Raw genomic sequence first — 61,658 nt, forward strand, 5'->3', positions numbered from 1 at the left:
AAAAAAGAATTATACACGTTCCCCATCTCCTTATTCCCCTATGAAAAAGGGTATATCAACATCCATACCCCATTGGGTGTTGGGGGACAATCACTCTGTGATTTCTCCCCTTCCCCCCGCCAGGCACATTAATAAAACTTGTATGCCTTTTCTCCTATTAATCCATCTTTTATCAGTTGATTTTCAGTGTATTTTTTTAGCACTTTTTAGCAGGATCCAAAAGCTGTTCTGCTATCCTGCAAGCCACAGTCAAGGGACCCAGGACCTGAGCAGCTGTATGTCCCATTGTATCCAAGATGTTAAAATCATGATGTCACAACATTTAGACATGGTTAACCAAATGTATGCCTCTCCTGATACACAGCTAACTGCTATGGACTAATGCAGGCCTCCTTGTTAAAACAGACCCCCTGTTACTCAAATTTGACCAATCTTGGAAGCTTGGATGTGCACCGACTTGACAACCGCTCTTTGTGGGACATGACACTCTAGACACAAGTGTTTTTCTAGCTCTAAGGGAAACAGATAACTAGTCTATGGCCAACCAGCCAACCAGCTATGCTGCCTCGGATCTTGATCAAAAGAGGGAAATGTGAAAAGTGGTGTAACTTTGGTTCAGAGCTCTAAAATGGAGTTGCGAAGCCATTCTAAGAAGGACTGCCTGCACAACCTGCAACTTGCAAAACACAAAAACGAAAAATATGAACTTGCCTTGAAGCTTTGAACTGGGCCAAAACTGCAGTAACCACTACATCCTGGAAAACTGAATTCCACCAGTGCTACAACTCCTGAACAGCGGCAACCAATCAGCTATGAATTCGTGTACTAAGCCAGCCACCTCCACCAATGACAATTCTTTCAAAACAACTTGTTTATTAACCCTCTGCTTTCTTTTAAAAACCTCTACTTCTCTCCTTCTTTTCAGAACCCCATTTGGCTTCTAGGTGAATCTGTGTCTCCCAAATTGTAATTTCTTTCTTTTTTTTTTTTTGAGACGGAGTCTCGCTCTGTCGCCCAGGCTGGAGTGCAGTGGTGTGATCTCGGCTCACTGCGAGCTCCACCTCCTGGGTTCATGCCATTCTCCTGCCTCAACCTCCTGAGTAGTTGGGACTACAGGCGCCCGCCACCAGGCCTGGCTAATTTTTTGTATTTTTAGTAGAGACGGGGTTTCACCGTGTTAGCCCGGATGGTCTCGATCTCCTGACCTCGTGATCCGCCCGCCTCGGCCTCCCAAAGTGCTAGGATTACAGGCGTGAGCCACTGCGCCTGGCCCCAAATTTTAATTTCTAAGACCCCAATACAAATGTCTTGTTGGCTGGATGTGGTAGCTTGTGCCTATAATCCCAGCACTTTCAGAGGCCAAGGCAGGTAGATCACTTGACCCCAAGCTGGCCAACATGGCAAGACCCTGTCTCTTTTTTTTTTTTTTTTTTTTTAAATACCTTGTCTTACTGCTTTGCAGTGTGGTCTTTCACCTCTTCTTTTTTTTTTTTTTTTTTTTTTTTTTGAGACGGAGTCTTGCTTTGTCACCAAGCTGGAGTACCGTGGCACGATCTTGGCTCACTACAACCTCCATCTCCCGGGTTCAAGCAATTCTCCTACCTCAGCCTCCTGAGTAGCTGGGATTACAGGTATGCGCACCACACCTGGCTAATTTTTGTATTTTTAGTGGAGACAGGGTTTCACCACGTTGGCCAGGATGGTCTCTATCTCTTGACCTTGTGATCCGCCTGCCTCGGCCTCCCAAAGTGCTGGGATGACAGGTGTGAGCCACCACACCTGGCCCTTTCACCTCTTCTTGGTTGACATAAGCAATCAGTTCTACAGCAGATACCAGATGGGTATACTCCAGTTCTATTCCAACACTAACTACCTGGAGATATCATCAGGCCCCATAGGTTAAGGGCTCAGTCCCACAAAACTGCCACCCACTTCTGAGGCCAGTTGCCAGCCCCAGGTTGTTTCACCTGTACTTCTGACTAACCAGCTATAAATTGCATTTCCCACAACCCTCTCTTCATGTTCAATGAATTTGCTAGAGCAGCTCACAGAACTCAGGAAAACACATAGTCTGACTTCATAAAGGGATGTTACAAAGGATTCAGATGAAAAGATGCGTAGGGCAAGGCTTGCGGGAAGGGACATGGAGTTTCCGTGCATGCTCTCTTTGAGTGTGCCTCCCTCCAGGAAACTCCATGCGTTCAGCTATCTGGAAGCTCTCCAAACCCAGTTCTTTTGGGATTTTATGGAGGCTTCATTACCTAGGAATGATGGATCAGCTTAAGCTTCAGCCCCTGTCTCCTCCCCAAAGGATGAGGGGGAGGGCTGAAAGTCTCAAGCCTCTAATCCTACCTTGGTCTTCCCAGTGACCAGTCCCATCCTAAAGCTACCTAGGGACTGCAAGTCATCAGTCAACTAATTAGCATAAAAAAGACACTTATCAGTTTGCTGATTCCAAGGATTTTAGGAGTTGCATGCCAGGACAAAGACTAAATATATACTTCACGTTATCACAGTTATCTTGCAAGGCAAAGACACTTGGTAGTTGGAGAAATTATCCTGGATTATTTGAATGGGCCCAATGTCATCACAAGGGGCCTCAAGAAGAGTCAGAGGGATCACTACTGAAGAAATCAGAGTGACGTGATGTGACGAAGACTCAACTCACCATTACTGATTCTGGAGATGGAGGAAGGGGCCATAAGCCAAGGAATATAGGCAAGCTCTAGAAGCTGGGAAAGGCAAGTGAACAGATTCTCCCCTGGAGCCTCCAAAAGAAATACAGCCCTGTTGACACCTAGATCTTAGCCCAGCGGACTCATTTCTTCTGACCTCCAGAGCTGGAAGATAATAAATTTGTGTTAAGGCAGTAAGTTTATGGTAATTTGTTAATAGCAAGAGAAAACGAATATAGCTGCTAGTATGTAAAAGCTGGAAGTTTTCACATAAAACTCTAGCCATGCCAAAGATGAGTAGCAGCTGCCCCCTTTTAATAAAGGATGTGTTTCCAATTTCACTGCAGTCCTCACCCCTCCCTTTTGTCTACCCCAGCCTCCTATGTCCATTTACATGACCTACCCAGTCTAAGTATTTAAGTTTCGGAATCATATACTGAACTACAGTGCCTCCCAAACAGTAATCCTAATTTCAGCAGCTAAAATAGAGGCAAGCAAATCCAGCCTTCCTAAAATGATTAACCCTATCAATTATAACAATACTTTCATCTGTACAGTGTGGTCTAGGTCAAGTTACTTAATTTATATAAGCCTAAATGTCATTCTCTGCACACGGTGGGGCAAGTTACAGTACATACCCGCTACAGTCGTTTTGAAGACAAAATGAGACACACCATGAGAAGTGTATCCACCAGACCTCCCTGGTACCCGGTAAGGCCTAGGTAACAACGGCGGAAATTACTGTACTTCTGCCTCACCCGCCACTAGACATTTGGGTTGTTTCCAATCTTTGGGAAGTAAACGCATTGCTCAACGTATTGATTTTTCTTTTATCTGACTACTGCCTGAAGTCACGTTCCTAGGAAGAATGGCTCGATTAGAGGGGCGGGGCAATACCTTTTACCTGCTGGCAGATGAAATTTCGCCCCCTGGCGGCCTCACCTAAAGTCCTCTCCATCCAAGGCGCGCCCTCCGCAGCCGGCAGGGAGCGCCGCGGCCTCCTGGGCCCGCCGGATGCTAATGAGCCTGGCGGCTCCGCCCTCTGCCGGAAGTGGCTGCGGCGGGGGCGGGGCCTGCGAGCTGGGCCCCGCGGCCGTGCGGGAACCATGGCGGCCTCGGAGGCGGCGGCGGCGGGGTCAGCGGCTCTAGCGGTGGGTGCCCGGGCCGTCCCGGTGGCCACGAGAGAAGCCGCCGCCGCCGCCTCGGGCCCGTGGGTGCCCCCGGGACCCCGACTGAGGGGCAGCCGGCCGCGGCCCGCGGGGGCGACGCAGCAGCCCGCGGCCCCCGCGCCGCCGGCTGGGGAGCTGATCCAGCCGTCGGTGAGTGAGCTGTCCCGGGCCGTGCGGACCAACATCCTGTGCACCGTGCGCGGCTGCGGCAAGATCCTGCCCAACAGCCCCGCGCTCAACATGCACCTGGTCAAGAGCCACCGCCTGCAGGTGAGCCCGACGCGGCCGGCGGCCCGGGCGGCTGGGCCTGGCTCCAACAAAGCGCCCGGCGCCGGCGCGCGAACCCGGCCTCGGTGGGACGAGCGCCCTGCGCGCCGCCGCTGCCCTGCCGGCCTTTGCCCGCCCCGGCCGGAGGCGGCTTCCGAACCCTCGCGACGGGCCCCGCAGGTGCGGCCTCTGGCGGGGAGTAGGAGCCGGGAGCCCCGGGTCTGCCACACGCGCCGGTTCCCTGGTTCCCTGGCCCCGAGTGTTGTGCCGGGCGCCGGCCCAGGCATTTTACACGTTTTTGCCCGTGACTTCTCACGGCAGTTTGGCGACGGACGCATCGTCTCCATTATATTAATGAGAAACAGATTATGCAACAACCTAGGTGATGCGGGGCTTTAAACCGGGGCCTCTGGTTCTGAAGCCCTGTGCTTGCCACCACACCCACAATTCCGCTCTTAGGTCCTGCCCAGTGGACTGTGTGCCAAAATAACTAGAAGACAGGGTTTTAAATGTTCTCACCACCAAGAGACAATACGTTTGAGGTCAAGGACACGTTAAATACTCTGACTTGATCACTGTGCAATGTATATGTGCATCCATGCTGCACACTGCACCCCATCAGTAGGAAGAATTACTGTGTGTCGAATAAGAATAAAAAAGTTTTAAAGGGGCGGTAGGTTTGCCTCTAAACACCATCAGTCAGTTTCACGGTGTTGGTAAGATCAGCTCAGGATTGAGACCTAAGGGAAATTGCCCCAGTGGTTCTTCTTTAAGAGGGGGACACAGTAAATACACCATGACAATAGTCTGAACAACCTTCCATGTTATGCAAAACGGGGCAGTCATTTTCAATCCTGGGACACATCTGTGACAAGCTTATTAAAAATCCAGATGTCCAACCCCACCCCAGACCTATTAAGTCATAATATCTCAGTCATTACAATGGCAAGTTTCCTTCCACCACTCTAGGCCAGCAATGACATAATTCAAAAGCGCAAGTCATTGAAAGCAGTTCTGCGAATATGTAGCTTTTGAAGATCTGGAGTAAATTTAGAGTACCCAGAGTATTGCATGTTCTGTCTGCCCATAGTCAGGTTTCTGATATCAAAGAATTTCACAGCAGAAAACTCTGAGGTTGTAGTCTCTAGTAGGACAGATGTGTCACCAGTGAAGGGTGATCTGCTCTTACCAGCATCTAAACTGAGGTACAACAGCGTTCTCAAATGAAGATCAGGGAGCCAGTCAGGAAATGTATTTGAGGTATGCTGAGGAAGACCCTGCAGGTAGGGCTGAATTGTTAGACTGAAAAGCTCTAGGTTTCTTTCAGCACACAAGTGTAACTCTGGGAATGGCTTTCAACCTATTGTTTTGTTTTCATACTAAATTGTAACTAAATCCTTTTTTTCCCTATTGTTTTTGTGGTTTTTTGTTTGTTTTTGAGACAGAGTCTCACTCCATCACCCAGGCTGGAGTGCAGTGGCCCCATCTCAGCTCACTGTAACCTCCACCTCCCGGGTACAAGCAATTCTCCTGCCTCGGCCTCCCTAGTAGCTGGGATTACAGGCACCTGCCACCACACCCTAATTTTGTTTTGTATTTTTAGTAGAGACAGGTTTCACCACGATAGCCAGCCTGGTATCGAACTCCTGACCCTCAGGTGATCCACCCACTTCGGCCTCTCAAAGTGCTGGGATTCCAGGTGTGAGCCACCGTGCCCAACCTAAATCCTTTATTTAATCATAACTTAGAATGAACTATTTCTTAATAGTTTCTGTTGTTCCTTTCTGTGGACTTGCTGTTAGGAGCTCTAGCTGTTTAAAAACCCTGGTAAACATCTGTTGAACATAAAGATGCCATTTACTTTTCAGGATTGGTTAGTATACCGTAGGTTTGTTTCTAATTATGTTGGGTTTTTTGTTTTGTTTTGTTTGAGACAGTCTCACTCTGTCGCCCAGGCTGGAGTGCAGTGGCGCGATCTTGGATCACTGCAACCTCCGTCTCCCAGGTTCAAGCGAGGCTCCTGCCTCAGCCTGCCTAGTAGCTGAGATTACAGGTGCATACCATGACGCCCAGCTAATTTTTGTATTTTCAGTAGAGATGGGGTTTCACCATGTTGGCCAGGCTGGTCTTGAACTCCTGACCGCAAATGATCCACCCACGTCAGCCTCCCAAAGGGCTGGGATTACAGGTGTGAGCCACTGCGCCCAGCCAGGGAAAACTTTTTTTTTAGCAGGAATTATACCTCACCAGATCCATCACTTTTTTTCTTGACAAACAGACTGACTTTCCTGTCTTGTCCTGGCTTTCTAACCACAGTGCCCAGTGGCCCCTGAGCAGCTGCTGTCTTGGTGCCTTCCTTTAATGAAGGTGGGCTGTGTGACACAATAGCCATCTATGTGATGGTGCCAGTATGGTGATCCGTACCCTCAGTCTGGTTACTACATAGAAGGCTCTTGCGGGGCTTGCTCTGTTACCCAGGTTGCTGTCAGACTCTTGAGCTCAAGTGATCCTCCTGCTTTAGCCTCCCCAATAGCTGAGACTATAGGCTCTGCCACCATACCCTGCCTCAAACATTGTTCTTTTTCTTTTGTTTGAGATAGTCTCACTCTGTCACCCAGACTGGAGTGCAGTGGCATGATCTTGGCTCACTGCAACTTCTGCCTCTCGGGTTCAAGCAATTCTCTTGCCTCAGCCTCCTGAGTAGTTGGGACTGCAGGCATGCTCCACCACGCCCGACTAATTTTTGTTTTATTAGTAGAGACAGGGTTTCGCCATGTTGCTCAGGCTGGTCTTGAACTTCTGACCTCAAGTGACCCGCCTGCTTCAGCCTTCCAAAGTACTGGGATTACAGGAGTGAGCCGCTGCGCCAGGCCTCAAACATTATTGTTGATACCTGTTTTCAAAGTACTGGAAGGAGGGAGAGGTAAGGACAAGGAACCGGGAGGAAGGCTGGCTGGGAAGCTATCTTAGGTTTTAAGAGCTGTGTTGACCAAAGACTCCACCTACATTCTGCCCTAAGTATCTCATTGGCAGATTTTCTTATAGGCAGTGGAAATTTTCGGTCTTGGTTACAGCTGCTTGCATAATTTCTTTCATTGTTTATATATTTTCTAGATTATATTTTCTTCCTCTCCCCACTAGTTGCTGTATGGTTCTTATTTTATTCTAATCTTTCTTCCCAAAACACCCCACCCGCAACCCAATCTTCCCTTCTTAACATAAATGATGAGCAATCCCTTCAGAACGAGGATGGGTGAGAATGAGGAATTGGACTGCAAGCTGTAGAGTATGTGCTGCCTTCTGGTTTGATGTGGATGCCTAAGGTATATGGCCATATTCCAGGTCTGTAAGGAAATCCAGAAATCTAGCCCAGCCTTGTGTACGGTGGGATTCATGGAGAAATGAAAGCCCTGAGGATTCAGGGCCAGGAAGAATAGAAGTAAATGCACATTTTTTTATTGCTAGAGATTCTTTTGTTCGTTGTGTATGAAAGCAGTGGAGGGGACAGGCAGGCACTTAACCTCTTATCAAGCAACATTTATATTTGTAAAACATGGCTTAGAGGATTTTGTGTTATTTTTAGTCCAGAGGTTTGCTTTTAATGATTTGCCAGAAATTTTTTAAGGAAAGGAAAGGTTCCAAGTTGCTCTATAGACTATATTGTGCAAAGATTTCTAATTTTAAATTTAGAATAAGATGACAAAGCAAACCGTTTCCTTCTTGGATGCTTTCTCGGAAGGCAGTCAGGTGGTACTAGAGTAGCTAGAAAGACAGTTTTTCCTAGTTTTTGCTATAGTTCTTACAATCCTTTCTTTTCACCCTCTACTCTTCAACTGTGTGTTCCTTTTCCTGTTGTGTATTTTCTTTCTGTCTTGTTACTGGATTGTTTCCCGTCATAGGTTCTTTATTCAGTTATGTGCACAAAAGATACAGTACAAAAAGTCTAGTGCATTTTAGTCTTGAAAGTATATAGAACTTCAGAATAAAAATACCACTTTCTCACTGAACTTCCATTTTATCGTGCCATTGCCATTTCTCATCTCAGCCATCCTACCCTTGAGCTTATTCTCTGAGGACAGAAATGGGAAGAAGGCCCCAAAAGCAGCGGGTGGGGGTGGGAGGAGGCTGCTGTGCTGGCGAGTGGTGGGGTGTTGGCTCTCGGAAAGCAGGGGCATGGACAGTGTCAGCTTGTTGCCATGACAGTGAGGTTATTAACATCCACTTTGACTATCTTTAGTGGTCTCTTCCCCAGGCATGATAGTTTTGGCTTAGATGGCCACCTGAAGAGATTCAGTATAATGCTACCAGTTTTTATTGAACATTTATTCTGCTCAAAACATTCCCAAAGGCAACAGAAGATACACATAAATCCCTGCCCATGAAAAGGTGTGGGGCATTAGAACGCATTCTCTTAGGTGTCATGAAGTAATGAGAGAAGACAAAGTAGTTTGAAGCTATGGAGTAAGGGACTTCGAGTATCCCAGGCTCAAGAAGTTGGAACTTGAACAGTACGGGGGTGCTGCTGAAAACGTTTGAGGGAGGTAATGGCATGATCGAAGCTATACTTGAGAAAGGTGAATCTGATAAAGTATGAGTGAAAAAGAGGCTGAAGGTCTAGTAATTAGATTAAGAGGCTAATGACGGCCGGGCGCGGTGGCTCAAGCCTGTAATCCCAGCACTTTGGGAGGCCGAGACGGGCGGATCACGAGGTCAGGAGATCGAGACCATCCTGGCTAACACGGTGAAACCCCGTCTCTACTAAAAATACAAAAACTAGCCGGGCGAGGTGGCGGCGCCTGTAGTCCCAGCTACTTGGGAGGCTGAGGCAGGGGAATGGCGTAAACCCGGGAGGTGGAGCTTGCAGTGAGCTGAGATCCGGCCACTGCACTCCAGTCCGGGCGACAAAGCGAGACTCCGCCTCAAAAAAAAAAAAAAAGAGGCTAATGACAAAATCCACATAAATAGGAGGACTTGAACAAAGGAGCACTGAGAAAGAAGAGGACAGGAGCTAGTAAAAGGCATTCAACGATGAGAGCACACACTACGGGGGAGCATGAGGGAGGTTGGAAGGGATAATGAAAGGATTACCGAGCATCACTGACAGTGTCTTCAAAATGAGCAGGAATCTTGTAGTGATCCTAATCCGTGGTTTTATGGAGCATTTCACAGCCTAGGAACATACGAGGGGGACATCTCCCTGGAATATAAATTGACTAAGAGGAGTTCAATTACGGTCAAATGAATGCAGGATTTTAGAGTCTTGCTTAGTATTCTCACCACATTTCATTTAATCTACTCATAGTCTTTTTCTCTTACCGCTAACACTAGATGGAAAAACTATAAGTTAATTAAAAGTATTTCACAAAATGTGCTCGTTTTCAGTCATTCTGTTTCCACTCCAGCCTGTTGTGTTGGTTTTTTGAAATAATTATTTAAAGTAATTTTCGTTTTGCAGGATGGCATAGTCAATCCAACAATAAGAAAAGATTTGAAAACTGTACCGAAATTCTACTGTTGTCCAATCGAAGGCTGCCCCAGAGGCCCTGACAGACCATTTTCTCAGTTTTCTCTCGTAAAACAGGTACTATATACTTCTCTGAGGATGAGATACAGAGGCTATAAAGCTATTGTGATTCTGATTACTTAGCAGACATAACTACAGAATCGAGTAGACAGCTGCTTGTGAGAGGAGATGCCTGCATGTCTCCCAGTTGGTATAAACCTGAGTATGCTGTCACACAAGTGGAAGGAAAAGCGGCTTGGTCTGGAGGGAATATGTCTAGAAGTGAGTTAGAGAGAGTAAACCAGTTCAGCAAAGAATGAGAACAAGTTTGCCCACAGATTTCCTCTGTGAGTCTGCATACCTCCGAGGGCCGAGAGCAAAGGCACAAAGGAACTGTTCTTCCCAGGGGAATAAGAACCTGCAGAATCCAGGAAAAGAATAGTTTTGGAAGCCGCAGTCTTAAGAGGAGGGAGGGCCCCAGTGACTGGGACAAGAGGTGATTCAGAACTGGAAGAGATTGGCATCTGAAATGTTCCCCCGAGGGTCTGCTGGTGGTGTCTGAGAAGAGCATTGGAAAGACATTTTTTTCCCCGCCCACAGCACTTACAGATCAGAGTGTAAATGCTGGGGACCATAGTTGTTTCCAGAACAATCCCCTCACTTTTCACAAAGCCAAGCAACAGGAAGAGGCATATATATAATTTTAACTGCAATGTGCCTGCTTTTACATTCTTTTGACTTGGACTGCTGTATTTTATATGTTATTTATATTAACAGTGTAAAATCATTATTAATTTGGGTGGATGAGGGTTTCTGAAATGTTTTGACCAGTTGCTGTTTTTCATCTGAATCCCTTCTGTGTTCTTCCTAGCACTTTATGAAAATACATGCTGAGAAGAAGCACAAATGTAGTAAGTGCAGCAATTCATATGGTACAGAATGGGACCTGAAAAGACACACAGAGGACTGTGGCAAGACCTTTCGGTGCACATGCGGCTGCCCCTACGCCAGTAGAACGGCATTGCAGTCTCACATCTACCGAACGGGCCACGAGATCCCTGCAGAACACAGGTGAAGGGAAAGAAATGATGGCACAAAAGTTAGTAGCTACGCGAAGCATTTCAGATGAAACATCCTGGAGAGCCAGTGGTGTGGGAAGAAAAAAGGCTTAGAAAATGTGTGACGTCGAAGAAGGAAGCTTTTGAAAATGGAAGCAGGTCTTGCAAATGACCCATGTCTGGGCCTGAAATCTTGACTCAGTTTTTTCCCCTGTTTTTTCTGCTAACCCTCTTTGAGAGTCCGTTGTTACTTCCATTTGAAAATCTCAGCTTCTAGAATTTTCTATGAGAGGGAACCAAACTGCCAACGAATAAATTTTATCATGAAACTACTTCATTTAAAGGTCAATTTTCATTTAGTGTGATAGCTTCCTGCCTTAGAAATGATAAAACTTGCATTATGTAAGTCTTTTAGCTTCTTTTGGCTTAAAGATCTGAGTTGTGTTCTAGTACTTAGATCTTAACAAAAAAAAAAGAAAGGTATGCTCCCTCCTTTTCTGTTTGCATGTTTCTGAAAGTTCACCTGCCATAATAGGACCAACTCCCAGAGTTGCGAAAGAAGGGATTTATCTTGTCTGGGTTGAATATGACCTCTGCTATAGAGGGAGGAAATGACATTTGTCAGTGAGGATAGAGTGTCATGGTCAAAGAAAGTTGTATTTTAAGGTTTTGTTTTTGCTCTGTCATTGTTTTCAGGGACCCACCTAGTAAGAAAAGGAAAATGGAAAACTGTGTGCAAAACCAGAAGTTATCCAACAAGACCATTGAATCATTGAACAACCAACCAATCCCTAGACCAGACACTCAAGAACTAGAAGCTTCAGAAATAAAACTAGAACCATCTTTTGAAGACTCTTGTGGCTCTAACACTGACAAGCAGACTCTTACAACACCACCGAGATATCCTCAGAAGTTGCTTTTACCAAAGCCCAAAGTGGCTTTGGTTAAACTACCCGTGATGCAGTTTTCTCTCATGCCTGTCTTTGTGCCTACAGCCGACTCCTCAGCCCAGCCTGTGGTGTTAGGTGTTGATCAGGGCTCTGCCACAGGAGCTGTGCACTTACTACCCTTGTCAGTAGGAACCCTGATCCTTGGCCTAGATTCAGAGGCTTGCTCTCTTAAGGAGAGCCTACCTCTTTTCAAAATTGCTAATCCTGTTGCTGTTGAGCCAATAAGTACTGGTGTTCAAGTGAACTTGGGTAAAAGTCCATCTAATCCTTTACAAGAACTGGGGAACACATGTCAAAAGAACAGCATTTCTTCAATCAACGTGCAGACAGATCTGTCTTATGCCTCACAAAACTTTATACCTTCTGCACAGTGGGCCACCACTGATTCCTCTGTGTCATCTTGTTCTCAAACTGATTTGTCATTTGATTCTCAAGTGTCTCTTCCCATTAGTGTTCACACTCAGACATTTTTGCCCAGCTCTAAGGTAACTTCATCTATAGCTGCTCAGACTGATGCATTTATGGACACCTGTTTCCAGTCAGGTGGGGTCTCCAGAGAAACTCAAACCAGTGGGATACAAAGTCCAACAGATGACCATGTACAGATGGACCAAGCTGGAATGTGCGGAGACATTTTTGAGAGTGTTCATTCGTCATATAATGTTGCTACGGGTAACATTATAAGTAACAATTTAGTAGCAGAGACAGTAACTCATAGTTTGTTACCTCAGAATGAGCCTAAGACTTTAAATCAAGATATTGAGAAATCTGCACCAATTATAAACTTCAGTGCACAGAATAGTATGCTTCCTTCACAGAACATGACAGATAATCAGACCCAAACCATGGATTTATTAAGTGATTTGGAAAACATCTTGTCAAGTAATCTACCTGCTCAGACATTGGATCATCGTAGTCTTTTGTCTGACACAAATCCTGGACCTGACACCCAGCTCCCATCTGGCCCAGCCCAGAACCCTGGAATCGATTTTGATATTGAAGAGTTCTTTTCAGCCTCAAATATCCAGACTCAAACTGAAGAGAGTGAACTTAGCACCATGAACACCGAGCCAGTTTTGGAGTCACTGGACATAGAGACTCAAACGGACTTCTTACTCACAGATACCTCTGCTCAGTCCTACGGGTGTAGGGGAAATTCTAACTTCTTAGGCCTTGAGATGTTTGACACACAGACACAGACAGACTTAAACTTTTTCTTAGACAGTAGCCCTCATCTGCCTCTAGGAAGTATTCTGAAACACTCCAGCTTTTCCATGAGTACTGATTCATCTGACACAGAGACCCAAACTGAAGGAATCTCTACTGCTAAAAATATACCTGCTCTAGAAAGCAAAGTTCAGTTGAATAGTACAGAAACACAGACCATGAGTTCTGGGTTTGAAACCCTGGGGAGCTTGTTCTTCACCAGCAACGAAACTCAAACAGCAATGGACGATTTTCTTCTGGCTGATCTGGCCTGGAACACGATGGAGTCTCAGTTCAGCTCTGTAGAAACCCAGACTTCTGCGGAACCACACACAGTCTCCAACTTCTAAAACTAACAGTGGAGTCCGTGTGTGAGACAGCATCTACCATTTCCTCTGCATTAAAACTATGGACTGGGGACAACAGTATTAATTCGATTGAATGTAGTTGATGATGCAGTTGCTTAGCTTCTTTGCGATTCTTTGCCTTTTGAACTTGTAAACAGAAATTTGTGTATAAATGTGAGTGTATTATAAAGTTTGAGACGTTGATCTAAATTGTTTTTGTGTTGCCTACATTTGCCTTTTCACAGCTAGTCTATCCATGTTAAAAAAAATGTATTTCATACCTTTAAAACCTATAGCCATTTAGCTGAAGCCCAGCTTACCAGGTTCAAGGGTACAAACTTCTCAAATCTTCAAAACATTTTAGTCAAAGTGCAATATACTTAAATTGCACCTAAAATATCTTTGGCAGTGCTTGTTAGAAATTCCTGATTCCTGTTACTAATCGCTAAAGAAACGGGATGCTGCCACCGTAGGATTTAAGCAGTGGTGCTTCCGTACTCTTAGACTTCTGCTGCCTGCACCTTTGTCAGCTGTGACGCCTCTTTTCTGATTTAAAGACACCAAGGAAAACTACAACTCTCTTTAGCTTTGAAGCAGTTTTCATGTAATCAGTGCCACCTCTTCCCTACATGAACTATTGATAACCGCATACAAGTGTATAGCACTTTACACACAAGAGGTTTATTGATGTAAAATTTTCAGCTAGGGAAACAGCAGCAGACCAGGCATGGTGGCTTACCCCTGTAATCCCAGCACTTTGGGAGGCCAAAGCAGAAGGATCACTTGAGCCCAGGCGTTCACCATCAGCTTGGGCAACATAGGGAGACCGTGTCTCTGGCAATTTTTTTTTTTTTTTTAATTCGCCAGGCATAGTGGCATGCGCCTGTGATCCCAGCTACTTGGGAGGCTGAGGTGAGAGGATCACTTGAGGAGGCTGGGGCTGCCATGAGCCATGATCATGGCACTGTACTCCAACCTGGGTAACAGGGCAAGACTCTCTCAAAATTTAACAAACAAAACCCAGCAGCAAGCACCTAGTGTAGTGTTCCTGCTAAATAAGGGTAGGTTATCCAAACCATGGGAACAGGGAGTTAGGGAAACATGCCTATGACCTCATCTTGGTGTGTGCCCTGTGAAGATCCTTTCTGCTCTCCACAGTAGGCCAGAGCTGGGGGCTTTGGAGCTGTTTCCCAAAGTGCACCCACAGACTGGATCTGAGTTTTGTCACTCAAAAGCAAGAAGAAAAGTGGGAAAGGGGCATCCCCCATTAGGTTTCAATGCTTTGCACTTCTGCTAAGCTTGATAGGGCAGCAGTGCAATCTACAATTATTTTAAAGTGAATTTCCTTCCATCCACCATTCTTTATCTTTTCCTTGAATAAGAAAAGATATCTAGCAAGGATATTACTTGTGCCTTGAGGCTAGCAGTTATAGGATAGATTCATCTAAAATACAGTATTCTGCATTTTTTTAAGAGAATAATACCAAACAGTCTTCAAAGAAAACAAAGAAGGTGAAGACCTGTTGCTTCAATAATCAAGAACGCTTCCTGTGTTTTGAGGTGGGAGCATGATCAAGTATACTTTGGGGATTTTCTGTATTTAGGAGATCTTGGATTCTTAATTGTTGGCCAAGTTCCAGTCAAGTAGGAATCAGTGCAGCCTGTAAGTTCGCCACATACACACACACACACACACACACACACACACACACAAATGCTCCTTTCTGTGGCATATGCTTGTGTTACTGAAAGCTAACTCCTCAAAACCTAGTAAGGGGACAAATGATTCATTAAAGTAAATTGATGGTTTTGCTACTAATTCCTATCCCATACATTTGATACAAAAGAAGTGTTGTAATGGATAAATAACATACCTTGGGCAGATGAACTCAACCTAGTAGGTGAGATTTTGCTTTGGTCACAGTTGCCTCTGAGTGTGGGTTTCAAAACAAAAAGCCTTAACTTAGAATTTCATTATGTTTTAGAATCATCACTGCCTTAATATTCAAGCTTCTATTTAAGTCCTCCTAATAAAGGAGAAATGCATGTTTATGGCTTTTTTGTAAATATAAATGGAGTGATCTATGGCTTAAAAAATTTTTTGTTTCTGTGACAATGTTTGTAAATCTAGCCAATAGAGTTATTTACAGAAAAAATTGAGCATGTAATAATACAAGAACTGTTTCCCCTCAAAACCTGAACCTGAATTATTTGTAAAAACTGAAATGTAGTGATTAAAGAGAAGCCAGAATTGTACCTTTTTTGTGAATTCTTGAACCTACTCATAATATGACTAATTTTATTGCCTTAAGTTTTCACACTCATTGTCTTCTGGAAGCCATATGATAAAATGATTTTATTTCATCATACCCACTTATTTTCATTATTGCTTTTCTTTTCATGAAAATATGCTAACAATTTTCCTAGAAAAGACACTCCAGGTAATACGAGCCGGACGGCTGACTATAGGTCCCTAATGCTTGTTGCATCCACAGAAAAGGACCAAAAGAATGAATAAAATACATTTTGACTACAATATCTAAAAGAAAATGAGGCCTGGCATGATGACTCACGCCTGTAATCCCAGCACTTTAGGAGGCTGAGGTGGATGGATCACCTGAGAACAGGAGTTCGAGACCGGCCTGGCCAACATGGTGAAACCCCATCTCTACTAAAAATACAATAATTAGCCAGGCGTGGTGGTGTGCGCCTGTAATCCCAGCTACTCAGGAGGCTGAGGGAGGAGAATCACTTGAACTTGGGAGGCAGAGGTTGCAGTGAGCCAAGACTGCACCACTGTACTCCATCCTGGGTGTCAGAGTGAGACTCTGTCTCAAAAAAAAAAAAAATGCTGGAGTAGGCCAGGCATGGTGGCTCACGCCAGTAATCCCAACACTTTGGGAGGCTGAGGTGGGCCGATCACGAGGTCAGGAGATCGAGACCATCCTGGCTAACACAGTGAAACCCTGTCTCTACTAAAAATTAAAAAAAATTAGCCAGGTGTGGTGGCGGGCCCCTGTAGTCCCAGCTACTCAGGAGGCTGAGGCAGGAGAATGACGTGAACCTGGGAGGTGGAGCTTGCAGTGAGCCGAGATCATGCCACTGGACTCCAGTCTGGGCAACAGAGCGAGACTCCATCAAAAAAAAGGAAAAGAAAATGCTGGAGTATGTCAGGGGAGTGGTGGAGAACCTGTGGCACACAGAGACTCAGGATGGCCACAGAGAGAAGGAAGTGAAACATCCCGCTCTGCCACCCCATCTCCCCCGTCAGGATCAGCTCAGAACCAAGATGGATTTCTGTCTGGGGAAAAAAAAGGCAGAAGGTCGCCAACAGGTCCCGTGACCACCACAGACACCTGTAGTCTTTTCTGCTGGGGAATCCTGCAGTTCTCTCAGGCCCTGAGCCCAGTTTAGAAAGCTGCCTCAAATTTACATGGCTGTGTTACTGCAGAGAAGAAGCCCACATTGTGACCCAAGCTGCTACAGCATAGCATCATTTTCAAACTGGACCCACTGCTCTAGGGGACAGTAACCACTGCATCCCTCCATCCCTGAGGCTCTGCTGTCCCTGTATCATCTCACACACAGTAGTGCAGCATCCCCCAGCTGAGATACCACAGCTCCCTACTCCTTGGGAACAAGCTGCCCAAGAGGTGCTCCATCTTACCCATCCTAGAGGCAGCACAGTCCTGAACTCAACTACTCAGAACCTAGGCCTAGCAGAACAGCCATGACCCTAGCACCCAAGCCCATGCAGTGCCCTGCCTCCAAAGGAATAGGAAGTCTTGCTCAGCGGGGAAGCCAGGCTCAAGCCAGTGGACCAGCCCAGCAGCCCTCAGCATGCAAAAAGCCTGATACTCCATCCACAAAGGAGCCACACTCAACCCGGTATGCCAGCCACACAGTCTCCTGCAGCCTAGGCCATTGAGGCACTTGCAGGCATTGCCGACATTGATTACAGCTGAAGAACCTGCATGAAGACCACACTAGTACTGTACCTATGCAGAACCAAAGCCAATGTGCCTTACTCAACTGAAACTTAGGCCCCATCTGCACGTTAAAGCCTTTCCCTATGAAAGCCACTCTATAGAACTGGAAAAGGCAGCTGATCCATCAGCTGCAAAGGAATCAACATAGGAACACAAGAAGCATGAAAAAGCAAACAAATATGACACCAACAAAGAAACACAATAATTCTCCAATAACTAACCCCAAAGTTAGAGAGAAATGTATGAATTTCTTGAAAAGGAATTCAAAATAATGATCTTGAGGAAGCTCAGCAAGACATAAGAGAATACAGATAAGCAAAATAATTCTTGATCTGAGTGAGAAATTCAAGAGAGATAGATATATTTTAAAAAGAACTAAACAGAAATCTTTGAAGAATTTAATGAATGAAATAAAAAATACAATTGAGAGCTTCAAGAGCAGCCTAGATCAAGCAGAAAAAAAAAGGAATTTCTTTCTTTCTTCTTTTTTTTTTTTTTTTTTCTTCTTTTTTTTGAGATGGAGTCTCCCTCTGTCACTGAGGCTGCAGTGCAGTGGTGCCATCTCGGTGCACTGCAACTTCCACCTTCTGGGTTCAAGTGGTTCTCATGCCTCAGCCTCCTTAATATCTTGGATTACAGGTGTTTACCACCACACCTGGATAACTTTTGTATTTTTAGTAGAGAGGAGGTTTCATCATGTTGGCTAGTCTGGTCCTGAACTCCTGACCTCTGGTGATCTGCCTGCCTCAGCCTCCCAAAGTGCTGGGATTACAGGTGTGAGCCACCGCACCCAGTCAAAAAATAAAAAGAATTTGTTAACTTGAAGACAGCACTTTTGAAATAATGCATTCAAAGGAAATAGAGAATGAAAAAGAGTGAAGAAAGTTGACAGGACTTATGGGGACATCACTAACAGATACTCACACTATGAGATTTTCAGAGGGAGATAGAGAAAGGCACAGAAAGCTTATTTAATGAAATAATAGCTGAAAACTTCCCAAGTCCTGGAAGAGATATATGGACATCCAGATCCATGGCACTCAAACAATCCCAAATAGATTCAACCCAAAGAAGTCCTCTCAGAGGCACATTGTAATCAAACTGTAAAAATTCAAAGACACAGAGTTTTAAAAGCAGTAAGAGAAAAGCATCAAATCATATATAAGGGAATCTCCATTATACTATCAGCAGATTTCTCAGCAGAAACCTTGAAGCCCAGGAAAGAGTGGGATGATACAGTCAATGTTCTGAAAGAAAAAAAAAAAAAACTGCCACCCAAGAATGCTATACCCTGTCATTTAGACATGAAAATGAAATAAAGTATATTTCAGACATGCAAAAGCTGAAGGAATTCATCACCACTAGACTGGCCTTACAAGAAATGGTATGGAAGTACTTCAACCAAAAGCAAAAGGATGGTAATTACTTTCAGCATTTTGTGTGTCATAAGAAAACATATGACAGTATAAAAACTCACTGGTAGAGGTAAATTCATAATCAAATTCAGAATACATCATTACTCTAATGGTGGCATATGTCTTTCAGATCTCTAGTATGAATAACTACAGCTATAATACACTGTTAAGGAAAACACAATATAAAAAGATGTAAATTAAGACAAAATTTTAAATTGTGGAGGAAGGGCAAAAATATTTTGTCCGAGACGGGTGGATCACGAGGTCAGGAGATCAAGACCATCCTGGCTAACACGGTGAAACCCCGTCTCTACTCAAAAATACAAAAAAAAACTAGCCGGGCGAGGTGGCGGGCGCCTGTAGTCCCAGCTACTCGGGAGGCTGAGGCAGGAGAATGGCGTAAACCCGGGAGGCGGAGCTTGCAGTGAGCTGAGATCCGGCCACTGCACTCCAGGCTGGGTGACAGAGCGAGACTCCGTCTCAAAAAAAAAAAAAAAAAAAAATTTTTTTGTGTGAGTATCTGTACAGGACCAAAGTTGTTAATCAGCTTTAAAATGTCTATTATATGTATAAGATTTTTCATGTGAGTACCTTAGTAACCACAGAAACAAAAATTACCTCAAATACACAAATGAGAAAGGAATCAAAGTTTAGCACTGCAGAAAACCACCAAAACAACAAAAGAGGAAGAAAAGAACAAAGGATATATAAATCAGAAAATAATTTTTAAAATAGCAGGAGTAAGTCTTTGCCTATCAATAATAACCTTGGGCTAGGTGTGGTGGCTCATACCTGTAATCCCAGCACTTTGGGAGGCCAAGGGGGCATGGATCACAAGGTCAAGAGATCGAGACCATCCTGGCCAACATGGTGAAACCCCGTCTCTACTAAAAATACAAAAATTAGCTGGGCGTGGTGGCACATGCCTGTAATCCCAGCTACTCAGGAGGCTGAGGCAGGAGACTCGCTAGAGCCCGGGAGGTGGAGGTTGCAGTGAGCTGGGATTGCGCCACTGCACTCCAGCCTGGCAACAGAGCGAGACTCTTTCTCTAATAATAATAATAATAATAATAACCTTGAATGTAAATAGATTAAATTCTCCAGTTAAAGATACAGAGTGGCTGAATGGATTTAGAAAATAAAACCTGCAACACCATCCAACTACATGGTGCCTGCAAGAAACTCACTTAACATGCAAGGTCACACAAAAACTAATGTGGAGGGAGGGAAAAAGTTATCCCATGCAAATGGAAACCAAAGGAGAACACAAGGAGTTATACTTAGATATATTATTTTGACTTAAAGTCAAAACTGCAAAAAGAAAGTCATTATATAACAATTAATATAACAATTTTAAATATATATGCAACCAACACCAGAACACCCAAATATATAAAGCAAATATTATTAGATCTATAGGGAGAAACAGACTGCCATACAACAATAATAGGGGATTTCAGCATCCACTTGTGGCAATGGACCAATCATCCAGAAAATCAACAACATTAAACTGCAAAATAGACCAAATGGACCTAACAGACATTGACAGACTATTCCTCCAAAACACAGCAGAATACACATTTTTCCTCAATAACACATGAAACACGCTCCCAATCAGGCTAAAGGCTTGCTATTGTTCCCACGTAGCTAAGTGCCCAGGTTCATCCTAATCGAGCTGAACACTAGTCACTGGGTTCCACGGTTCTCTTCCGTGACCCACGGCTTCTACTAGAGCTATAACACTCACCGCATGGCCCAAGGTTCCATTCCTTGGAATCCATGAGGCGGAGAACCCCAGGTCAGAGAACTGGAGGTTTGCCACCATCTTGGAAATGGCCCGCCACCATTTTGGAAGCCTCCGGCCACCATCTTGGGAGCTCTGGAATCAAGGACCCGCACTATAACAATATCACTCGGGGGGGTTTAGGGAGGCAGCCTTTGAAGTACTATGCGGTTTTATTTTCCTTGTCTCTCACAATATATCCATGTGTGTTGTCCTCTGAAGCGTGTTTAAGTGGCATTAATTAGATTCGACAACTAGGAGGGGCAACATATATGCCTTCATACTCTCAACTTCTAAATGGCTCTGATTTGTTAAATGACATGAATTTTATGTACGTACGTATGTATGCATGCATGTATGTATTTATTTTTGAGATGGAGTCTTGCTCTCTTGCCCGGGCTGGAGTACAGTGGCACAATCTCAGCTCACTGCAACCTCCACCTCCTGGGTTCAAGCAATTCTCCTGCCTCAGCCTCCCGAGTAGCTGGGACTACAGGCATGTGCCACTACGCCCAGCTAATTTTCTGTATTTTTAGTAGAGACAGGGTTTTACCATGTTGGCCAGGCTGGTCTTGAACTCCTGGCCTCAGGTGATCCACCCACATCGGCCTCCCAAAGTGCTGGGATTACAGGTGTGAGCCACCACGCCTAGCCATGAATTTTAATCTAGTTTCTTCAGCAAAGTGTTAGCCAGTAAAATGTTCTTAAGGCCAAGAAGATAACTACATTGTTTTCAATGTTTAAATCCAAAGGATTCTCTCAGTTGTTGGAACGGTATTTATTAGTAGATACACTGATATTTTAGTTTACATATTCAGAGAGGCAGGCTAAAAAAACAAACAGAGATGGCACTCAGGTTGTCAGTGTTCTTGACGTTTACAGGGGCACTGCGTTTAAAAATCAGCTTGCTTGCAAGGAGCAAGGCCCAAACTATGCGAATAAGTAAAAGCTGCACTGTCTATGTCATACTTGAGCTGGAACACTAACAATATTCAGTTTCTTCAACAAACTCCAGAAAAAAATCTAAATGTTTTATTGCCTTCCTAATAAATAACAAAAACTAATGAATATTAGTAAGATAATTTTATTTATTGCTTTACTAATAAATGACAAAATAAAAACTGTGTTCCAACTCCACACATTCCAAAATAGTGAAGTTTGACCTATGAGAGACCATAGCCATGGCCCCTCCCCTAGCTTTTGGTACTTTACTTGGAAGCAAGTTACTATTACAGAACATTAGGCTGCAAAAAAGAAACCACAAAAAATTTAAACAAGTGATACTCTTTTAGCATCAGCGAAATAGTCCAATATATCTGAAAATGAAAAAAAAATTTTGTTTTGAAATTATCTCCACGGTGACTTTGTTATTCTCAAAAGTACATATATTATATTACCTCTGCATATAACCTTTTTTTGAGGGGCGGGCTGGGGAGACCTAACAGAGCGAGCTGATGACTATGGCAGGTTTAAATAAGACCTTGCTCCAAGCTTGGCGTCTTCTTACTTCTTCTGCTTGCAGCGTTTGACTCTTTTGCTTTCTGGTGATCCACCGCTTTTCCATGTCGTGGGTGAAACATTTGCTTTTATGATTACATCTCAACCATGTTGCTGCTTAGGCCTGAATGCGAAACTGACCCCTCTCCTACTTTGTCTTCTTTTTCCTGTGCTGTAACGAGAAATTTAGTGACTTCAGAAAATGTAGAGCCCATGCTGCAATAAAAATGTGGCAGAAGTCAATGAATCTGAATTATGACAAAACAATAATGAACCAGTAAGACTCCCCTCAATAACTTTTTCCTTGGTAGATGAAACTAGTCTCTAAAAACCAACAAGCAAACAAAAAAAAAATTAAAAAAAATAAAAAACTTTTTCTTTTTAAAAAGTGAGCCCACCAAAATTAAGATTTTAATTTTGGGAAGTCATCACTTCGGCAAACTATGCTTTAGGAATTTTTTACTCTATATTGTCTTATTTCAACTCATGGAAATTTTAGTTTTGTTATATTTTAGAGTCAATACTATTAAAGAACTGCAAGCTGGTATCAATTTTTTTGCACCTTCTTTTTTGGTAACATGAGATATATATATATCTATATACATGTTGGCCAGGCTGGACTCGAACTCCTGACCTCAAGCAATCCACCCACCTTTGGCATCCCAAAGTGCTGGGATTACAGGTGTGAGCCACTGCACCTGGCCACATGTGATATATTTTATTTTTTTATTTTTTGAGACAGAGTCTCGCTCTGCCGCCCAGGCTGAAGTACAGTGGCATGATCTCGGCTCACAGCAAATTCCACCTCCTGGGTTCAAGCCATTCTTATGCCTCAGCCACCCGAGTAGCTGGGATTACAGGTACGCACCACCACGCCCAGCTAATTTTTCTATTTTTAGTACAGACGGGGTTTTGCCATGTTGGCCAGGCTGGTCTTGAACTCCTGACCTCAAGTGATCCACCCGCCTTGGGCTCCCAATGTGTTGGGATTACAGGCATGAGCCACTGCGCCCGGCCAATGCCATTTATTTTTAAAGAAACTCACAGCCAAGATGTAGTATATTTTAAAAGCATTTAAATCACTATTCTGTTACAAGATATGTGCTTAACTAGTAAGAACTCTTCAGAGTTAAAGTTCTCTAACTACCAAAATACCAAGTATTTCTCAGACATCCTACTTTCCTGAAATTTAGGGCAGTCAGTCACGAGGATTTTGTTGAACAGCCAAAGAAATTAAAATAGAGTCATGAACAGTAGTAAGGCCAGTGGTATTTATCCCAAATTCAATATCGGGTTTCTTTTTACCTTCAGAGGACATGCAGATTGGAACAAATGAAATCACTAACAGTTCTTTCACGTTTAGAGGTTTAGTGATCATGGTTATTCTCGGGCAGATACAAAGGAAAAAAAAAATAGAGGCTTAGTGAATCGTCAGAAACCTTGTGTGGTGCTGAAAATAAGAAACTATATTATGTTTTCAAGCTAGCTCTCCTCAAGTTTTAGTAAGTGGTGAAACTGGTTGGGCATGGGGGCTCATGCCTGTCATCCCAGCACTTTGGGAGGCCAAGGCAGGTGGATCACTTGAGTCCAGGAGTTTGAGAGCAACCTGGACAATGTGGCAAAACCCGTCTCTTCAAAAAAAAATTAGCTGGGCCTGGTGGTGTGTGCCTGTAGTCCCAGCTAAGGAGGCTATGGGAGGAGGATTGCTTGGATTGCTTGAACCCTGGAGGATAAGGCTGCAGTGAGCTGTGATGGTGCCACTGCACTCCAGCCTAGGTAACAGAGTGAGACGCTGTCTCATAAAATAAGTACAGAAACTGTTTCTTTTTTTTTTTTCTTTTTTTTTTTATTGTTTTGAGACGGACTCTTGCTCTGTCGCCCAAGCTGGAGTACAGTGTTGGGATCTCAGCTCACTGCAACCTCTGCCTCCCAGGGTTCAAGCAACTTTCCTGCCTCATCCCCACAAGTAGCTGGGATTACAGGCATGTGCCACCACGCCTGGCTAATTTTTGTATTTTTAGTAGAGACAGGGTTTTGCCATGTTGGCCAGGCTGGTCTTGAACTCCTGACCTCAAGTGATCCACCCACCTCAGCCTCCCAAAGTGCTGGGACTATAGGCATGAGCCATCATGCCCGGCCAACTGTTTCATTTTAAAAGAAACACAGGAGAGGAAGATTTGTAGTTTAAGCTAAACAAGAGAGAAAAGCCACTCTGATATATACATATGAAGCACAGATTGCCAATGCTTGCTAAGTTGTATCCCACATAGTATTGCTGCCTCTTCATATTTACACCCGTTCAGCCCAAGCAGTGAGTGTGGAAAAGTGAATTGTTAAACACTAGAGAACTCTGAATATTGGCATTAAATGTAAATACATTAATTTAACATCTTCGACTTATCTTGAAAACCTTGCCAAACCAATAATGCACTTTCTCCTGAAGACAGGAAAAGAGAACGCCCACAACTCTTCCTGTCACTCAGGGTCCTGGCTGAATGGACCCTCCTGTTACTCTGACTCTTCTCAGAGAAAAGCAGACTTGGCAGGGTGCGGTGGCTCACACCTGTAATCCAAGCACCTTGGGAGGCCGAGGCGGGTGGATCGCTAAAGGTCAGGATGGTTCAAGACCAGCCTAGCCAACCTGGTGAAACCCCGTCTCTACTAAAAATACAAAAATTAGCTGGGCATGGTGGTGGGCACCTGTAATGCCAGCTACTCAGGAGGCTGAGGCAGGAGAATCACTTGATATCACTTGAACCCGGGAAGGGGAGGTTGCAGTGAGTTGAGATCACGCCACAGCACTCCAGCCTGGGTGACAGAGGGAGACTCTGTCTCAAAAAAAAAAAAAGAAAGAAAGAAAAAAAAGCAGACTTATGGTTGCTTCTTAGCTTCTTTCTAGAAGGGACCTAGGCATGTGCCACCAGGAGACCCTAGAGGACCAGCACAAAATGGAAAGCACATGTGCCTTCTGGGATGCGGCAAGCTGGGCATTCTCCCAGCTCCCTTCACACTTGTACCAAGGCACCTGCTTGATCTGTAAGTAAAGCTGTCAGAGAAGCTGCAGCAAAGGCGGTGGGCTCCAGATTCCTAATTCCCTAAAGCAGTGGTTCTCAGCTAGGGTATTTTGCCCTGAAGGGGCATGTGGGAAAGTCTGGACACGTTTTTGGTGGTTGTGACTGGGGGTGGTATTGGCATCTAATATGTCAAGGCCAGGGATGCCGCTATACATCCCACAGTGCACATACAGGCCCCACCACAATGATTCAGCCCCAAATAGGGCCAAGGTTGAAAAGCCCTGTCCTAAAGATAGGCCAGGTGATGGGGTGGCTTTCAGCATTGCTGTAAATACAGCACGCACCTGGGCCATTCAGTCCTCCCATTCAATCCTCTCAGAAGTTATGTATGTTGTTTAGAATGTATTGGGGCTGGGCGAGGTGGCTCACTCTTGTAATCCCAGCACTTTGGGAGGCCAAGGTGGGTGGATCATTTGAGGTCAGGAGTTCGAGACCAGCCTGGCCTACATGGTGAAACCCTGTCTCTACTAAAAATATGAAAATTAGCCGGGCGTGGTGGTGCACGCCTGTAATCCCAGCTACTTGGGAGGCTGAGGCAGGAGAATTGCTTGAACCTGGGAGGCAGAGGTTGCAGTGAGTTGAGATCGTGCCAGCCTGGGCCACAGAGCAAGACCCTGTCTCAAACAAACAAACAAACAAAAAAAGTATGTGTTGGTAGAGAAGGTAAGTCCCCATAGTCTCAGGTTAAAAAAAAACTAAAATTTCTTTAGGGTTTTTACTATCATCATCTTTTGAAATGTATAAACTGAAATTCATTTAGTTTTTTTTTTTTAAATTTTCACATTAGGAAATCCAGGATCCAGAGCAAGACTGATCAAAACCTAAAACAGAAACAACTGTTCACCATGTTGAGTCTCTATAATAACAATGTTTGCAGGCAAGTGAAATGCATTAAAATGACAGAACTATTAAAAATCTCAGACATTACTCCCTCATTTTATAGGCAAAGGCAGAAATGCTCAGTGGCAAAGTTGGGGTATTAAAAAATATACATCCTAATGGTTCTCAGCTCCTAGGAAGAAGGAAGATGGTTCTCATGTTTACTTATTGCAGTGAATACTGGATTGATCCTGAGACTGTGTCCAAGAAAATATACAGATGCTTTTTGATCTAGGAGATTGAACTTGAAAAGTTTTTTCCCGGAACACCTCGTATGCACAAATTTAGTACAAGAGTCAAGCCTTAATCTGCAGAGTGATGGTGTTTAGACTGGTACAGTGGAAATACAGGCAAAACCGGATGAGGAAAAAGGCAAGGGAATTAAGATGGACTGGACCCAAACAAGAAGCACCTTAGTTGACAAGTTGCAAAGGTAAGTTCTGAGAACCCATTCAAGAGTAAAGACCCATCATCAAATATCCAAATGCCAGCTAGCAGGCCAAAGGACTTCCATACAATTTTGAATAGTCAGTCATTCATTAGAGGGAAATTATCTAGCTTGTTATATTTGATCCGCTCAGTACATACAGGAAAAACACAGATCTCTGTTGGAGTTCAACATACATTACTTGGTCATCTTCACCACATCCTGTGTCTGAAAATTGTTCCCATCTTACAGGAAAAAATGACATTCTTGAGCCCTCCTTCCTGCAAATATCACACGATATTTACCACCCAGGACTTCAAACGTCCCCAACCTGTGAAATATAGTTTGAGCCTTCAGAAACCCAGGCTACAAACCTTAATGCTGTCCTGAACAAAAGCAACCCTCTGTTGAACAATTTCTCCTTGGGTTAGAGGAGGAAAATGATCCCTGATCCCCATGCATATATGCAGGATTAAAAGAGAATGTCTGGGAAGAGGCCTTGGATTCTTATTTTATTTATTTCTTTCTTTTAGACAGAGTCTTGTTCTGTTGCCCAGGCTGGAGTGCAATGGCATAATTTCAGCTCACTGCAACCTCCGGAAACCTGGTCTCTACTAATAATACAAAAATGAGCTGGGTGTGGTGGTGGGCACCTGCAATACCAGCTACTTGGGAGGCTGGGGCATGAGAATCACTTGAACCCAGGAGGCAGAGGTAACAGTGAGCCAAGATCATGCCACCGCATTACAGCCTGGGTGACAGAGCGAGACTCTGTCTCAAAAAAATGAAGCAAACAAACAAACAAAAAACCCCTAGGCAAACAGACAAGACATTACAAAGACCACTATGGAAGCAGATATTTACAAATACAGTCATATATTCCGTCTACTCCATCGTTTAGGAGACAGGAAACCAGAGCTCAAGTCCAACCTACCTTAAGCAAATTCAAACTATGTCATTACAAAGCAGCTTAATGATTACTCATATCACAGAACAGTTCATCAGGACATGTTGTCTACATAGCAACATCAGTTGGCATTTAAAATATAACTCATTTACAAATGTCATTTAATTTAGATACAACTGTGGGAATATGAGTTGGGGTAAAATGAGGGTAAAGGAAGGACAGAGGGAGAAAGTAACAGCCCCTTTCCAAAAGTGTCTGGGGTTGAGGGTTTCCAAATGCAAAGGCCAGAGGACGCATCTGAGGTAATAATCACAGTGATCTTTTTATTTTTTTCCCAAAAAGTAATTTTTTTTTTTTTTCTGAGACGGAGTCTCCCTCTGTCACCCAGGCTGGAGTGTAGTGGTACGATTTCGGCTCACTGCAAGCTCCACCTCCCGGGTTCACACCATTCTCCTGCCTCAGCCTCGCGAGTAAGTGGGACTACAGGCACCAGCCACCACGCCCGGCTAATTTTTTGTATTTTTAGTAGAGACGGGGTTTCACCATGTTAGCCAGGATGGTCTCCATCTCCTGACCTCGTGGATCCGCCCACCTCGGCCTCCCAAAGGGCTGGGATTATAGGCATGAGCCACCCCGCCCGGCCCCAAAAAGTAATTATTCTTAACCTGCTTCCCAGGCTGGATTTTGTAGCACTGTGGCTAAAACTTCCAGACACAGAGATTAATATGAGGGTGCAATCTGAGGATATAGCAACCTAAACATGCAGGAGACGACAGACAGCGTATATGCATGGAAACAATCTGAGGGAGTGGCACCCTGGACACACAGGGTCTCTGATGCCTTGCACGTCCTGGACACAAGCTGGAGTTTCCTTTTCCTTTTTTGGAGGCGGAGTTTCGCTCTTATTGCCCATGGAGTACAATGGCACAATCTCGGCTCACTGCAAACCTCTGCCTCCCGGGTTCAAGCGATTCTCCTGCTTCAGCCTCCTGAGTAGCTGGGATTACAGGCATGCGCCACCACGCCCGGCTAATTTTGTATTATTTTAGTAGAGACGGGGTTTCTTCACGTTGGTCAACTGGTCTCGAACTCCCAACCTCAGGTGATCCACCCGCCTTGGCCTCCCAAAGCGCTGGGATTACAGGTGTGAGCCACCGCACCCGGCCTGGAGTTTTCTATTAAAGCAATTCTTTAGATCTTTGTTGCAAGAGCAAATGAGGCAGCAGATAGATACCTGCTTCGTTCAAAAGATCAGGAGGCAATTTGGTCTAAACCAGTCCAGTATACTTAGTTTGAGGCATGGGGGTGGGGCAGAAAGGGCACCTGCCAGACGGCTCTGGGCTGGCCTGGGGCCAGCATGGAGGGAAGGAGGCCCTTTGGATTCCCCACCTTCTGCGTGGCTTCTGCTGGGTGTGGACTTGAGGCAGGCAGAGGCCAGGGCTGGCATGACCAATTGGCATTTTGTGAATGGCTAAGTAGCAGAAGCAGGTAACACGTGAATATGGTGTTTTAGAGAATAAATCCCAACCCATTCACAGAGGTTCAGTTTTCTTCGGTTGTACTACAAAAAAAAAGGAGGAAAAGAAGAGGAAAACCGGTTTGACAGAGAGGAGAGAAAGAAGGAGTCGGGGTGGGTGAGAAATGAGAGAGAAGAAAGAGAAAGGATGGCTGCATCTCAAGCAGTGCTTATTCCCAGGGGTTCTCCCATGACCACTCAGAGGATCCTGTGGGTAGAGACCGGAATGACAACTCTGCTCACTGTGAGGGACGGCAAGAGAGGTCTTGGGAACACTTTGGTCTCCAGAATCTGGGGCCTGTTTTCCTGCTTGGCCTTTTGGGTGATCACAGGAGGTCTTGGATCCTTGGCTTGGAATTTGGATTTGTAGTTCTGCACTCCCTGTTTCTGCAGAAGCTGCAAGGCAGCAAGATAGCGAACGTTACTGGAGTCTGAAGGGCACGCCAGGTTTTTCTCAGACAGGAGGGACCAATGCAGGCAGCACTGCTCCGGATCGGCCAGCAGGGATGTCCGGGCCGCTGGGGAAGGGGAGGATGGCGTGTCGTTGACCACAGTGTGTTTGGCCAGCTCACTGGGTCTCTTTTCACCTTTCCCATGTGCTGTTTTCAAGCCATATGCACAAGCCAGACACCCATCCTTTTCCACACTCAGCACCTTCTCTTCTGACTGCAAGAAAGAGTTCTTACTCTTCTTACCCAGAACATCCAAGGCATTTGAAAGCGAAGCCTTCAGGGGTGGCAGAACTAGGAGGGCCCTGGAAGTCAGGGGGCCTGGGATGGACAGCCCTCTGTGGACCCCTCCACTGGGGTTCCGAAGGGCCTTGCCCCTACTAGTGTCCGGGATGGCCCAGTCTTCGGTGCACCAAATAAACTCCTTGATTTGCAGACTTTTTTTCTCTGTTCGAAAGTAGGTGGGAAAGCAGATGTTGCTAATCGCCCTGGAAGCAGTGCTGGGGCCCTGGGGGGCTGCCTGAGTCTGGGAGGGGCTGCTCTGATCCTTCTCTGGGCCCCCCTCCGTAGGAGGCTTGGCCTCAAGGCTCCTGTGGGACAGGTTAACACACACCAAGCAGTCGCTGCAGGCACCTTCCCCTACCCTTGCCTTTTTTGGTAACTTCCTCGGCCAGATGCAGGCAGCTGGAGAAATCCTTCCCCACCCTTGGACCTGCAAATAAAGCAGCATGTTACTCCTCCAGCCGAGGGGCCCAAACTGTCCTTGCTCCAATTTTGGCCACATTCCCATTTTGGCAGTCTTATGTGAAACAATATTCTTATTTATTTTTTTACTACCCCTTCCCCCACCGATAATTTTCTTAAAATTCATTCACTTAAAAAAAAATTCTTCGAAGTTTCAAAGCATGAAAAAAAGTAGAAAAATATCTACTTTCACCCCTAAAAGTAATAACAGTATTTGTAACAGGATTTGTTAATCCTAAATACTAGCAATGGCATTTGTTAATCCTAAAACACTAAGCGATAGTATTTGTCAATGGCCACTTTGAGGTGCTGACTATATTTCTTTTCAAATGCACATTTAAATTCGAAGCTATTAAAATAAAACGAAAACCGTTCATACTTGGCCCACCAACAAGGATTTCGAGCACCGCCAGTCTCTGCTTCCCATACCTGGGGAACACTGTTGCTTGGATAGGCTGGAGGGAGACCCAGGAGCAGAGGCAAGTCCTGGAACGCAGAGGAGCCCTGCATACCCAGGGACACCTACTCCCCATCCACACCCAGAGTCCTCTGGCCGATCTTGCCACAGAGATCACGGTGAAAATAGGGTTGCCAGATAAAAACACAGTATCACATTTTGGACATACTTATACTGAAAAATGAGGTGTTATCTAGTAATCCTACGTGTAATCACTGGATTAGACCAAGTTTTCTTATAGTTTTATGCCCTTTTTTTTTTTTTAGTTTCCTTATAGTTTTAAACATACGATTCTATTATTGATTCTAAGAATTGTTTAAGAGTGAGCCTGCAGACCAGGTGCAGTGGCTCAGGCCTATAATCCCTGCACTTTAGGAGGCTCAGGTGGGCAGATCACCTAAGGTCAAGAGTTCAACACTAGCCTGGCCGATATGGTGAAATTCCATCTCTACTAAAAATACAAAAATTAGCTGGGCATGGTGGGCACCTAAAATCCCAGCTACTCAGGGGGCTGAAGCAGGAGAATCACTTGAACTCAGGAGGTGGAGCTTGCAGTGAGCCAAGATCGCGCCACTGCACTCTAGCCTGAAACTCCATCTCATCGGGGGGAAAAAAAAGCCTGCAGAGTTCTGAGTAGAACCATTAGGATAGAAGTCTCAGTTCTCTCAGGAGTTCAGCGTAGCCGTTAAGAAGCTCAGGGTTCTAGAGTCCAGAAGAACTAGATTCAAGCCCTGCCTTGGCCACTTACTGGCTGGGTGATCTCGAGCATGTTACTTTGTCTTCCAGGTGACTCAGTATACTTATCCACAAAGCGAGGCTGGGAATAATACTTGCCTCATATGGCTATTGAGAGGTTAGATGAATTAATGTATCCAAAGCACTTAGTACTGTCCTGTCCACATACTAAGTGGTCATAAATACACACAGTAGGTGCTGCTATTATCATCAGTAATATTTTACCTCGATTCCAGGGTTTCTACATGTCATTGATTCCACATTTTTTGGTAATATTAACCGTTTTTGGAAAAAAGAGGCTTGCATCAAAACACTGATGTGCAAGAGATAGAAAAGCTGTGACTCAGATACTCACTGCCTCTTCCCATCCCGTTCCAATAATAAACTCTTCGGCTTTTTCATCTTGTTCAAGCGTAATGTCACTGATATCGAGAAGACAATAAACATGATTCTTTTCACTTCTTCCATCTGGACAAGTACAGGTTGGTTCTGTTTCTTCTGTGCCTTGAATTTCATTATTTTCACCATTTTCTAAGTCAGTCTCATTTTTCTGACAGAGATCCATCACTGCGATGGTTGCTTAAGGTTTTTAACATCTTCTTGCTGTTTGAAAACATGAATGGAACTTCATTTTTAATATTAATTTTTTTTAAAAAAGCAATTCAATACTCAGGTGAAATATCTTCAAGACACATTCAGGAATATGGCCAGCCGTGGTGGCTCACGCCTGTAATTCCAGGAATTACTTTGGGAGGCCAAGGCAGGCAGATCACTTGAGGTCAGGAGTTTGTGACCAGTCTGGCCAACATGGTGAAACCCCATCTCTACTAAAACTATGGTGGGCGCCTGTAATCCCAGCTACTAGGGAGGCTGAGGCAGGAGAATCACTTGAATCCAGGAGGCAGAGGTTGCAGCGAGCTGAGATCGGGCCACCGCACTCCAGCCTGGGTTAGAGAGTGAGATTCCGTTAAAAAAAAGAAAAGGAAGGAAGGAAGGGAAGAAAGAAAGAAGGAAGGTAGGTTCAGGAAGAGACTGAGAACAAATATTACAAAACCATCCACTGCCAACCACTGGCACTATGAAAGATAAGGCAGCCAGGAGCAATGGCTCACACTTGTATTCTCAGCACTTTGGAAGGCTGAGGCTGGTGGATTACCTGAGGTCAGGAGTTCGAGGACAGCCTGGCCAACATGGCGAAACCCCATCCCTACTAAAAATACAAAATTAGCTGGGTGTGGTGGTGCGAACCTGTAATCCCAGCTACTCAGGGGGCTGAGGCAGGAGAATCACTTGAATCTGGGAGGCACAGGTTGCAGTGAGCAGAGATCGCGCTATTGCACTCCAGCCTGGGCAACAGAGCAAGACTCTTGTCTCAAAAAAAAAAAAAAAAAAAAAAGAAGCAGCAGCAGCTATGAAGAGACATAGGGAGAAGATGGCCTTCTATAAGCCAAAGACAGCAGCCTGGAACAGAGCCTCCTCTCACAGCCCTCAGAAGGAACAAACCCTGCCAACACTTTGATTTTGGACTTTGAGAATCCATACCAATGAGGTAATACATTTCTGTTGCTTAAGCCACTCAGTCTGTAGTACATTGTCATGATGCCCCTAGCAAAGTAAAATAGTAGGTGATGGTGATAATGATGGTGATAACCCTATCTACCATTAATGGATGTTTTTCTGGAAAATGCACTTGGCATTTAGAATCTAGACAAAGGGTCTGCAAAGTTGTAAACCTGATCAGAGTCAAAGAGCTGAACAATTCCAGGCCTATTTACTGGCTGTGTCTCTGGAGCAATGACTTACTTTTCTGGGTCTGTTTGCTCATCTATAAAAAGGGCAAAAGTGGCTGCATGCAGTGGCTCATGCCTGTAATCCCAGCACTTTGGGAGGCCGAGCTGGGTGGATCATTTGAGGTTAGGTGTTTGAGACCAGCCTGACCAACATGGTGAAACCCTGTCTCTACTAAAAATACAAAAAAGTTAGCCAGGTGTGGTGGTGCACACCTGTAGCCCCAGCTACTCAGGAGGCTGCGGCAGGAGAAATGCTTGAACTTGGGAAGCAGAGGTTGCAGTGAGCCGAGATTGTGCCACTGCACTCCAGCCTGGGTGACAAAGTAAGAATCCACCTCAAAAAAAAAAAAAAGTGCAAAAGCATAATACCTTCCTACAGATAGGGGCTCCTCCTGTGGACCCCACAGGCTGCAGAAATTAACTGGAATACGTGAGCAGTGACCACCAACGCTCTGTGAGTGCTGAGAAGCAACCAGTGTCTTCTCAAGAAGTTCCTTGCTTGTGCTGAGAGTGAAGCCACAGGGGACACCCACTCCTTGCTTTCTCTCAGCCAAACATGACCCATGCCAGAAAACTAGTTTTTTTCATTTTCTGTTTAGGAAGAGATCAGTACGTCTTATAACAAATCTGTTTAATTACCATTTTGACTTTTTCACATAGGCTTACAGTAGTTTTTTTGGTTTTTTGTTTTGTTTTGTTTTTTTTCTTTGAGACAGAGTCTCACTCTGTTTCCCATGCTGGAGTGCAGTGGTGCGATTTTAGCTCACTGACAAAATGTACGGGAGTAAATTTTGTACAATTTTAGGTTGGAAGTTGTACCTCCGCCTCTCAGGTTCAAGCAATTCTCCTGCCTCAGCCTCCCGACTAGCTGGAATTACAGGTGTGAGTCACCGTGCCTGGCCAACACTACATTTTTATAAGCACTTTACTTATGTAATGATGGTTCATAAGGAACTATATTGATTCCTTGTGACTCAAAGCTAAGAATCATCCCTGAGTCAATTAACACAGTATTATTAGTCAAAAGGTCAGATTACTGCATACCAGATCACCAGATGCACCTTCAGAACCCTGGTGTGCTTCAGGCAGAATCAAGACGCTCCGCTACTAAAAGAGAATGTTGGTGGTCTTTTCCTAATTAAAAAGAAATTCAGTTAGTGGATAGAAAAGTTGTATTTTAAGTTTCCCTTCTCGAAACATACTACCAAGTTGTTGTTTGTCTCCCTCCGGTTGCCCAGGCTGGAGTGCAGTGGTGTGATCTCAACTCACTGCAACCTCCGCCTCCCGGGTTCAAGCAATTCTCCTGCCTCAATCTCCCAGGTAGCTAAGACTACAGGCGCCTGCCATCATGCCTGGCTAATTTTTTTGTAACTGTCAAGTTTTATTACCCATTCTTGTCTTCCAGCTCATGTTAGCAGATGACACACAGAAATGTACAACAATCAATAGAAGATCAAAGAAAAGACTGGATGTGTGATTCCTTGCAATTTGTATGCAGTTTTACTTTTATGTTGGAATGCAGACATCTATATTCATATAATATTTTCTGGTAGTAAAATTATGCCTGACTTACAGATTTGACGTAAATCAAGAGCTCATGCCGTCCCACTTCTTGGCTTTCACTGAACTTTACAACCTGATTCAGTTTGAGAATCACCAGGATAAAGCATACATCAAAGTCCATACTAACATTTTCCACCACATCAAGAAAACACAAAGATCACAATGAACACGTTGCCATGGAGACACATTTGCTGATACAACTCTAAAATTGGATTTAGAGTGCAAAGCAGGAAAGCTCAGAGATGTAGGCCAGAAGGTATTAAACTCTGTTACACAAGCTATTAAAGTGATTAGAACCAACATGTACAAAAGAAATAGTTGACTCAAATCCAAGCCCCCGAAGTGCATGTTTGGATAAACAAGAATAAACTCAAAGAAAAATTGATGAAAGAACTTAAGATATTTGGAAATGAAATAAATGAGAGCCTAAAAAATATAGCCTATGGAAATTTACCATAATCCAGAAAATATCTTTTCTAGTAGCATTTAAAGACAGACACTAAAAGGAAACTGTAAAGTAGTTTATTTTCTTTTACCAATAATATGATTTGCTTCAAAATAATGTGAGGTTGAGGTTGGGGAGGGAATAATGAAACCAAAGTGCCCTTAAGTTCTGTTTGTTGTAGATGGGTATGAGGACATGGAGATTAATCCACTATTATATTTGCATGTAAGCATGAAATTTCCCATAATAAAACTTTCAAAGCCATGATGTTATCGGAGAGCTTCAAGAAATGAAATGTGGAATAATGATAGAAGCCAGGGTACAATGAATTTTGACCTTAAGCAAACTGAAGTAAATGTGGTTTTTTGTTTGTTTGTTTTGTTTTGTTTTGTTTTGAGACACTTGCTCTGTCGCCCAGGTTGAAGTGCACTGGTGCAATCTCAGATTACTGCAACCTCCGCCTCCTGGGTTCAAGCGATTCTCCTGTCTCAGCCTCCCGAGTAGCTGGGATTACAGGCATGTGTCACCATGCAAGGCTAATTACTGTATTTTTAGTAGAAACGGAGTTTCACCATGTTGGCCAGGCTGGTCTTGAACTCCTGACCTCAGGTGATCCACCCACCTCAGCATCCCAAAGAAATAAATGTATCAATGAACAGATAACATGGTTTGTGTAATTTTAAGCTGGAGTAAAGACCTTGAACAAGGACTTATTGAAAAAAAAAAAACAGATGTACAAAAAAGATATACCATCAGATAATAGGATTTATAAAGGTGATTCAGAGGAACTCCAGAAATATTTGTCCAATTATTCTTAAGTCACAGTACACAAGGCCTTCTCACTGAATCTATTGAATGGCCAGAGGAACAGGTGTAAATGCAGAAAAGAATAGACATTACTATTTGGATCTGTGACACCATGTTGAGATCATGTAATTTGTTAATGAACTGAGAAGTACACAGACTATCAAATGCTCCTTTGTTATACATCTGGCAAAGTTAATGTAGCTTTAACACCCTAACCAATCTATAATTCAGAGTACTTACTCCTGAAATGAACAAAGACAACCATTAAGCTACCACAGTCAACAGTAGAGGCATACCAGTTGAATACAGCAAAAGGACATGTTTTCTGTCGTGTGTTGTATAAAAGTTAAAGTTGGAAAAGACAGGGAGAAATCAATGTAAACTGACAACAATGAACATATCTTCTATTTACAAATAAGTAACACTGCCCAAAGAAAAACCTGTATGGAAAGAGACCACCCGACCAAGAACATAAAGAAATTTCCAAAGGCCTGGTAGCTGAAAAGAAGTGAAGGGATAGCAGAAGAAATGACCATGCCATATAGTACAGAAAGGGCCTTTGTATTTCTTTATATATATTTTTTTGAGATGGGGTCTCACTATATTGACCAGGCTGGTCTCAAACTCCTGGCCTCAAGCGATCCTCTCATTTTGGCTTCCCAAAGTGCTGGGATTACAGGTGTGAGCCTAGCCTTTCTTTGCTTATATATATATATATATACACACACACACATATACACACACACACATATATATATACTTTTTTTTTTTATAGACCAAGTCTCGCTCTGTCACCCACGCTGGAGGGCAATGGCATGATTCTGCCTCACTGCAACCTCTGCCTCCTGGGTTCAAGTGATTCTCATGCCTCGGCCTCCCAAGTAGCTGGGATTCCAGGCACATGCCACCATGCCCAGCTAATTTTTTTTTTCTTTTTTTTTGAGACAGAGTCTCGCTCTGTCGCTCAGGCTGGAGTGCAGTGGTGCAATCTTGGCTCACTGCAAGCTCCGCCTCCCAGGTTCACGCCATTCTCCTGCCTCAGCCTCCCGAGTAGCTGGGACTACAGGCGCCTGCCACCACACCTGGCTAATTTTTTGTATTTTCAGTAGAGATGGGGATTCACCAGGTTGGCCAGGCTGGTCATGAACTCCTGACCACAGGTGATCACCCGCCTCGGCCTCCCAAAGTGCTGGGATTATAAACATAAGCCACCGTGCCTGGCCCTTCATATTGTTTTGATAAAGAAGGTAATAACGTGGCTACTTTATTATTTTAATGAAAATAAGGTTAGAAATGGATTTATTAAAAAAATAGAACTCTGATTTTGTGTTTGCTTGTTTTTGATTTATGTCTTTTTTGCCCCAGATAGGACTTAAGCTGCCAGGCTCTTTTTGAAGAAGGCTGCAGTGGGTACACTTTGAGTTAGGAGGAGTACTGTCCATCAGTCTTGACTTCCTAGCATTAGTCAAGACAGGCAAGGATGGACTACAACAACAAGCAGCCCTATTTCTTTTCCAGTGGTTAAAGAAACATAGGCTTCTTTCTAACTCATGCTGTAGATTCATTGTATGATGTCTGGGACTCTGTTCCACATTGTCCTCCCTCCTGAATGTGAACTAACGGAGGCTGCACCATCGGAAACCACAGCCCACTGTGATGCACAGTGTGATGGCAAACATGGCTCTTAGATGTTTCGTCCTGGAAGTCACTCATTTGACTTCAGTTCACATGTCATTAGCCTGGAGCAAATCACGGACATTGCGTAACTTTAAGGAGAAGCAGGGCTAATACTTCCTTCTACATCTCCAGGAGGAGTAAGAAGCCAGATTTTGGTGACTTCACAGAGCCTTGTGACTAGCCTGGTCAACAGACTGTGAGTGGAACTGATGTGTGTCACATCCTGGATGAGGCAGTGAATAGGTAACATCCTCCTTCAGTTCTCTCCTCTTCCCACGATGACCCTGGGGGTCACGTGTTGAGTTAGCAGCACCACAGAATGGAAGCAGCCTAGATTTTGAGTCACAGCTTTGAGAAATGCCCCCATAAACCCTCATCAGACTGTGCATGGATGAGAAAAAGCTTAATGACTCCAGCCATGAGATTTGAGGAACTGCTTGTTGCTATACCACAGTCTGTCCTATACAGGTAAGTAAAGTTACTGAGATTGTGTCAGAGCTGAGATTACAAGGCCAAGTGGGACTCTGACTGTGAGGGGTTGTTCATGTCATGATTATATCTGATGCAAAAAAAAAAAAAAGAAAAAAGAAAAGAAACTAGCTATAACATACTTTTTATTTACTATTTTTTTTATTTTTATTGAGATGGAGTTTTACTCTTGTTGCCCAGGCTGGAGTGCAAGTGTGTGATCTTGGCTCACTGCAACCTCTGCCTCTGGGTTCAAGTGATTCTCCTGCCTCACCCTCCCAAGCAGCTGGGATTACACACATGTGTCATCATGGCAGGCTAATTTTGTATTTTTAGTAGAGATAGGGTTTCTTCATGTTGGTCAGGCTGGTTTCGAACTCCTGACCTCAGGTGATCTACCCGTCTCAGCCTCCGAAAGTGCTGGGATTACAGGAATGAGCCGCCGCGCCCATCCTACTTTTTTTTTTTTTATGTTTTTGAGACAGTCTCACTCTCATTGCCCAGGAGTGCAATGGTGTGATCTCGGCTCACTGCAACCTCTGACTCCCAGGTTCAAGCAACTCTCATGCCTCAGTCTCCTGAGTAGCTGGGATTACAGGCGTTTGCCACCATGCCTGGCTAATTTTTGTATATTTTTGTAGAAACGGGGTTTTGGCATGTTGGCCAGGCCGATCTCGAACTCCTGACGTGAAGTGATCCATCCGCCTCAGCCTCCCAAAGTGCCCAGCCAATTATAACATACTTTAAAAAATAACTGAAGAGTTACATACTAAAGGGAACTAGTAAATAGATTATTTAGTCCTCTAAATTATAGCTACCATATAAGAAGTCACATGATGCTAGCAGAAAAGGACTAGTTTCAGGTAAAAAAGGAAAATATCGTTGCTGTTTCACAATAGGAAAATATAAAACATAAAGTATTTTACCACTATAGAAGGGAACAGATGTCTGTAGTTATTATGCTGTGTAAAGCCAGATTGTTATGTACCATGAATTCAGGCTAAAAGGTGACTATTAGAGATTGAAAGTCTCAGGAATACAAGCTCCATGTCTTTGGAAGACTAAAAATATGCTTAATTCAAAGATACAACTCTGATTAGAGGCAGAATTAATACTATATAAGGTTAATTTATGATCATGGAGAGAAAAACGGGTAAAAATACCTATTGCAATAAGATCTTCTAGAATGTTCCTGAAAGATAACGTGGTAGGCAGAATTCTACAAATTCTCTCCCCTCAAGATTTCCCACCCTAATCCCCGGGTAAACAGGATGAAATACAACATCCACAAATATTTTATATTACATGGTAAAAGGGACTTTGCAGATGTAATTATGATTATTAACCAGTTGACGTGAAGACAGGAGATTATTTTGGATAATCCGGGTAAGCCTAATCAAATTACTTAGTCTTCCAAAACAAACTTGTCTTAGCTAGCAGCAGCAGAAGTCAGAGATACAAAGCACAAGAGGAATTCAATGCATTGTTTCTGGCTTTGATGAAGTGGGGGGTCACATCCCAAGGAATGTGGATGGCATTTAGGAGCTGAGAGAAGACCCTGGTTTACAATGAGGAATGAAACGTGGATCTCAGTTGCACAACTTCAAGAAACTGAATTCGGCCACCAGTCTGAATGATCTTGGAAGTGGGTTCGTCCAATAAGAGTCCAGACTGGATGACTCAGAAGATCCTAAACAGATAACACAACAACAACAGAAAACTAATACAATAATAATTCAGCTTAAATACTTCTGCTTAAGTACTTTCAATGACTGAGTGCTCATAACTTAACAAGAATTTCTTTCTTTCCATTGGAAGCTCTAAAGATTTGAATGATCTCAAATTAAGTCATCTGCAAATCTGCACATTTTGTTCCTCAATTCTGGGTATTCTTCTCAAATACAAATCTGAAAACATCTGAAGACAGCTATTATTTTGTCAGATACAAATCTTAAGTTCCTCATTATCTCAAGAATGCAAAATTACCTGTCTCTTAAAATGTGGTGCCTGGAACTGAAAGCAATACCTCAAAAGTGGTCTGACTAGAAGTGTCTACTTTGAAATCTGACTCCTTTTGATCTGAAATCTACATCTATTAATTAAACAAAGTTATTATATTTTTAAAAAGTATAACCCAATCTTTTTTATTTCCTTTTTTTTTTTTTTTTTTTTTTTTGACAGAGTCTCGCTCTGTCACCAGGCTGGAATGCAATGGTATGATCTCAACTCCCTGCAACCTCCGCCTCTTGGGTTCATGTGATTCTCCTGCCTCAGCCTCCTGAGTAGCTGGGACTACAGATGCACGCCATCACACCCAGCTAATTCTTGTATTTTTAGTAGAGACAGGGCTTCATCATGTTGGCCAGGATGGTCTCGATCTCTTGACCTTGTGATCCGCCCGCCTCAGCCTCCCAAAGCGTTGGGATTATGGGCATGAGCCACTGTGCTTGGCCTTTTTTTTTTTTTTTTTTTTTTGACAGTCTTGGCTCTGTCACCCAGGCTGGAGTGGGGTGACACAATCTCTGCTCACTGCAACCTCCTGGGTTCAAGCGATTCTCCTGCCTCAGCTTCCCAAGTAGCTGCGATTACAGGCGCCCGCTACCATGCCTGGCTAATTTTTGTATTCTCAGTAGAGACAGGGTTTTGCCATGTTGACCAGGCTGGTCTCAAACTCCTGACCTCAGGTGATCTGCCTGCCTCAGCCTCCCAAAGTGCTGGGATTACAGGCATGAGCCACCACACCCAACCCTATAACCCAATCTTAATTAACACTGAGCTCGAGGTGAAGTACAACTTCTAGATTTTTTTTTTTTTCACATGAATGGCTAAAAAGTCCTGTCTTACTTTACTCCGTAACCATGCTGTTGATTGTCTTTTCTTTTTTTCTTTATTCTTTTTGTGTTAGTTAGATGTAGACTCCAAATGCATCAGATCCTTGTAAAATTTCCCCTTTTGTTTTTGGACCATCATTAAACCCGCTCAGATAGTTCACAACCTAACTCTGACTTCCCACAGTTTGACCATTCCTTCTTGCTTGATGACGACATTAATTTGACGAGGATACCTTCTGTATCTCCATCTACATCACGGATAAAGACGTTGAGAAGGATGGGTAAAGGATACTGCCCTCTGGATATCCCTTTCACTTGGACATTTGCTAATTATTCAAGTGCTGCAAATTCACCTTCACCTTACTCCCTATGCAATGATCTGGCCTATGTTTCTAAATCTTTGCTACAGGATTCCAGATCCATCCATTTAGATAGTTTTTTTTTTTTTAGAGGAACTTACCAAGAGTTATAGAAGTTGATCTCTCTCTCTCTCTCCCTTTAAAACACCTATTATCTAGATCTGGGATAAAGAATACATGCTGGCAGAGTGCAGCGGCTCACACCAGTATTTTGGGAGGCCGAGGCCAGTGCATCACTTGATGTCAGGAGTTCAAGACCAGCCTGGCTAGTATGATGAAACCCCATCTCTACTGAAAATACAAAAATTAGCCAGGAATGGTGGCTCATCCCTGTAGTCCCAGCTACTCTAGAGGCAGAGGCAGAAGAATCGCTTGAACGTGAGAGGCGGAGGTTGCAGTGAGCTGAGATCGCACCACTACACTCCAGCTTGGGTAACAGGGTGAGACTGTCTCAAAAAAAAAAAAAAAAATTCTGAATTGTCAACTCCAAACGAGTAGTGGCTACCTAGAGCGTTGTATTGAGAAGGATCTTATGACCTGACTACAGCAGGAAAAATTTCTGGGGTTAAGTAAGTCTGCCAGAAAATAAAGAGTGCCACATGTTTGCCAGTCTGTCTATACAGTTAGATTACAAATATCTTACTGTAGATTCCTATACCTGGTTGACAGATTCCTAATTCATTAAGGGCGGGGAAATGTTGATGGACCAGAAGAAACCAAGGCCCAGGGTATTAAGTCAAACGCAGGCTGTTTATGTCAAAAGCAGATAGATGGAAATCTTTCAAAACTCCTTATCACCTTGCCCCAGCTTCTCATTGGCTCTGCACTGTGCCACACACCCTCATCTTCCTAGAAGCTATAGATTTAAAGGAATCCTAAATTCCAACCAGAGAAAGATGAGTTTCTGGCAGTCTCATTTGGAGTTTGAATGAACGTTCCTGTGGGTCGGGTCTTTAACGACCTATACTGAGTGAAGGAATAATCATTAGAAATACTGTTAGCCATGGTGGAAGTTAAGTTTCTTAATACAAGACCAATTTTCACTTATATGAACCAGTTAAATAGGTCCTGAAGACTGACCTGAGCATCCTGATCATGAGTAACATAGTTTCTACAGGAAAAGGAGGTGGGAGTCGCATTTAGAAACACACTGGAAGAAACCGAAACTTTGTCTCAAAGTTAAGCACCCGCGCCACCCAATTTGCACAATTTGTTCATATTTTCAAGACCATAAATTTTATCCTCCTTGTTAATTATATGTGCCTTCTGCTTATTCAGGAACCTCAAGTATTTCACAGAATGATGCCAAGGAGCGCAGTTTCTACACCATCCCTCCGGATCAGACCACATCTATTCCAATCCCAGTCTCAAATACTTCCCCTTTTTCAACTCCCATTAATGAATTCACTAAGTACCTAGCACTGAGAATAAAAAATTAAAGCAGCACCCGTCTTCTCTGCTCTCACACAGTTTACAGCCCACAGTTTCAAAGCACAAGTCAGCAAACACGCGCTCCACCTGCCACCTCTAAAACCCAGGCGCATCACGCTCGGCTCCACCTCTTCATCTAGCCCCGCCCCTTCCTGCAGGCCCCACCCCTTTCCCTATCAGGCTCCTCCCCTCATTCCATGAGTCTTTTTTCCTCATCCAGCTCTTCCCCTTCCTCTGCCAGTTCCTACCGTGCCACAAAGACGCCAGCCCTTCTTTCAAGCTATCCCATTCAAAAAACGTTCTCGATTATCCTTTCGAACTCCTCCCCGTCCTCCGTCTACCCGCCCTTAAAGGGACCCGCCCTTAAGGGGTTCCGCCCCCAACGGCTCCGCCTCAGGCCCCGCCCACCGCCCCAGGTCCCGCCCCCTCCCCAGACCCCGCCCGCTCTGGGGCAGCCCCTACCTTTAGTGCCTCTGCCTTTCGCCTCCCCGCGTCAGAGGGTCGCTTCCTTTCGAAGGAGGCAGGGCCTCTCGCTCTGTCGCCTTTGGAGTGGTCTGGGGCCTTGCCCCAGGGGTGGAGAAATGGCCGCTCAAACCCACCTATGGGGCCGAGCGGATGGAAGGCCTCGAGACAGCTAGCCCTGGCCCGTGGGCGAGGGCGACTCAGGTCGCTGCGTGCTGGGCCGTTGCCCTGGGTTACGACCACGCTGGGGGCGGGACCGCAGCGGAAGTGACGTAGCCCAACAAAGCTAAGCACAGGCGGGGCGGCTCGTGGCACCTCCTACCCGCTCCGGAAGCTGCCGCCGGAAAGGCCAACGTAGGAGGGTCTGAGATGGTGGAGATGGAGGCTTACCCGGGCCCTCGGGCCGGCGAGTTCCGTAGGAGCGCCCTTTTGCCTGCTAGGATGTTTAGTAGATGGCAGGCGGCCAGAAACACCCCCACTTTTCTCCCTCGGCTCCCTGAGGAACCGCCGTGCGCGTTTCCCATGGACACAAACTTCACAGGCCGAGAACGTCACGGGAGGACGCGTTGTGAACCTCGAAGAGCCCACTTACGTCACCTACGGCACCGGGCCGACGGACACTCGCTGAACTTCTGGCCCGGAGCAGCACAGCTCTGAAGTGGGCACTGGCATCTGTTATACAAATAAAGGAAAGTGGCCCCACGTCCTTAAAACAACAGCTTGCTGAAGAGAGATCGCAAGGCATTCCTTCACTCCAGCTCGGGTCTGACTCCAAAGCCCTCCGCTTTAGAAAGTGTGACTATTTCTGCTGTAGAAAACCGGTATCTAGGCCGGGCACGGTGGCTCATGCCTGAAATCCCAGCACTTTGGGAGTCCGAGGCGGGTGTATCACCTGAGGTCAGGAGTTCGAGACCAGCCTGGACAACATGGCGAAACCCTGTCTCTACTAAAAATACAAAAATTAGCCGGGTGTGGTGGCGAGCACCTGTAATCCCAGCTACTTGGGAGACTGAGGCAGGAGAATGGCTTGAACCCGGGCGGCGGAGGTTGCAGTGAGCTGAGAGCACACCACTGCACTCCAGCCTGGAGAGCAAAACTCAGTCTCAAAAAAAAAAAGTCGGTATCTAAGTTCTCTAGCACTGTGACTGCTCCAATGAGACGGATTCAGCTATAATTCTATTCCAGTTTTTTTCATACGTGGTCTGGGTGCCTGTATTCCCAGCTATCCTGGAGGCTGAGGCAGGATAATTGCCTGAACCTGGGAGGTGGAGGTTGCAGTGAGCCAATATCGTGTCACTGCACTCTGGCCTGGGCAAAAGAGTGAGACTGTCTCAAAAAAAAAAAAAACAAACAAACCAAAACCTAAAGTTAACAGCTAAACCACCTGGGAGGTGATACCAGAAAAAAAATTAAACACTTCCTGGGTAACCTATTCAGTTTCTCATTTTAGTTACTAGAAAGCTTTCTTCAAAATTTTATTAATCTGCTCTATTAATTGCCAAAACCATTCAAAAGGAATATGAGGTCATGAAAATTAAATTCCCTGGATTCAGTCAATTTGGAGGGCCATTCAAAGCCTGTATTTTTGGCAGCACTGCGACATAAATGACAGTGGATTTGGCTCTGTGTTCTAAATAGTGGAAGAGCAAGTTGCCATATGTTCTACTCTTTGAAAAAGGGTTGTTACAGAGCAAGTATGTGTGTCTTTGGGAGGAAAAAAGGAAAATAAACTGCCCACCTTTTTCAGAGACTATAACCACGTATAAAAAAACTGGCCACATAAATAGAAGTTGCAACTAAAAGGGGTTTTATTATAGTAGTATCTCAAGCTAGTAAGTATTAACCAAAAACATTTAAATGTTTTATCAGTTGACAGTTTGTTTTGGTCTTCCTTCAGATCTGTTGAAAACAGCTGGGCACCGTGGCTCACACCTGGAATCCCAGCTGAGGCAGGAGGCTCCCTGGAGCCCAGGAATTGAAGGTTGCAGTAAGCTATGATTGTGTCACTGCACTCCAGCCTGGGAAACAGTACAAGACCTTGCAAATTAGAAAAAAGTTTCTGGAAAGTATACCAAAAGTCTTAACTTCAGATTTGCTAAATGAATAAATGAATTCAACAACCTAACAGCAAGTACATGGGGGAAGTTGGAGGATCTAGAAACTGACTTCCTTCACACCAACGACTCCTGCATTTAGCAGGTAAAAGCCCAATAGCATGATTGAGTGGAAACATGAAGGGACAAGGGTTAGGCTAGTTATGTTTTTAAAAAGTCAACAGAGATTGCGTCAAGATACCAGAAACTCTACTGTAGTAAGATCCCAATTTGCAAAAACAGAGAAAGGAAGCATACGGAACTGTACCTTCTGCTCAATTTTGCTGTGAATGTAAACTTCCTCTAACACATAAAATGTATTTTAAAGAAAAAAAGCCAGGAGTGGTGGCTTGCGCCTGTAGTGCCAGTTACTCACAGGGGAGGCTAAGGCAGGAGAATCACTTGAGACCAGCCTGGGAAGTGTCACAAGACCCCATATCTGTTTTTTTTTTAATTAAAGGGGGATGGCTGGGTGCGGTGGCTCACACCTGTAATCGTAGCACTTTGGGTGGATGAGGTGGGTGGATCACTTGAGGTCAGAAGTTCAAGACCAGCCTGGCCAACATGGCAAAGCCCCATTTCTACTAAAAATAGAAAATTTAGCCAGGCGTGGTAATGGACGCCTGTAGTCCCTCCCAGCTACTCAGGAGGCTGAGGTGGGAGAATCACCTGAACCTGGGAGGTGGAGGTTGCAGTGAGCTGAGATCGCGCCATTGCACTCCAGCCTGGGTGGCATGAAAGGCCTATTGCAGGGAAGAAAGACGAATTTAATCCTGGTGTAAAGAAAGGCACCTCTCTAAGAATGGGAAGGAAGGTGTGGTTTGGTATGAAAGACTACTGTAAAAAAAACACACTTGTAGTTAGCATAATTCTTTAAATTGTTCTCTTTTTAGTAGCCCCAGAAAAACTACAGAAATTGGAAAAATTCAGAAATTCTGATTTGCTGAGGAACTGATCTGAACGACCAGCCTCATTTTCATAGTAGTATGGCCATGCAGAACTCCCTAGTGGTTTATTAAAACCTAAAGCTGGCCGGGTGCAGTGACTCACACCTGTAATCCCAGCATTTTGGGAGGCGGAGGCGGGTGGATCATCTGAGGTCACCAGTTCGAGACCAGCCCGGCCAACATGGAGAAACCCCATCTCCACTAAAAATGCAAAAATTAGCCGGGCATGGTTGTGGTCTGCAAGCTCCGCCTCCTGGGCTCATGCCATTCTTCTGCCTCAGCCTCCCGAGTAGCTGGGACTATAGGCGACCGCCACCATGCCTGGCTATTTTGAAACCGTGTGAAACCATGTTAGCCAGGATGGTCTTGATCTCCTGACCTTGTGATCTGCCTGCCTCGGCCTCCCAAAGTGCTGGGATTACAGGCGTGAGCCACCGCGCCCGGCCCCATTTAAATATTTTTATAGTAAAATTTGCTAAGGGACTAAGAGTAGACCAGGAAATGTGAAAATCATTACTACGACCACCCAACTATTTAACAAATTTCTTATCCTATCACCTTTCATACTTGTGAAATGATGTTAATAATCGATGTGTCTAGAGAACTTTCAAAACAAAAGGGTAAATCTATGTAATTACTCATCCCCATGTATTTTCTTTTTTTTTTTTTAAGACGAAGTCTCACTCTGTCGCCCAGGCTGGAGTGCAGTGGCATGATCTCGGCTCACTGCAACCTCCGCCTCCTGGGTTCAAGCAATTCTCCTGCCTCAGCCTCCCAAATAGCTGGCACTACAGGTGCATGCCACCATGCCTGACTAATTTTTTGTATTTTTAGTAGAGAGAGGGTTTTGTGTTAGCCAGGATGGTCTCGATCTCCTGACCTTGTGATCTGCCCGCCTCGGCCCCAAAGTGCTGGGATTACAGGCGTGAGCCACCGCGCCCGGCCTGTTTTCTTTTTTTGAGACGGAGTTTCGCTCTTGTTGCCCAGGCTGGAGTGCAATGGCGCGATCTCCAGCTCACTGCATACTCCGACTCCTGGGTTCAAGCATTTCTCCTGCCTCAGCCTCCTGAGCAGCTGGGATTACAGGTCACCACACCTAGCTAATTTTGTACTTTTAGTAGAGACAGGGTTTCTCCATGTTGATCACAGTCGTCTCGAACTCCCAACCTCAAGTGATGCACCCGCCTCAAACTTTCGAAAGTGTTGGGACTGTCCCCAGCTATCCCCATCTATTTTCTAAGCAGACAGATCAATTAACCTGATTGATAATTATACAATATAGACAATCATCCAGGATACCTTGGATAGTTTGAGACACGTTCTCACTGTCACCCAGGCTGGAGTACAGTGGTGTGATCACTGGCAGCCTTGACCTCCCAGACTGATCCTACCTGCCTCCCAAATAGCTGGGATCACAGGTACATGCCACCATTCCAGGCTAATTTTTGTATTTTTGTAGAGATGGGGTTTCACCATGTTGCCCAGGCTGGTCTCAAACTCCTGGGCTCAAGAGATCCACCGAACTTGGCCTCCCAAAGTGGTAGGATTACACGCGTGAGCCACCACGCCTGGCCAATACTTTCTGGATAAGGGTACAAAGATATAGTTAAGCAGTGATATGGCTACTGGCAGAGTCTTGGAACGAACAGTTTCTTCATGTGAGGAGCAGGAAAGATTTGTATGTTATTTACCTACCTACTTTCGCTAGGTCCTGTTTGCTGTTTGTTCACCACCAGAAGGTGGTACTATATGAATACTTCTCTTTTCCTCTAGTAACTGAGAAAATGATACAGGAGTTTATCTCCTCTCGCTCTGTGTGTATGTGTATATATATATATGTGCATGTGCATATAGACCCCCCCCACCCCAATACTGTCAGCATATTACAGTTGGTTAGAGTATGCTACATGTTAGCTACTTGGAAATACCTTTTGGCACTCTAAATGTGCTTAAGTTGCAAAGAATACGCACTATCAAAGTCCATTATCTGAGCTCATAAAGCTTCAATCTATGTCCACTTTTATTCCCATGACTTAAGTGGAAACCTGAATGTGGTTTAACTTCTTAAAAATACCATGTGCTATACTGATCAAAACTTCCACCTTCCTTTGTCTTTCCTCTTCTTTCTTCTGATCTCACATGATAGAAAATCAAAGTCGGTGATTTATTTTTTATTATGTTAAAGGTGATCCTGGCTTAAGAAAAACCAGATTCGTGACTAAAGGAAACATTTTCTTGGAGCTTTTCATTGTCTGGCTTAAATTTCCTTTTAAAAAAAAAAGGTAACTTTCCCTAAGTTAAAGTTAGCACTTTCACAAATACTAGCAGAGTCACTAAATGAAATATTAACATCAAAACAAAAAAAATGATTAACGAAGAAGTATTTTATTATTTTGCTGCAAAGCTGTTGCTTCACCATATAAAAATAGCACCAGCAAATGCAGTGTATTGCAAAATCAAGATAGTGGTGTGTCATCTGACACTGTACAAGCAACAAAAACCCCTTCACTCCCAGTTATTTCCAATGGAAAGATCATTAAGTATTTCATCCCAAATCCACGTATGGATATATGCAAGTTACAATATTATATAAGGCTTAAGAATAACAACGTTATCTTTGAATTATGTAATTTTTAAAACTAGTTTTTACCATGGATAATTTAATGAATTCTGAACACTAGAGCCTAGTCTAAAATCTATAATCATTAGAAAGTTAAAGGGCATTTTCCTTCATTAGCAGCGTTAACAGTAGTTTTTTTCTTCTCCATCGGTAATGCTAAAAGTTGCTATTCTAAGTCTTCTATCCACCACTAATTTAAGACAATCTGCTGGGTTGCGGTATTTCATACTAGTTTATTTAGGGGTTCCATTTTCACTCCTCAATAGATTTGATGTATTTCTCATATGCTTCTTCACTCATAAGTTCATCTAGTTCTGAAGGGTTACTCAGTGTCATCTTGATCAGCCAACCTGCAACCAAAAAACAACCTTATATTCCACATTAACTTTTTAAAAAGTCAGATTCATCCAAAATGTAAAATAAATTTGAGTGCCTCAATCTCGTATTCTTTACAAAAACTATACATATTTGTTGATGGAACTTTAAATTTTAGCCTTAAGAATTAAAATACTTGTATATAACAAATGAAAATAATTATAGCTAGAATAGATTCCACCATAATAAATCAAGAACTCTTAGGTTGTAATAAGTATCAGACAATGACATTTAAATCTTTAGGGGCTAGGCACGGTGGCTCACGCCTGTAATCCCAGTACTTTGGGAAGCCAAGGCAGGCAAATCACTTGAGGCTAGAAGCTCTGGACCAGCCTGGCCAACACAGTGAAACTCCATCTCTACCAAGAACAGAAAAATTAGCTAGGCATGGTGGCAGTTGCCTGCAATCCCAGCTACTGGGAAGCTGAGGCAGGAGAAGTGCTTGAACCTGGGAAGGGGAGGTTTCAGTGCACCGAGGTCATGCCACTGCACTCCAGCCTAGGCGACAGAGGGAGACTCTGTCTCAAAAAAATAAGTCCTTAAATATATGATCCAAATATACAAGGCCAGGTATATCTTTAACAAATCGAACACTAACTACTGAGGTTAATGGGATTAGAAAGCAGTAGTAATTAGAAGGACTAGGTGACAGGCAAAAGAGAACTACAATCTAATCCTAACTTTGCCATTTATCAGCCATGTGATCCTGACAGATAAATCCTTTGGAGCCTCTACTCCTCTACAAAATAGAGAAAATTGCTGTTAGCTTACCTCATTAGATTGTAAGGATGAAAATGTGAGATAACCAAAAATTAATGTAGAATATATTATTATTTTGTTACCTCCCATGTCACACAATATGAGTGGCTGCTTTATGTCTGAAAAAGTACTTTGCAGGTGTTTACACCAAAACCAAAGAATCTACAACTGATATCAAGAACCCTGCAAAATAAGGTAATGCTTTTATCACCAGAGATTTTTTTTTTCTTTTTTGAGACGGTCTCGCTCTGTCATTCAGGCTGGAGTGGAGTGGTGTGATCTTGGCTCACTACACACTGCAGCCTTGACCTCCCAGGCTCAAGCAATTCTCCCACTTCAGCCTCCCTAGCAACTGAGACTACAGGCACATTGCACCACAACCAGCTAATTTTTGTCTCTCTCTAGAGACAGAGTCTCACCGTGGTGCCCAGCTGGTCTCCAACTCCTGGACTAAAGCAATCCACCCACCTTGGCCTCCCAAAGTGCTGGGAGCACAGGAGTGAGCCACTGCGCCTAGTCAGAAATCTTAAACATAACTTTATGTATTCAACTAACCTCTGTTTTCCTTTTAAAGCAGAACATCTCTATTTAGTACCAAGAAGTAGAAAAAGATGAAGTCACAATCAGCTGAGCTTGCTTTAAATTCTAGATAAAATATTAACTGTGGTAGTAATTCCTTGGGAAATTTCTAGCAAAAGCTTACCATCTTCATAACAAGATTTGTTTACAAGTCCTGGATTTTCTGCAAGAGCTTCATTAATTTCAGTTACTTCTCCTGATAAAGGAGAATAGAGTTCACTAGCAGCTTTCACACTTTCCAAAGCACCAAACTCATCTAAATGGAAAAAAAAAATAAACTTGAAATGTTAAAAGTCAGTGACCTGAAAACATAAAATATGAAAAAGTAGATTCCTGTCATATAGCTATGATTTTAGAATTCCAAATTTCTTTTTTTGTTTTTTTTTGAGACGGAGTCTCGCCTGTCGCCAGGCTACAGTGAAATGGCGCAATCTCGGCTCACTGCCACCTCCGCCTCCCAGGTTCAAGCAATTCTCCTGCCTCAGCCTCTCGAGTAGCTAGGATTACAGGCCCACACCACCACGCCCAGCTAATTTTTGTATTTTTAGTAGACAGGGTTTCACTGTGTTGGCCAGGCTGGTCTTGAACTCCTGACCTTGTGATCTACCCGCCTCAGTCTCCCAAAGTGCTGGGATTACAACCGTGAGCCAACACGTCTGGCCTAAATTTCTTTAATTAAAAATAAAACCATACGTTTTGTCAGGTTGTAATAACCCACGAGAAGGGTATGTATTGTCTCAACAAAGTGGACCTATCTGTGTGTCCCGGACACAGTGAATAACAAATGGTGATGTGCCTGAATGCCAGACGTGTGTAGGTTCAGTAAAACTCAATGTTCTTGCAACTTAGCTGTGGCTCAGAAAAAAACAAAATGAAAACTTTAGAATGTTCCAGTGACAGTGAAGTACCTTGTATCAGACCACCTTCCTGCAGATAACAATTATAAGCTCTGGGCCGGGCATGGTGCAGATAACAATTACAAGCTCTGGGCCAGGCATGGTGGCTCATGCCTGTAATTCCAGCACTTTGGGAGCCCTAGGCAGGCAGATCACCTTAGGTCAGTAGTTTGAAACCAGCCTAGCCAACATGGTCTCTACTAAAATACAAAAAAATCAGCTGGACATGGTGGTGGACGCCTGTAATCTCAGCTACTTGGGAGACTGAGGCAGGAGAATCGCTTGAACCCAGAAGGCAGAGGTTGCAGTGAGCCAAGACCATGCCATTGCACTCCAGCCTGGGTGACAGCGTGAGACTCCATCTCAAAAACAAAAAACACTATTATAAATGTTAAAAGTCAGTGACTTGAAAACATAAAATATAAACATACATGAAAACATAAAATATGATTACTGGAGTGAGCCACCGGCCAGGCACGGTGGCTCACGCCTATAATCCCAGCACTTCGGGAAGCCAAGGCAGGTAGATCACTTGAGGTCACGAGTTCAAGACCAGCCTGGCCAACACGGTGAAACCCTGTCTCTACCAAAAACTCAAAAAAAAAAAAAAAGTAGCCTGGTGTGGTTGTGTGTGCCTGTAGTCCCGGCTACTAGGGAGGCTGAAAAAGGAGAACTGCTTGAACCTGGGAGGCAAAGGTTGCAGTGAGCCAGTATTGCACTACTGCATTCCAGCCTGGGCAACAGAGCAAGTCTCTGTCTCAAAAAAAGAAGAAGAAGAAAAAAAACAGTTTAAAAAAAGGCTGAAAAGTTAACAGTCTTAGGGACCTATAGGACAGTATCAAGTGATCTGACGAACATGTCTCAAATCAGAGAAGAAAAAAGGAATGAAGTGAGAAGAGAAAGCAATCATGACTAAAAAAAGAAGTCTCCAAATTTAATGGAAAAAAAAATTCCATCTACAGATTCAAGAAGCTCAGTAAACCCCAAAAGCGGTCAAACGTAACACACACTGTGTGATTCCTTTCAAATACAGTTAAATAGGCAAAATTAATCTATGGTGTAGAAACAAGAGAAGATGTCATCTATTTGATTGGGAAGGTTTATTCAAGTGTATACATTTGTTAAAACTCACTGAATTGTACATTTCTGGTCCATGCATTTCACTGTATGTAGATTTTACATCAAGTTAAAAAACTGCCTTTAGCAGAATGTCTTAAAAGGGTACTCATTAGTTTAAGGATATTATCTAACATATTGATATTAATAGACTTTTTTTCGAAGCAGAGTCTTGCTCTGTCGCCCAGGCTGGAGTGCAATGATGGGATCTCGGCTCACTGCAACCTCCGCCTCCCAGGTTCCAGCAATTCTCCTGTCTCATCCTCCTAAGTAGCAATTACTTTTGCACCACCCTACTACTTGGGTCAAAAGCACTCTAATTGGCTGGGCATGGTGGCTCATACTTGTAATCTCAGCACTTTGGGAGGCCGAGGCAGGTGATCACTAGAGGTCAGGAGTTCGAGACCAGGCTGGCCAACATGGGGAAACCCCGTCTCTACTACAAATACAAAAATTAGCTGGGAGTGGTGGCACATGCCTGAGACACAAGAATCGCTCGTACCCGGGAGGCAGAGGTTGCAGTGGGCCGAGATGGTGCCACTGCACTCCAGCCTGGGTAACAAAGCGAGACCATCTCAAACAAACAAACAAACAAACAAAAACACTCTAATTAATCCAGGGTACAAACAATTTACTATTCAATGTAAAGATGAGGTAAAGAAAATTCATGGCATGGATCATTCCAAGATCCTAACAACACTCACCTTGTTTGTTCAATTTTGTCCCAACTTCAGGTAGACTACAGTAAACAACATCTCCCAATGCTTCCTAAATAAAGCAAGACAAAACCAAAAATCTCTAAGAAATTAAAACTAAACCCTCCAGTAAACAGAACAAGCAAAACACTGAATCCCCTATAATTAAGATTTAGTACATATTTTATACTTGAGGGGCTACATTCTTGGGTTTTCCTTAAAATCCTTTAAACATGTAAAAACTACTCGGTCAGGCGTGGTAGTTCACGCCTGTAATCCCAGCACTTTGAGAGGCCCAAGCTGGGTGGATCACTTGAGGTCAGAAGTATGAGACCAGCCCGGTTGACATGGTGAAACCCAGTCTCCAATAAAAATACAAAAATTAGCCCGGCGTGGTGGTGTGCACGTGTAATCCCAGCTACTCAGGAGGCTGAGGCAGGAGAATCACTTAAACCTGGGAGACAGAGGTTGCAGTGAGTTGAGACTGCGCCTCTGTACTCCAGCCTTGGCAACAGAACAAGACTCCATCTCAAATATAAAAATAAATGGCTGGGTGCGGTGGCTTATGCCTGTAATCCCAGCTCTTAGGGAGGCAGAGGTGGGAGGATAGCTTGAGCTCAGGAGTTCGAGACCTGCCTGGGCAATATAGCAAGACTCTGTTCTCCAAAAATAAGTAAAATAAAATGATTTTAAAAAACTATTCTCAACTCAGGAGCTGCAAGAGACCGGCCACCAGCCCGATTTGGCTCACAGGCTTTAGCAACCTGACAAAAGCCACATGCCCCAGACAACACTGCTAGCTCTTCGTTTTGTTTGGTTTTGAGACAGAGTTTCTCTCTTTTTGCCCAGGCTGGAGTGCAGTGGCCTGATCTCAGCTCACTGCAACCTCTGTCTCCCAGGTTCAAGTGATTCTCCTGCCTCAGTCTCCCAAGTAGCTGGGATTACAGGTGCCCCCCACCATGCCCAACTAATTTTTTTAAATTTTTTGCTAGAGACGCAGTTTTCACCATGTTGGCCAGGCTGGTCTTGAACTTCTGACTTAGATGATCCACTTACCTTGGACTTCCAAAGTGCTAGGATGACAGGTGTGAGCCACTGCCCCCGGCAAACACTACTAGCTCTTCTGTGCATGAACATATTTGGTGTTCTTCCACCTCTGCAGTTTTATGTACACCATTGCCCCCAATGCATTTGCTGAAATCCTGCTCACTGATTCTACAAATCATAGTCCTCACGCCTTGTACTCCCTGAAGTCCTTGACTCCAGAAAGAAGTGGTCTCTCCATCAGGTAAGTAAGTTACAACCCCACTGTTCCGATGCCACCGTGTAATGTTTGCAAGTCATTCCCATGGAGGTAATTCCCCTTACCTCTAGGAGGTAAGGACGACATCTTACACAACATCTCAAAAAATACCCAGTACGGAGCTTCACAGTAGCTATACAGAGATGCCAAGGAAGATACAATTGTCGGTGATTCTCAACACAGAAGAATCTTACATGTCTGAGGAATTCTGTACAGTCACATGCCGCCTAATGGCGTTTTGGTCAACAACAGACCACATACACGACAGTGGTCCCATGAAATTATAATATAGTTAGTATCACTTATCCAAAATGCTTGGGACCAGAAGTGTTTTGGATTTCAGATTTTGGAATCCTTGCATTATACTCAACAGATGAGCACTCCTCATCCAAGATTCTGGATTCCAGAATGCTCCAATGAGCATTTTCTTTAAGTGTCATGTTGGTGCTCAAAAAGTTTCAGATTTTTGGATTATTTCAGGGATTAAAGATGCTCAACCTGTACCATATTTTTACTGTACCTTTTCTATATTTTGATAGACAATTGTGTTACGATTGACTACAGTATTCAGTACAGTAACATGCTGTACAGGTTTGTAGCCCAGGAGCAAAGGCTGTACCATACAGCCAAGGTGTGTAATAGGCTGTACCATCTAGGTGTGTGTAAGGGCACCCAGGAGGCTTACACAAGGACGAAATCCCCTAGGAGGCATTTCTCAGAACATAGCTCCATTATTAAGTGACACATGACTATATTCCCATCAGTTAACATCCCCCTTCCCCGCCTCACCCAATACATACATCCAGTTGAAAATCACTGACCACGCTAGTATTTGGCTTCTCATTTTCTCTTAAACATTATCGCCATATGGAATTGAGGGGAATTTACAGAGAAAAGATGGGCTAAATAAAAGCCTTCCCTTTGTGTAATCTGTGCCTACTGAGGTTTTCTTTCTTCCCATCCCGCTGGTCATGTGTGTATCACTGGACCCACAAAATGCTGGTAACACCCTGCTCTTCTTTTTCTTCTTTCCTTAAATGCCCAGTACAAAACACACACATTTCCTTCTTGAATAAGATATGTTTCCTACTTTTAGTGTTAAGCTTGCAACATCTCTTAAAATACCACATAATGCCCTAACTACGTTTTACTTAATTCAACTCTGGTTGGCTTTCTTTTCTTTCTTTTCTTTCTTTCTTTCTTTCTCTTTCTTTTTCTTTCTTTCTTTTCTTTCTTTCCTTCTTTCCTTTCTTTTCTTTCTTTCTTTCTTTCTTTCTTTTTTTTTTTGAGATGGAGTCTCACTCTGTCACCTGGGCTAGAGTGCAGTGGTGTGAGTGGCTGGGATTACAGGTGTGCACCACCAGGACCAGCTAATTTTTGTAATTTGCAGTGACATGATCATGGTTCACTGCAGCCTCAACCTCCTGGGCTCCAGCAATCCTCCTGCCTTAGCCTCCTGAGTAGCTGGGACCACGGGCATGAGCCACCATGCCAGGCTAATTTTTTTTTTAACTTTTGGTAGAGACAGGGTCTCCCTATGTTGACCAGGCTGGTCTTGCACTTCTGGCCTCAAGCAATCCTCCTGCCTAAGCCTCCCAAAGTGTTAGGATTACAGGCATGAGCCACCTCACGCGGCCTAAACACTTTTTTAAACGTAGAGATAAAGCAAATTATGCAAGAGCACACTGTCACAAATATTTCAATAAAATCCAATACCTGTGCAAAATTGCTGATTCCCACTGTTCCAATACCATTTTCTGTTGTTATCCATTCATGTTTCTCTGTGAATTTACGCACTAAAACAGAAGACCAATATTTCAGAAAAGCAGCAGCATTACTTCTTAAGAAGCACTTTTCATTATCATTCCTTTCAAAAGACTTTCCCAGATTTTTTGTCTGACCTGTTGACACTACCTTGAAATAGTGCATGGCCCAGGAAGGAACGAAGATCACGTATAGAGATGGCGCATTGAAACAGCAGTACCAATTAAGCAAAGATCTGATCTGAACGCCGTGTGCATCTTTTGGAGACTGGATTATTTGCTTTAACATTACTTAGCCTAAATCACAAAAGAAAATTTTGGAGCATATTTCAAATGTATACTTAACTATTACTGGTCTGTCTTTCAGAAAAAAAAAAATCTGTCCCTCTGAAGACAGATTTGGGGTGATGAGGTTTAGGGAGACAGCATAAAGATGGCTCATATAAGAAACTAACCTAAGAAATAATAACAATCAGAAGGTGCCTCTTTAGGCAGAGTTGACCTAAGAGGGCTTCACTGCAGCTTGGGTTATAAAGTAACATTTTATAGGAATGAAACTGACCTCCTAAAACAACTATAATTTGACTAAGTTCTTAAAATTCTACTTTAATCAAATTCAAGCCTGACCTTGAAGACAGTACTACCGTCATTTAAAGAAGAAAACTAAGATCAGAACTCAACAGTCTCCTCAGAGCTAAGTCATGAGTTGGTGGAAAGTCAAGCTCTGCTCATCATTCACTGGACAGGTTCAGCCCTTGACTTACTGAGCACTTCTCTAAAGATACGGTCAGACAATTCAGGGATTCCTGAAAGAAAGGCCGCCCAGGCCGGGCGTGGTGGCTCACACCTGTAATCCCAGCACTTTGGGAGGACGAGGCAGGCGAATCACAAGGTCAGGAGTTCAGTACCAGCCTGGCCAACATGGTGAAACCCCGTCTCTACTAAAAATACAAAAAAAAATTAGCTGGGCCTGGTGGTCGGCACCTGTAATCCCAGCTACTTGGGAGACTGAGGCAGGAGAATCGCTTGAACCTGGGCGGTGGAGGTTGCAGTGAGCCAAGATTGCACCACTGCACTCCAGCCCGGGTGACAGTGTGAGACTCTGTCTCAAAAATAAAAAAAAATAAAAAAAAGAAAGGCTGCCTAATGTTCAAGAGATGTAAAAAGAGTTATTTAGGATATAAAGTTAAAAGTACTTGCCTTAGAGGATATTTTTTAAAAACCATATGCTATATTAAATATATTTCATATTCTGACACCAAGTGTTTTTCCAAAAACAATGTGACATGAGTTCATAGGAAAATGGTTAACTCAAATACTGTTTTAAAGAGGCCTCACTGGCTCATTTTACCCCTTACCCAAAAGATAGTTGTACTCAAAACAGCATTCAGTTGCTTTGGTTACAGCTCTGATATGCAGCACAACATAAGTAGAGTGTATAATTATTATTTTTATTTTTTTATTTTTGTAGAGATGGGGGAGGTGTCTCACTATAATGTCCAGACCAGTCTCAAATACTGGGCTAAGTGATCCTCCCACCTCAACTTCTCAAAGTGTGTGAGCCACCGCACCTGGCCAAGTATGTAATTTAATATTGCTTTCTTTTCCCCCAATTATGAAACTTTTTAAAGTTCATACCCTTCAGTGGAAGAAGTCAAAAAATGTGTCACTAAGAAATTTACTTTGCTTCATTCCACTTCAGAGAACTGAATATTTCAGGTCAATGTGACGTTCCGGTAAGAAAGTTTAAGACGTGTACGCTGTGTTCTGACTGAAAGACTCTCCCTACTGCCTTTACTGACTACTTCCGGTCTAGATTTAGAAGCCCGTTCCTGCCCAAAGTCTTGTCTAACCAAGCCTGGGTTCCTGGGCCAGTCAGCTCGTTCTCACGATACCTTACACCACTATTCCCCACCACACTCACAGTGCTGAACATGCTAGAGAGTTCATCTGTCAGTCTCCCCAGGCAGCAGACTGTGTACCGAGCAAGAAACAGCAGGGTTTATCCTATTTTTATTTGTTTTTCCAATTCTAAATATAGTGCTTGCCACATAGCAAGCACTCAAAAGCTGAGGGAATGAAATAATTTTTTTTTCCCTTACATTATCATGTTGCAGACCAGGCACAGTGACTCATGCGTGTAATCCCAGCACTTTGGGAGGCCGAGACGGGCAGATCACCTGAGGTCAGGAGTTTGAGCCCAGCCTGGACAGCATGATGAAACCCCGTCTCTACTAAAAAAATACAAAAATTAGCCAGGTGTGGTGGCACATGCCTGTAATCCCAAGTACTTGGGAGGCTGAGGCACGAGAATTGCTTGAACCCAGGAGGCAGAGGTTGCAGCCGAGATCATGCCACTGCACTCCAGCCTGAGCAACAGAGCAAGACTCGGTCTCAAAAAAAAAAAAAAACCGCTGGGCATGGTGGCTCACGCCTGTAATGCCAACACTTTGGAAGAAAAATAATTTTTTTTCCCCTTAAATTATCATGGTGCAGGTCAGGCACACTGGCTCATGCCTGTAATCCCAGCACTTTGGGAGGCCGAGGCGGGCAGATCACCTGAGGTCAGGAGTTCGAGACCAGCCTGGCCAGCATGGTGAAACCACGTCTCTGCTAAAAATACAAAAATTAGCTGGGTGTAGTGGTGCATGCCTATAATCCCAGCTACTTGGGAGGCTGAGGCAGGAGAATCACTTGAACCTGGGAGGCAAAGGTTGCAGTGAGCCAAGATTGCACCACTGCACTCCAGCCTGGACCATGAGCCAAACTTCGTCTCAAAAAAAAAAAAAAAAAAAAAAAATCATGCTGCAGAATAAAATGATCTTTTAAAGTTTATTAAGAGGATTCTGAGCAAAACAGATGGTATACAGTTGTCTGTAACACTTAATTCTCTCACTCTGTTACAAGTCTAGAACTCGCCAGTTATATGCCAATTATGAGCAGTCTGAAGCTAATACACCTTTTCAAAGTAAGTGCCGGACCACTATAAATATCACCTGACACTACCGTCTTTGACCCTGCCATCTTGCCTACCTGCGAAGATAATTTTAGGATTAAGGCTGCTGTGACACTCATTTTAGCAACCGAGCAACCCCAAGTTTAGAGGGAGACAGCAACATTACTAAGCTCAATACCCCTCAGTCCTGGCCAGGCGCAGTGGCTCTCGCCTGTAATCCCAGCACTCTGGGAGGCCGAGGCGGGCAGATCACCTGAGATCAGGTGTTCAAGAGCAACCTGGCCAACATGGTGAAACCCCGTTTCTACTAAAAATACAAAAATTGGCCAAGTATGGTGGCGGGCACCTGTAATCCCAGCTACTCGGGAGACTGAAGCAGGAGAATCACTTGAACCTGGGAGGCAGAAGTTGCAGTGATTCAAAGTCCTAAGTCTTTATTTTAATAAGCATGCTGTTTAGGCTAAAGATAATGATTATTACAATTCTCCTTTAACCCTTGGCCCGACAGAAATAAGTGGATAGATTAGGTAAATAATTACTTTCTTTTTTTGAGACAGAGTCTCACTCTGTCGCCCAGGCTGGAGTGCAGTGGCGCTCGGCTCACTGCAACCTCCGCCTCTCGGGTTCAAGTGATTCGGCCTCATCCTCCCAAGTAGCTGGGATTACAAGCATATGCCACCACGCCCGGCTAATTTTTTGTATTTTTAGTAGAGATGGGGTTTCACCCTGTTAGCCAGGATGGTCTCGATCTCCTGACCTCGTGATCCGCCGCCTCCGTCTCCCAAAGTGCTGGGATTACAGGCATGAGGCATCGCGCCCGGCCTGGTGCTTTAATTTTAATAACCGCTTCTGCTTTAATTTTACTTCGGAGTTCTCAGTAACGGTCCATTTAGTAAACTAAAGGCCTCCCCATTTGGGGTCTCAACGATGCACGCAGATGGGAGACAAACTAAGGCCACTGAGACGCTTAAGCGACACGTGCCTGGCTTCTGCAGCAAGCGGCCGACCTGCCCGCGGGATCGGCCAGGCCCCCCCAGCTTCGGCGTCCCGCAGGCCTCCCCTCCCGGCTGCAGGCAACCCCTACGACAAAGGCTGCTCGCGGGACCTCCCGCTACTTAAGAGGGAGAAGCGGCCGCAGAGCCGGGGATCCCAACAGAAGTAAGAAAAGGGCAGGGTCCATGCTCGCTCCGCACCGGTGGCTCAGGAGAGGGGCCCAGGCGTCCTCCGAGTCCAGCTGGGCCCGGGGCAAGCAGCCCAGGCGGGGAGGGAGCAGCCGCCCACTTGTCCGCCGCACTTACCCGAAAGCAGAGCGGGTCGCGTGCGCAGTGTCCGGACGGCGCCCGCCCCCAACTGCCAGGGTCTCAGAGGGCAGGGCGCGGCGGGGGACGGGACCGCGCGCAGGGTGCAGAGCAGGTCCCGCACGCTCCGCACCACTCGCAGCGCCATATTCGCAGGGACGGGGGTCGCAGCGCTACGCCTCGGCCACCCGCGCCGGGAGGCGGGGCGGGGAGGGGCAGTTCGCGGCCAGAGCAAGCCGGCTGGACAGAGGCGCGGAGGCGGTGCCGCGGGGGCGGGACAGAGTCTGATTGGGCAGAGCGCGGAGGGCGGAGACTCCCAGGCGAGGGGGCGAGGCAGGGTCTGATTGGCCAGCGCGCGCAGGCCGAAGACTCCAGGGCCTGGCGCGACCTCGGATACGGCGAAGCGCAAGAGGGGCGTGGACATGGGGGAATACCGGGAGGCCCGGAAGAGGCAGCCCTGAGGGGCGGGGACTAGCGCGGCGGGCCCACGTATGACTGGGCTCTCCGGAGGAGGGGGCGTGGCCTAGCCCCAGGCGTGGTTTCCTTTCCACATGTGGATCTGTTTCACTGTCTCAGGCATAATTTTGCAAAGGTAGTTTCACCACCACACGAAGGAATTCAAGAACAAGTCGGAAAATCGTGAAAGGACAGAGATTTACTGCAAAGTACACACTCAAGAAAGGGCGGACTCAAGAGAGGGCCACACAACGGGGCTTGGGATTTCCATCTTTATGGGTTTCTTTAAGAAATGGATATGCACGAAGGTTTCTGGAATAAGGTGGAGACTTCTCAGAACTGTGGTGCCACCCATTTTTACACCAAATATGGGTGTTCCCGGAATTGTCATGGTGCCAGTGGGTGTGTGACTTAGTATGTTAATGAGTACCAGGTGAAGCCTAGGTCAAAGCCAGCGCCACGTTGGGTCCAGTTGGTTTTAGCCAACTTAGCCCACACACTGGTTTTTCAGGGTCTTATCAGCCCATAGCTTGTGTAGCTATCTCAACAGTTTCCTTTTGTTAGGTAGAACTGCAGCCTGGAAGTTTCTATTCTCCTGCAACCACTCTGTATCGTTCTTGTCTCAAAGAGTCCCAGGGACCCCAAACAGGACCGGCAGAATCCAGAAGCTTACTTAAAGAGGAATAAAGGCTTGTCCAAGGGTCAGAAGTGGCTTCTTGGTAGAGACTGGACCCAAGCCAGTCACTAATGCAGAAATATTCAAAACGCAGAAAGCTGAGACCCAGTGTGCACAACTGCTTGTTTCATCAGCCAGCCGTGTGACCAAAGCCTTCTGAGAAAAACCGAAGTCATCATCCCAATCCAAGAAGTCAGAAAAAAATTAGGTTCTGGGAAATACCTCACTTTTAACACAGATTTTATA

General features: G+C 44.4%; 3 protein-coding genes and 1 long non-coding RNA gene across 11 annotated transcripts; 2 read left to right on the plus strand and 2 right to left on the minus strand.

Annotated features, from left to right (window-relative positions):
- Positions 1-3,732: 3,732 nt before the first annotated feature.
- On the plus strand, positions 3,733-15,431 carry ATMIN (ATM interactor). 4 transcript variants are annotated; one of them, XM_033219104.1, is made up of 4 exons: positions 3,733-4,114; positions 9,567-9,692; positions 10,486-10,685; positions 11,369-15,431. In XM_033219104.1, exons 1-4 carry the CDS (start codon positions 3,782-3,784, stop codon positions 13,176-13,178), a joined length of 2,469 nt encoding a protein of 822 aa, XP_033074995.1. In that variant the 5' UTR covers positions 3,733-3,781; the 3' UTR covers positions 13,179-15,431. The 4 variants fall into 4 exon arrangements, with proteins under 4 accessions (XP_033074995.1, XP_033074996.1, XP_033074998.1 ...); XM_033219107.1 differs by lacking the exon at positions 3,733-4,114 and adding an exon at positions 4,342-5,371; XM_033219106.1 differs by lacking the exon at positions 3,733-4,114 and adding an exon at positions 6,892-7,034.
- A 5,999-nt stretch (positions 15,432-21,430) lies between these two features.
- Positions 21,431-43,455, minus strand: CUNH16orf46 (chromosome unknown C16orf46 homolog). Of its 5 annotated transcripts, XM_033219112.1 has the most exons (5): positions 42,881-43,455; positions 33,882-33,971; positions 31,403-31,650; positions 28,906-29,823; positions 21,431-22,031 (listed from the first exon to the last, which is right to left on the minus strand). In XM_033219112.1, the coding sequence occupies exons 3-5, from the start codon at positions 31,610-31,612 to the stop codon at positions 22,008-22,010; spliced, it is 1,152 nt and encodes a 383-aa protein (XP_033075003.1). In that variant the 5' UTR covers positions 31,613-31,650; positions 33,882-33,971; positions 42,881-43,455; the 3' UTR covers positions 21,431-22,007. The 5 variants fall into 5 exon arrangements, with proteins under 5 accessions (XP_033075003.1, XP_033074999.1, XP_033075000.1 ...); XM_033219108.1 differs by lacking the exon at positions 21,431-22,031 and having other exon boundaries at positions 28,455-29,823; XM_033219109.1 differs by lacking the exons at positions 21,431-22,031; positions 42,881-43,455 and adding an exon at positions 42,667-42,745 and having other exon boundaries at positions 28,455-29,823.
- Positions 37,292-42,433, plus strand: LOC117088104. Its single transcript, XR_004439002.1, has 2 exons — positions 37,292-37,797; positions 42,266-42,433. It is a non-coding gene; the product is annotated as an uncharacterized LOC117088104 (long non-coding RNA).
- A 4,831-nt stretch (positions 43,456-48,286) lies between the features above and the next one.
- GCSH (glycine cleavage system protein H) lies at positions 48,287-60,571 on the minus strand. The gene is made up of 5 exons (XM_033219120.1): positions 60,281-60,571; positions 55,980-56,059; positions 52,970-53,033; positions 50,378-50,509; positions 48,287-48,890 (listed from the first exon to the last, which is right to left on the minus strand). The coding sequence occupies exons 1-5, from the start codon at positions 60,426-60,428 to the stop codon at positions 48,793-48,795; spliced, it is 522 nt and encodes a 173-aa protein (XP_033075011.1). The 5' UTR covers positions 60,429-60,571; the 3' UTR covers positions 48,287-48,792.
- Between the last annotated feature and the right edge of the window lie 1,087 nt (positions 60,572-61,658).

This window comes from Trachypithecus francoisi, unplaced genomic scaffold, assembly GCF_009764315.1.
Source record: "Trachypithecus francoisi isolate TF-2019V2 unplaced genomic scaffold, Tfra_2.0 Lachesis_group10, whole genome shotgun sequence".
Lineage (NCBI taxonomy): Eukaryota > Metazoa > Chordata > Mammalia > Primates > Cercopithecidae > Trachypithecus > Trachypithecus francoisi.

Excerpts from the sequence above, each read along its gene's own strand:
- ATMIN (XM_033219104.1), top strand. The coding sequence starts at position 3,782 with ATGGCGGCCTCGGAGGCGGCGGCGGCGGGGTCAGCGGCTCTAGCGGTG. Across the intron at positions 4,115-9,566 it reads TCAAGAGCCACCGCCTGCAG|GATGGCATAGTCAATCCAAC; the intron begins GTGAGCCCGACG and ends TTCGTTTTGCAG. Across the intron at positions 10,686-11,368 it reads GAGATCCCTGCAGAACACAG|GGACCCACCTAGTAAGAAAA; the intron begins GTGAAGGGAAAG and ends CATTGTTTTCAG.
- CUNH16orf46 (XM_033219110.1), bottom strand. The coding sequence starts at position 31,612 with ATGGATCTCTGTCAGAAAAATGAGACTGACTTAGAAAATGGTGAAAAT. Across the intron at positions 29,824-31,402 it reads GAACGGGATGGGAAGAGGCA|GTCCAAGGGTGGGGAAGGAT; the intron begins GTGAGTATCTGA and ends CTTTATTTGCAG.
- GCSH (XM_033219120.1), bottom strand. The coding sequence starts at position 60,428 with ATGGCGCTGCGAGTGGTGCGGAGCGTGCGGGACCTGCTCTGCACCCTG. Across the intron at positions 56,060-60,280 it reads GCGACCCGCTCTGCTTTCGG|TGCGTAAATTCACAGAGAAA; the intron begins GTAAGTGCGGCG and ends CTTCTGTTTTAG. Across the intron at positions 53,034-55,979 it reads GAATCAGCAATTTTGCACAG|GAAGCATTGGGAGATGTTGT; the intron begins GTATTGGATTTT and ends TGCTTTATTTAG.